Raw genomic sequence first — 68,946 nt, forward strand, 5'->3', positions numbered from 1 at the left:
TTTTTTTTTTTTTGCAGAACGGGTTCTTCTTTTTTTTTCTTTTTTTTTTGCAGAACGGGTTCTTTTTTTTCGATCTTTTTTTTCTTTTGTTTTTGAAAGTTAGAAGATGAAAAGATAGAAAATGAAAAGATAGAAGATGAAGAGATAGAAGATGAAAGAAAGAGATGAAAAGATGGATAGATGAGAAGTTGAAAGGTTTTGATTAGAAAAATGCAAAAAGTCCTTGAGCGGGCTCTGATACCACTTGATGTGGTTCTCCCAAGGAATCGACGATTTAAGGTAGGTAGACTGATAATCCTAGAAATTCCGATTGCTCGCGAAGCTGGATGATAAGGCGTGAGATAAACTCGAAAATCCTTATGCCCAAACTCTCTTAAAACAAACCAAACAAAGCAAGGCGGTGGAACTTTAGATAGAAGCTTCGCGGAGACAGATGACAAGGCGTGAGACGAAACCCAAAATTCCTTGTGCCCTAGACTCTCTTATAACGACTCTTCAATCCTCAGCTAGTGAATGGCAACGTCAAGTGCCATGGAATCACTTGATATACCGAAAACTCTTTGATGTAACCCACCAAGGAGAAAGAACAAGTTCCAAAGGAACAAAGGAGTTTTCCACTCTCAAATAAAAGATAAAAGATTACTTGATTGAATGATTTTCTCAAATGAGATTACATGTGTTTATATAGGGATAGAAAACTTGGTCACAAAGCCAAGTATTGATTATTCTTGAAACTAAAAACATTAAAGATACTAAGTTGAATGAAGACCAAACTCTTGGTGCATGTTTCCTTCCTCCAAAGTGACTTTTGGTGCATGTATCTCTTATTTTCGTCACTCTTCTTAGACCACAAAATAAAGTGATTATTTTGGACTTTCTTGGGCTTGTATTAGGCTCAAAGTAGACTTGACTTGATAGATATCATCCCCAATACAATTTCCCATGTTCTCTTTGCTCCAAATATCTTCAAATATCAACTGAACAGCTCCAGCAAGCTGTTTGGTCCTTGCCCTTGTCATTGGTCCAATTGGTACAAGCATAACTACCTCAGAAACAAGCTCAGCTTCCACTTGATCATCCTCATTGCTTTCCATTATCGTATCATTTTCTTTTGGTGGAGTGTCGACGTTGGTTGCTCAAAGAGTACGAGAGTGGTGAGAAGGAAAAAGAGATCAACAAAGCTTTGTGTTAGAGAGAAGGAAAATGAGCAGAATCGTTATGGTTTGGGAGGAAACGGTTTCGACATACCAAATCGTTGTCAAAGGTAACGAAAGTTTGAGGAATTATTTCCAAGTCTTTCATCGTCATTCTCCTTTTTACAGAACTGGATTTGCATTTAAACTATGTGAGTTATGGGCAATTTTGTCGGACATATTCTCTCAGTCGCAAATTGAGACCAGCGGGTGTTTCGGGCTCGGTTGCGGGTTCATCTGAGATCTGTTCGTGCCGAAATTTTGTGGGATGCTTCTGGACGTCTAGACATTTCTTTTTATTGGAGGGATTGGAAAGTTAACGGTTTGTTTTGATTTTGTGGTCTTACCTTTGAGTTTGTTATTTTCTGTTTTTCCAGACAGTTGGTTTCAACGCTTGTTTGTTGTTGTGATTGGTTGTAGGAGCGATTTTGGTTGTTCCTGGCATTTGGAGGGTCTCTTTTGGTTGTAGTTATTTTTGTGAATCACTTGTTAAGGTGAGTGCGTAACCATGAGCTTATCTAAGCGATTGGCTTGTATGATTTATTTTGTGTGATTATGTTTAGGTGTGGTGAAAGTATTATTGGTTGCTTTGTTTAATGGTTGGTTTGTTATATTTTATTTGTAGTTGTACTCTTGATTTGCTTGTGTGTATAGCTCGTAGATGGGAGGATCGCCTCACTGGGTAATTCTGGTAATACTCACGCATCTCATTGTGTTTGTGGTGCAGGTAGAGGCAAAGTTTGACCGTGGGATCATGGCAATGAAGAGGAGGATGTTCTAGGGACTTAGTTGTTATGCTTTGGTTTCTTCTAGGTTGCTAGAATTGGAATGTTGGTGTTAGAACCATGGTTTAAGTTGTTAGTTTTTGGTCTATAATTCTGGTTAATTATTGGTTTCTTATTATTGGTATTTTTCGCTGCTTATTTGGTAATTTGAGTTTCTGCATATTCAAATAAATATTTTGGTTTATTTATTTGTTATTTATCATTTATTATTATTTATTACTCCCTCTCTATCATAAAGGATGATTTTCTAGTATTTTTTTCTTGTATCACAAAGAATGATTTTCTGTATACTTTTATCAATTAATACTAAGAAATTGTAAATTTGAAGAACCATTAAATGAGAATTTAAAAGTTTGATGAAATACTATTGGTTAATAATTATAAAATATCTTATTATAAATAATACACGTACTGCTAAACATTATTTTTTTTTCTTTTTAATTCATGTAAAAATCCTAAAACATCATCTATTATGATACAAAAGGAGTATTTATTATTAAAAAAAAGAGGTAGGGTCGTTTCAGTTTGGTATCAGAGCCAAACCCAGACGAGTATGGAGTCGAGTGGGCTCACACCGTCGGGGGTGACGGTCTTGGTGCGCAACGAGGACGTTGCGATCTGTTAGTGGGGGTGAATTGTGACACCCGGTTTCAGAGACTTGCGGAGAGGTTTAAAAGAATTGATTTGACCATCTATGTAACCAAAGTGCACTTAACTTTTTGGTCAAGGGTCCTGAGAGAACTCCACAGTTCAGCGTGCTTATGCTAGATTTCAGGATGGGTGACCTTCCGGGAAGTGATTGTCGGAATTGTGCGAGTGAGGACAAAACACAGGGAAAGATCATATGGTGATTAGAAAGGATATTTCTAACAAATTCTCAATGTTAAATCAATTATTTTTGGCCAAATATTGGATCAAACTAGGTAAATTTCAGTAATTAATAATATTTTAAGTTTTACAGGAATAGAAATTGTTACGATTTTGCAGAAATCATATATGTAAAAGTAATGTCTCACTCCATATTGATTCATTTGACAATACAAATTTTTTATATAAAAATTATTCAAACTATAAATAAAACACATTTAATCATGAGCATTTTTAAAATTAAATATGTTTCAAAAAATGGTATTTTTGAAAAAGATATCTCAAAAGAGGTATTTCTAACAAATTCTCTTTATTCATATATATTTGACTCACACTTTAATAAAAAGATTTTTTCTTTGTAAATGACGTCGAAGATTAGGGTTCTTTTGATATGAGTTCTTAGTAAAATCGAACTTGTGAGCTCCCATGAACTACAAAACAAACTCTAAAAAAAAACCAAAATTGTTCAACAAAGTATACTGTATTAATATTTCATTGATGGTATGTTGATGGGAATGCTTTCATCCGGTAAATCCAAGCCGTTCCTAAGATTATATTGTAAGTTGCGGATATGTCCAATACGGTAAATTCTACCATCTTTGGAACATCGGCTCCAAGCACATATAATTTTATTGTACCGACTACCTAGCGACATCGAGGTGGCACCCATAAAGATTATCAAGGGGAAATAGGTCCTAGATATCCGATTTCTGTACTCGCATTCGCGGAATTGTACTCAAATATGAGTTTCACCAAATTTAGTGTCGATTAGGATTTTGAACACTTCACAATTGGCTACCTGGGAGTAACTACAAGTGTACCGTTATTGGAGCTTTCTGAAGTGCTAGGTCTCGATTTCCTTGAAAGTAATCTTCGTATCTAGATGAGAAAATGCTATAGAGAATTAATAATAAACAATACTATAGAAAATGCTTATTTAAATATATTACAATGAAAGCATATGAATAGATAAAAATTGAACAATTTTACAAATTACACAATTGAAGAATTAAGAAACCATATCAATTTAATTATAATGTTAAATAGATTATTATATAAATTTTTTGCATGTATAGTTAAAAAACTTAAAAATATATATATTAAGTTAATTAGCTTAAAATGTCAATCTTCAAATATATACCGGTCTTATCCGCATAGCTTAAGAATTAAAAACTCTAAACTAAAGAGTTGTGGATAACTATTAGTGATTTCATATTATTTTCACAATGTTTAGAAAGGGTTATTGGTTCTATGATTTTAATGGATTTGGAAATCCAAACAATAATCATGTGTTATTCAATCATAGATTTTAAAATACTTATCAAAATCATGTGTTATTACTTCTATGATTTACAAATACTTATTAAAATCGTATGTTATTCATTTAATGATTTGGTTTTGGATTTCAAAATCCACATTATGTTTTTAATGGATTTGAATGGATGTGTAAGTATGAAATAGAAGGATTCAAATCCAAAGATAAAACATATTATTTCAAAATTCACGTTCTTTGATTTTTAGAATTTTACAATTTCATATGGATTTAGAAATCAACTCTCCCTTCTCTTCTTCAACTTATCGAAAAAAAGTCAAAAGAAGTTAAATAAAGCGACACGCCCAATAAAAAGGCAAATAAATTTGACATTCTATTCGTCGAAAAAAAAGTAACGTATTTGTATAACGTCAGTAAAGTAAATCGCTGTTGACCCAAAAAAACAAAAAAAGGAAAAACAAAAATAAATCTCTCGGGAGAGATAGAAGTGAAAAAGGGGATTTTTGCATTTTGCCCTGAGCGGAAGACAGAGAGAGAGAGAGAATGTATTTGAGGAAGAACCGGAGCTAGAAATCGTAAGAAAATTCGAAATTCCTATCTCTTTTATTTTCACGAAATCTCAGACAAATGTGGTTCGATCTGTACAACGTTGTCCTATTTTTCGATCTGTGCTTTGGTCGATTGAAATAAATTAGGTTTCGCCTGTTTCTCTTTCAGACATATCTTTGTTCTTGTTCTTGTTTTGTTGATTCTGATGAATTCAATTTTATATCCGTAGTTGATGTCTTAAATGCAACATTTATTCATAGATTGTTTCGGTAGATTCTTCCTTTTGGATGTTTCATGATAGTTTTTTAAAATCTGCAATTAAAGACGAATTTTTTTGGTGGGTATATATATATATATAGAAGGAACTGAGCATTTATGTATGTATACAAATTTTGTTGTTGGTGTAGTGTGTAATGGGGAGAGAACCTGTAGACAAATACATGGATAAGACAAATAGTTTGACAGCTAGCTCAACCGGATCTTCTGATGATAATAAAGTCCCAAGCCCGTCGACGACAATGGAACCTGCGGAGGTGAAGGAATGCACAGAGCAGAACCTGGTTGCAGATGATGATGATGTTCATTCTAGGCAAGGAGGGATGACTAGGACACCTGATGATGACCATAAGAAGAAACTAAGCTCATCTTCAGCTAAAACTCGTGCTACCACGAAAACGACTGTTCCAAAGCCGTTTTCTCTGTCGGCTGAAAAGCCTAGAAGAGCAGGATTCGATAATCATTCCTTAGGCAATGGTGCTAGCCACAACTCTTCTTCAGCATCGAGAGTTTCGCAGGTAAAACAACCGCGAAAGGTGCTGTATAAGTTGTTTGTTTTCTTTTTTTTGTATTGTGAAGTGTCTAAGAACTGAATCTTATGTAATTTTCCTCCTTGTTCTTTATATATATGTTCAGCTAAATTCTCCTCTACCAGCTAGGAAGACAACAGATCACAAGAAGCACCATCATGATGATGAAGATAGTTTTTCTGTTGCTTCCTCGTATCCTTTATATGAAGTTTAACGAAAAAGGAAACTTTTGTTATTATTAACATCTAACCAGTACAAGAATTTTATGATCCTTAGCCATATATAGATCTGCTACATCCATAAGAAGTTTTAAACCCAAGATAACAGTTGGAGTTGCTCCAACATTTACTAGCACAGCGAGGCTGGAGAGACGGAGAGAGGTAAATTTCATTTGTAACAATAAGGAAAAGTTTTTTTTAGGAAGCTTAGAGATTTCACACGTATTGTTTCCTTTTTTATGTTTGTGTTACTCTGCTAAATTGTCAGCATATTATGGTTTCAGTTTTACCAGAAATTAGAGGAGAAACAGAAAGCACTTGAGACAGAGAAAAGAGAGAACGAGAAAAGGCTCAAGGTAATCGTTATTAATATCCTCAAGCATACACGTGCATTGGTCAGTAGATAACGTAGGAATCTTGTTTAGATAGTTTTCATGTTAGTTATATGACAAGAGACAATGTTCTGCATTTTCATTATGAATAACAATTCGTGAAACGAATAATCCTACACGGTAGATTCAATATAATGTATATCTTCCATTCTTGAGCAATCTCAAGAATAATTGAATATATGTATTTTATTTAGGAAGAGCAAGAAGCAGTCACTAAGCAACTCAGGAAGAACATGGCTTACAAAGCTAATCCTGTACCAAGTTTCTACCAAGAGGGTCCTCCACCGAAACAGCCATTGAAAAAGGTATGGAGCAAAACCGCACTGCCTTCACTTTCTTTTTCCTCGCCTCCGCTTTATATCATTTTATTGATTGTCCAAGCATGAACATTCAGTTTCCTTTTCTTGTGATCGGGTAAGATGGTGTTATCCTCCTCACCAACATTTAGTTTCACTTTACAGCCACATTAATTTCCTTATTATAATCATGAACACACATAATGCATAGTAACATTAGCTAAAAGAATATCCATATTCAGATGTTGGATTTTGGTTATTAAGCTCTATGGGTGTAAATAAATGAGCATGATTCCTGGCCATCACTTCGTGTCATCCTCTTCATTTTTGCAATACGCACAATATAAAAGAAAAACGGAGATTTCAACTTTCTATGATTGTTTTTGATTTGCAGTTTCCTTTGACTCGGCCCAAGTCACCAAACCTTAACCGCAGAAAGAGCTGCAGCGACACACTTAACTCATCATATCAGGAGGTGAAGGGGAAGCATTGTGCTCGACACCGTCACAGTGTAGGCGTTTACAAGGAAGAACCCAAAGCAAACAATATCCCGAGGACACCAAATAGCAGTAGCAAAGACCATATAAGAAAGTCCACAAAGGAAACACCAAAGTCTGAAGAAGTGCATGGAAAGTTTGTGGGAAAGAGCAAAAGTAGCTATGATGGAGAGACAGATGAGAATGGGGCTGGGGTTGTGGAGTGAAGCGCCGCGTAGTTGTAGTTTCGTTTTGACTAACTTGATGAATGAGAAAACAAGAAAAAGACTGAGAAGCGACTGCAAGGAGAACAGGTTTTAGAGTGAAGGAACAAGTTTAAAGTTTCTCGTTATTTGTGGCGTTGTCTAATATTATCTAAGATTCGATTGTTCTAAATTTGATTGCTAAATCAGCTGGTTCTATTTTCGTTTGATATTTTCTTATCTGTTTGACAGTTAATGTGAAATGTATATTAAGGTTGTTGTATGGATCCGATATATCCCAACTTAAATTATTATAACTAGATTAATGGTTGAGCTGAGAGACATCTATATATAATTTCATTGTGTTAGTATGTTTTGTTTCTTCCGACTTGATGTTATCTAAGCAAGTGTAGTTTTTGTTTTGTCCAAGGAGTATTTTCTTTTTTGGGAAACATAGTGTCGGCAGAGCCAGCGGTTCGTGTGGTTAAATTGTGATTTTCAACTGTGTACTAGTTTAACAATCAGAAATGAATAACAAAATGGTCAAGATACATGATTAAAGTCTCATTATTGATACGGATTTTATTTTTAATGTGAGATAAGACTTTATACGGAATATATTAGTTGTGCTTGTGCATATGTAACATAGGTTGTTATGGAAAGATGTCCATCAAACCTAAAATGCACCAAATTAATCCATATCGCAGTACAATTTTTTTACATCATAAATTTCATTTCTAATGTGAATACATGTGGCAAGTCTTTTAAGTGCTGAATCTTATTAAAAATAATCAACTACTATTCAATGCATAAGAGCAAAGCCCTTTGTTTCACAAAGAATGTCCTTCTAAAATTTTATTTTATTATTGTTTCATAAAAAATGTCATTGTACATTTTTGATGTGATTTTTGTGAGATATAAATTTTGAAATTTATTTTGGAAAAACGATCTGTCTACCCCTAGAAAGTTTCATATAGCACCACAACTCCACGGAATTCAAACATCCGTCCACACAAACCAGAAGTTTTAGTACAGTATCCCCTCGTATAAAAGTTTGAAACTTCAGAACACACAAACACAAACGTTGGATTTATTGGTTTATGACTTAAACCGATACTAGACCACCAACACTAAACCAAATTAAAAACCTGATCAATTAAAATCAACACTAAACCAAATTAAAATCTGAACCACCTCCTTCTCCTCCTTCTTCTTGTCCTGATCCCAACATATACAGAAACGAAAGCAACATCTACCGATCACGAAACCAACACCTCCTTCTTAAAAATCTGAACATACTTTAAAACACAGAGGGCGAAACAAGAAGGATTGGATTATTTTAAATACCAGAGATAAACAAATCTGAACCTAGATATTTCAGCTTTTAACCCAAAAATAGAAAGATGAATAAAAAGATGAACCCAGAAATTTCAGCTTTATAAACCCAGAAATAGTAAGATGAATAAAAAAAATGTTCTTAAGAAATTACTAACACACAAAACTCAATAAACCAGATTTTTTAAAAAAAGAGAGATTCAACGAGAGAGGGATAGAGAACTTATCTGTTGAATGAATCTAAGATATTCACATCTATAAATATATATAACCGAACACGGAGAGAGAGAGATAGAACAAAGATGTTCGTTGTTCTTGGACGAAGATGATTTTTATTATTTTCACCCGATCGAGCTTAATTTTGACTACTTAATTAGTTGAAGTGGGATCTGGAATCAGAAATACACAAAATACAAAGTCTGCTCTTTTTCAAAGTTTTGATATTTATCGTATTTTGTTTCGTGGTAGCATTGAGCTTTCAATTCTTCTGTATCTCATGGTTTCGTGATCGGGAGATGAAGAAGAAGGAGGAGGAGATTGTTCAGGTTTTTAATTTGGTTTAGTATTGGTGGTTTAGTATCGGTTTAAGTCATAAACCAATAAATCCAACGTTTGTGTTTTCTGAAGTTTGGAACTTTTATACGAGGGATACTGTACTAAAACTTCTTGTTTGTGTGGACCCAGATCCAGGTTTGAATTTTGTGGAGTTGTGGTTTGGAACTTTTATACGAGGGGATACTGTACTAAAACTTCTTGTTTGTATGGACCCAGATCCAGGTTTGAATTTTGTGGAATTGTGGTGCTATATGAAACTTTCAAGGGGATACATATCGTTTTTCCATTTATTTTTAACCCAAAGCTAGCGATCATTGAATTTAATGTATCATTTTTTTTAATTTGTATGAATTGTCTTAAAATGAGTCTTGTATTTGGTAAATCGGAAATTCTTTTATACCGCATAGTACTTCGATCTGCTTTGCTCTGGACACTTGTACATATCTCTTTAGTTCAAAATTTAAAATTTATTAATCAACAAACAAAACAAATACACAATCGTTGGGAATAATTAGGAAATAAAATCTGAAAAGAGGGGCAAAACGCAAAGGAGAGAGCCATTGGGCTTGTTCGTTTGGTTGACGCAGGCGGTTGCGGCTGCGGCAGCGGCAGCGACTGCGTTTACGTTTTTAACCGCTGAATCGAAACAACGTTTAAAAATGTTAAACGCAGTTGCCGCAGCGTCATAACGCAGGTACCTGCGGCAAACAAACGAACAACTATACCTGCGTCTGCCGCAGCCGCAGGTACCTGCGGCAGCCAAACGAACAAGCCTAATAGTCGAAATTATTTGGACTGGAAGCAGAACAATACATTCCCATTATATATATAATGAAACTCGAATGATTGATTGGGAACAAGACTAAGCCACTGGAAATTTTAAATTGCAAATGTTAGAAGTTTCTGATGTGTACTTCTTACTCAACGTGCCAAAACGTTAATTAGTAGTAGCTCACACTAATAATGTTAATTACTAAGTCATAAGTACAATACTACAATTTTTAGGAAAGTTATTTACAATTTTTCAACATTTTACTAGTTATAGTTTTGACTTTTTGACTGAAGAAAAAAAAAGGTTAATTAAATGAGTGTGTTACCCTCTTCTCTTCTCTCTCCATCAACCCTTAATTTTCTGCAAGTTTCAGAGCTAATCCTCCTCCAGCATCGCACGGATCTATTATACTTTTTCTTTCTTTTTTTTTTTTTTTTTTTTTTTTCATTCTCAATTGTATCATAATATTTCCTTATATTATTATACACATGTATAACAAATACTATCTCACTTTCTTCAATCAAAGCCATTTGCTTTGGATAAATAGTATTTGAGAAATTTTGATCACACACAATTTGAAGGAAGAAAGATCAAAACCATGGAGTCTACAACGCTTGATATAGAGCTGTTGCAGTTGCCTGAGACATCACCAGTGTCGATGAAATCTAATCAAGATTTTGTTAAGAAGCTCTTTGATCAATGGCTTGCCCTTCCTGAAACCAATCGCTTGGTAAATAAAATGTTTCTTTTTGACATTTTTTTTTTTCTTTTTCTTGGATAATATGATTTTTTTATTTGCTGGTTTTGAATCTGGATGGTGGTGACACGACGACCGCACTAGTACAAATCATTTGTAACTAAAATATATATTTTTGGAAAATGTAGTTTTGAATTTGAATAGTGACAGGCCCTTGATATGTGATTTTTTCTGTATGCGAGTTTTGAATCCGGATGGTGACATAACGACACGACACTAGTATAAACTACTAGGATAATAATTTTGTTATTGGATATGGAATTAAGGAACATTTGTATGATGATTACAGGTTACATCTTTGGTAAATGATGCAAAGGCAGGAGTGGCTTTGAATGTTATGTGTGGAGGAGGCTCTTTGGGCTCGAATTCAGGGTCTAATAGTCCATTGGCTTCAATTTTTCCGGCACGTAACGGGCCTCCTCTTTCTCCAAGGAACTCAACTGGTTCGCCTCGGATCACTAGACAAAGGACTGGTCTTTCTAATCTTAGCTCTCCTCTCAAAGTTGTTTCTGATCATGTCAAAGAGCTCATTCCTCAGGTCTACATTTGGACCACCTTTGAATTTATTATCATAAAGTCTCTTCTCTGTATTTCTTTTGTGCTCAAGTTTTTCTATTGTGTATGCAAAATGTATAGTTTTACTTTGAAGATGGTCGCCCACCACCAAATGAACTGAAAGAGCAGTGTATAGCTAAGATCAACAGTCTTTTTTATGGCCATGAGGATGGTTTGCAAATCCAAGGTTTGTTTCTCTTTTAGATATCTTCATATCTAATATCTACTGACTCTAACAGTGTCGTTCTTTCGTTTCTCAGAATTTACATTAGTCACTACTGAGATCTGCAAGGTTCCATCATTTTTTTCCACCTCCATTTTCAAGAAAGTTGATACCAATAACACTGGTTTTGTGAAAAGGTTTGCAAAATTATATGCCTAGCTACAATGTTTGATTATTAAAACCAAGTTGATAAGAAAGTATGTTAGTCCAGAGATTAAAACCAAGTTGATAGTCCAGAGATCATAATATAGCAAAACCATTGATTTTGGTTATGTTTTGGCTTGTGGACTGCTCATCACATGTGGTTTTTTACCAACTTCTTTACAGAGAAGCCTTCATTGATTATTGGGTTAAGGGAAATATGTTGACAAAGGAGATAACAAGTCAGATATTTACAATACTGAAGCAACCAGATCACAAGTACCTTGTCCAGGTGGGTTTTCTGAGCTGCAGTAAAATTGTCACTTTTTGTATTTTGGTCACATAATTAGATGATTTCGTTACCTCCTTCTTTTGTATGTAGAAACTTTTCTTAATTGAAATGTATTCACTTCTTGAGATTATTTTTATGACAGGATGATTTCAAGCCTGTGCTCCAAGAACTATTAGCAACACACCCTGGTCTTGAATTCTTACAAGGCACACCTGAGTTTCAAGATAGATATGGTTAGTCCAACACTATGACGTTATCCAATTTCTTTTAGTTCATTTTTATTCCTTTGTCAAGTATATTTGAAAAAGTAATGACTATCTGAATATATGATTGCTTGTAATGTTTGTGAAAACATTTTGGCAACAGCTGAAACTGTAATATACAGAATATATTACTACATAAACAGAAGTGGGAATGGGCATCTTACCTTGAGAGAGCTTAAGCGAGGAAATCTAGTTGATGCAATGCAGCATGCCGATGAAGAAGAGGACATCAATAAGGTTTTGAGGTAGGTGGCCCAAATATAATCAGTAGTAATATTGAAATTAAACGGCTTCTATTCTGACTCTCTCTACCGTTCATCAGGTACTTCTCGTATGAACATTTCTATGTCATATACTGCAAGTTCTGGGAGCTGGATACAGACCATGATTTCTTGATCGACAAAGAAAATCTCATCCGATATAGTAACCATGCACTCACCTACAGAATTGTCGACCGAATCTTCTCTCAGGTTAGCTACTCTGTATTTGCATTGTCTTCCATATTTTTTTTATATACTAGCCGTTGGAATGTCATTGTCACTGTGTACTTATATAGGTACCGAGGAAGTTTACTAGTAAAACCGAAGGAAAAATGGGATATGAGGACTTTGTTTACTTCATATTGGCCGAAGAAGACAAGTCATCAGAACCTAGTCTTGAGTATTGGTATGAATGTATCCATATCTATATAGACATGTCTTTGTGTAGGTGTTACTTGGTAAGAGCTCTGTTTGTGTTATATTAATGTTTGATGAATTAGGTTCAAGTGCATAGATTTGGATGCAAATGGAGTTTTGACGCGGAACGAGCTGCAATTCTTTTACGAGGAACAGCTGCATAGAATGGAGTGCATGGCGCAAGAGGCGGTGCTGTTTGAGGATATTTTGTGCCAATTATTCGACATGGTCAAACCAGAGGACGAAGGGTACATTTGTCTGAATGACTTGAAGGGCTCTAAGCTCTCTGGAAATGTGTTCAACATACTTTTCAACCTCAACAAGTTTATGGCGTTTGAAACTCGCGATCCCTTCCTCATCCGCCAGGTATTACACTATATATATTTTAAAAAATCTAGTTAGCCTATATATACTTATAGAGTTATTCATTGTGATATGGTTTATATCTGGATATACAAAGGAGCGGGCAAATCCAACATGGACGGAGTGGGATCGTTTTGCTCATAGAGAATATATTAGGCTATCAATGGAAGAAGATGTCGAAGATGCTTCTAATGGAAGTGCTGAAGCATGGGACGACTCACTTGAGGTCCCCTTTTGAGTTTCTTTAATGGTTAGCTCTCTCACTACAGAAAGCGGACCAACGAGTGATGCAATAACGTTGTTGACAACGACTCAGAATTACGTACAAAGTAGAGAGTTGGGGTTTGTAATTTCAAATTTTTTACATTTGGATAAAATTTGACACTAAAAACTTATACATGTCAAAAAAAGTATCACACAGATTGTCGGGGTCGAGAAAGACGCATTTTCTTTACAATATACCTAAAATCATATGCAACCTTTGGCTAAGCGCTTAATTAATCTCTTCTAATGACCACATAACCATTCACCAAATGACTCATAGAAGGCTTAGAAACTATTCTTGTACAATGTACATTTGGATTTAGAAACACACAATTCAGAAAAAAAAATCTAGATCAATTTCAAACCCTTCAATTTAATTCCAAAAGTACTAAAATTTCACAACTCTTGAAGGTTCGAGATATTAGGAGACACTTATAATAAACTCTAAAATTTTCATAATGTTAATCGGATTTTTTCATCCTTCAAAACTAAAGATACTTTTGGTCAAATCACTACAATAAAATATTATGATAATAACTAACCTGGGAATATTATTCCTCAAAATCTCAGTTAGACATCTCTTCGTTCTCCAATTTTTCAATGAAGCTAACACTATTTTTTTTTTTCATTAGCCAAATTTCTATATTCCTAGGAAGCAGTACTCGATCTCTGGTGTAGTAGTACCTTGTACAAATGGACTTAGATGTTGCCACTGTACTAAAGTCACTTCACCTAACACCATTTTTTTTCTTGCCAAATTATAATTAATCACAACATGTGTTCACATCTTTACATTATAAACCGGTTTGTACTTGTTCATATTGTGGTGATAAATAAAAACATCAGCAAATATTAAGTAAAAAATAACCAATTTAATCTTTTTTTTTGGGCAACAACCAATTTACTCTTTTAACATAAAATTACTGAAACAAACACAAATTTATTATGTGTATAACTCAGCTAGTTGCTTTATTTGTCGAATGAAAATTTCGAGAAAGTTCATACTCTTCTGAATTGTTATATTTGAGATTAAATAACTAAAGAAATTATATGCTGTATAGGAAAGGAAGATTTTTTTTTTTTTATGTTATGATTGAATGTAGATTGCATACCAAGAACCATACTTCAAAAAAATATATTTTTTCATATATAATTGAGACTATAAGTACATATATAGAATGAATTAGTAAGGAGGTTTAGCACTGAGTTCACACACCCCTCCTCTTGGGTATCCCATAGACATGCATTTTTTTATCGCATACCGGTGTGAGTTTACATCCGTCAAACTTGCATTTGTAATATTGCCCTATGTGTTTAACAAAATATATATATAATATATGTGTGTGTGGTTCATCTTAAACACATTAATAAATAATAGTTTGATTACAAAATAATCAATTTAATATTTTAACACGTCTACACATGAGTTTTGTCTTTATGTGTGTTTAGTCAAACCATTGTTTTCAAATGAGAAAATCAAATCATATTTCATAAAATTTCAGGTAATAAAAAAAAATTATATCCTTTGACAAAATACCTAAAATCATAGGCAAAAAGATAAGAGCAAACATTACCAACGACAGTAATAAAACAGATGAAAACTTATTTGTTGCCATTAGTTATTTTTTCTCGAGGATGAAGCAATTGTGTCACTACAAGAAAAACTAGTATTGATAGCACTTTAGTATAACGTTTTATGCGTTTATGTTATGGTTGGTTCACGTTTATTTTTTATAGCGATTCTAAAATGATAAACGCTATGAATAATAAAATTTGGTTGTCTGCCCAAATTTTAATGAAAATTTTCTGCAAACTTAAGTTGTTTGCCCAAAAAAAAGTAAAAAGAAGTTTAAAAAAGAAAAAAATTTGACCTAACCACTTAAACAACGCACACAAATACACAATCTTATCTCCTTCTTTCAACACACAGTCTCTTTAAGAGAAAAACCCCAACACATAGTCTCTTTATCTTCCCATTAATTCTTGTTCTCGTCCCTAGCACAACAGTCCTGCTTCAGATCTCGAATTCACACACTCCAGTCATATCATCATTTGAATCTCTTCCGAGTCCTTCTTCTCCAATTCCTCAGATCCGAATCCAGAAACATCACTTCTCGGATTCTTCCTCCATCCCCGTCGTCTTTGTCCTCCATGGCTCCATCATCTTTTCTTAGATCTGTTGTCGTTTCCACATCTTAGGCAGTGAGTTTGTCCCTAATTCTTCTTGGTGTTTGAGATTTTGATTTAGGGTTCACCAATAATCTGGAATTTGGGAGTAACGCGAAAGGAGAGTCTCCAAATTACGAGAGTGGGCGGATCATTCAAGACCACACAACCACAACACTCGCCACAGGTTCGTCGGATCTCCTCTCAACCACGCTAGCGATTCAAAGTTATCAAATCAAAATCATGGTTTCTAGATCTGTTTGGGGAGTGTTTCTATCTATAATTAATCTTGTTCATCTCAGTTTTGATTCTTAAGGGTTGGTTGATCAGTGATTGAATTGTGTTCTCTTATTTGTTGTAGGTTTCAATAGGTTTTAATTTCAAGTCATGTGTTTGTTTAATGGTTTTATAAATTGTATGAAAAACAATTGTAACCGATCCATGTTTATTGACTTCTTTTCATTCTATGTCTCTTTCTTTTTATTTCAGATTCATTCTTTTTATTTTTACTTTTAATCTCATAATAAAACAAGGTGAGTTTCATTGATTACATATTTTTTCTTTATTTCAGATTCATGGTTGGAGATTATTACTCTACATTTTATATGATTCAAGAACAAAACAAGAGAAAGCTCACTGTGTACAACTCATGTCACTTTCCATCTACACATCTACTAATTAATAATATTCTCCTGCTGAATGTATCTCTAAAATTTGTTTACTGTATATGAAGGTTTTTTCTTATGTTATTTATTATAAAACTCATTTCCATGTTATCTTTTATTTATTTTATTATTTTTATCAAACCATGTTATCCTTTAGTATGGTACTAATTTATAGAGACTGATTTATTATTGTCTCAAAGAATGTACTAGATTAATGTTTTCTTATCATTGTTAGAGGTCATGTTTTGGTTAAGTCTTAACATTTTGATTTTACAAACAAAAAAAAATATTTCAATAATATAAAAACCAGTGATACATGTCCCCGTCCATAGGACGGGTCATAATACTAGTAGTATATATTTTCATAGAATATCTTAACAAAATCAATTTTTATTTTCCATTTTAATTAAAAGTTTTAAATGTTTTAGTGAAAAAGTAAACTATAATATCTAATGTCGATTATCCCTCAATTATTTTCCACTTGATTACTATTTTTCTTCTAAAATTAAATAATTTTAATGTTCTAGCAAAGAAACACATATAGTATTACTCTCTGATCGTTAATAGAAACATGATTCATATCTCCATTTTTTTATTTCCTTTTATCCCTTCAAGCGTGAGATCCTCTACAAACAACCCAAAGCTGACTAAACTGAATTTATCTTTAATAAAAATAGTAATATTATGTTGAGATTGCACTTCATTTAAAATTGAAAAACATTAAATCGATGATTCTAATTTAACTATGCATATCTAATATAAATCGATTTTTACCTAACACCAAATATACTATCAAAACCTCTGACAATTGTGAAATCTTCACATATTAGTTCTCCTACTTTCTCACCAACCATATCTATTAGCATCGATCATCTATAAATACAGCTTAAAACACATCTCATAACACCACCAAAACCTAAAGCGAAAAACACATATCACTCATGGCATGTGACATACTCCTCCGCTCATGGCACCAATACACAATCAATCATCTAGGCTCTTGAATTGGTATTGGCCACGGGGGGTTTATGACACCATATCCAGTTTTTGTTTTAGTTTGGTTTATTTTTTCATGTTGATTAATTTTCTAATGTTTGTTCTAATTAGCGTTTGTTTCTTTTCAAATTTATATTTTAATTATATGGAAACTAAATAAATTCTTAGTCTAATTTAAATTTTTGATGTTAGGTATCATCATATCCAAAAGCATGTTAAAATTAGTTGGTGGCAACTAAAAGATGAAGAACATTTTCCATTATTTGTAATTTCTTGACGCAGTAGGTATTTTTATTAGTTCATTTGCTATTTTCAATATAATCTTTAATTTAATATGTTATTCGTAGGTACATGTTTTTGGTTTTGGTTTATAATCTAATAAATTGTCAATTATTATATAAAACAATAAAAAAAAGAAAAACAAATTCCAGCAGGTATCTCTTTCTTTTTTTTTGACGAATTCCAACGTATTTAATACCAAAATCTAAAAAATTTATAAATTAGTAATTAATTATTTTATTTCACCTCTCATCTAACAAATAAGATATGGATATTAAGTAAATAATTACTTTAAACTTTTATATTTTACCTTCATAAACATAATACATAAATATTCTAATTTTCAGATTTTATTATGATGTAATTAGAAATTTTTTATTTATAAAAGTGTACATTATATTTGTAAATATGAAAAAATAATTTATCTTAATAAAAAAAATAATACATAGCAGAGTGAGAAGGTTAGAATAAATATTAATCCGGTGTAAGATAAGTGAAATGTAATTGTTAATCTCTTTTCAAAACTCGAACTTTAAAATGTATAATTCTAATACTAAATAATCAAGTTTGTTAGACATGTTATACCTATAAGGTGCTTTTTCAAAAAATATATATAATTTTAATACAAAATTTGTAGACCATAATTTTTTTAATATTACTATATATAAAAATAAAATTGTCCTGGTCGGTAAAAGCGGTAAACCCTGTGCTTCCGGTTAAAGCGGTTCTTGCAGAAAATAATTTTTTTGGCCCACCATGTTCGCCGATTGTAAGGAGTATGCCCAGACTTGCGAAATATGTCAAAAGCATGCCCCATCAATCCATCAACCCACCGAACTGCTGTCTTCGGTGTCAGCACCCAACCCTTTCATGAGATGGTCGATGGATATTATCGGTCCCTTACATCAGAGACCAGGAGGAGTTCAGTACGTATTGGTCCTTACCGATTACTTTTTCAAATGGGTGGAAGCAGCAGCTTACGCGGCCATAACACACGAGCAAGTGAAGCAATTCGTGTTGAAAAGCACAATTTACCGGTATGGTGTTCCATACGAAATCGTCACGGATAATGGTCCGCAATTTATCTCCTCGCAGTTCGAGAGCTTCTGCGCAGAATGGAAAATACGGCTTATTAAATCAACACCGCGTTGCCCACAAGGGAACAGACAGGCAATGAACAAGGTCATATTATCCAACTTGAAAAAAGGCTGGATTCTCAAAAAGGAAGATGGCCAGACGAGCTGCAAGTCGTACTCTGGACAATCCGAACCACACCTCGGCGAGCTACTAGCGAAACACCGTTTTCCTTAGTTTATGGAGCTGATGTTGTATTCCCAACTGATATAGTGGTTCCCGAAGTCCGTACAACACTGAATCCAGGTCGGATAACGGAGAATGAAGAGTTCCTGCAAGATACCTTGGTTGTCATAAACGAACGCCGAGATCGAGCTTCAGTTCGGATGCATAACTACTAAAATGCTATAGCCCGTTATGACAACTCCAAAGCTCGAGGTAGGCCATTAGCTGTCAAGGATTTGTTTCTGCAGAATTTTCAAGAGAATACCGAGGAGGATAACGCGGGAAAACTTGGAATCAACTAGGAAGGACCGTACAAAATCACCCCCGAAGTGTGGAACGGTGTCTACTCTCTAGAAGATTCCATTGGAAAGCCGGTTCTAAGGTCGTGGAACTCCTTGCATCTTAAATGTTTCTATAATTAGTGATTAAACCTTGTATCGAACTATGATTGGCTTGATCCCGAAAAGGGTACGTACGCAACCCACATCGGGTCCAGCTATTTATGTTCAAGAGAATAAAATTTTTGTTAAACATTTTTTAAAAAAAACTCTTTGCACAACTCCGCGAGTCCAATTCCCTTATGCTAAAACCAAAGTATTACTTCGAACAATCATTATAACCGAAGTCTTACTTCGTAAAAACATTAAGTCGAGGTTTTGCTTCGCACCAATGCTAAAAACCAAAGTCTCACTTTGTAATATCATTTACGCTAAAGTCTTACTTCGTAAACCCATTTTTTTTAAAAACAAATTTTGTAAATTGGCCAAATTGAAGTCATACTTCATTGGTTTACCGAAGTATTAAAATTGAAGTCTTTCTTCGTGAATTCTTTTAAACCGAAGTCTTGCTTCGTGAATTCTTTCAAACCGAAGTATTACTTCGTACAATCATTATAACCAAAGTCTTACTTTGTAAAAACATTAAGCCGAGGTTTTGCTTCGCACCAATGCTAAAAACCAAAGTCTCACTTTGTAATATCATTTAAGCCGAAGTCTTACTTCGTAAACCCATTTTTTTTAAAAAAAAATTCGTAAATTGGCCAAATTAAAGTCATACTTCATTGGTTTACCGAACTATTAAAATTGAAGTCTTTCTTCGTGAATTATTTTAAACCGAAGTCTTGCTTCGTGAATTCTTTCAAACCGAAGTCTTACGTCGTAAAAATTAATTTCTTTATAAATCCGAGTTCCTACTTCGTAAACTCCTTTTATGAGTTAATTCAACTTCATAAGTTCAGTTCAGCGAAGTTTCCGAAGGTTGAGTTCTTTATCAACTTTAAAGGGTTTTAACTCTGGAAGTAGGAAATACGAAACGAAATCAAACTAACAAGCTTATATCAAAAATAAATATTATCTTTGTTCACGGCGGTCACCGCAACCAAAAACCCCGAACTAAGTCTAAAATAAAAGTGCAAAAAAAGGGGGCCCTCTTGGCCAAAACAACCCCTAATTAAACTCATTGAGGATCGAAAGTGGAGACGGGCTCGGCCGGTAAAACTTTGTCTACTTAAGGAAGGACGAGATCCACTTTAGTTACTCCCACCTCCGAATTAGTGTGTCCTCGGATGGTGTCCAATTCCTGGTTCGACATTTGTCCGAAGTTAGTTCCAGACTCATCAATGATGATACTCAGGGGTGGCTCATTGCATAGCAGATTGGGAGTGTCCGCCAAGAGATCAGATCATGCTGAAAGATCAAAGTCACAGATAGTTACCTTCCCGACCTCGCTCTCAACTTTCTCCTCGTCAGCCCGCAGAATCCCGAGCTCAGCCTCGATACCTTCAATCTCCCCCCCCCCCTCAAGATTTCCTCGACCAGCATTCGATTGGCCTTAATCTCAACAGCTCGGATCTGAGCCAGAGCCAATCTTTCCCATTCCTCGAAATGTACCCTTACATCCTCAATCAGGGGATGAAGAGTTTGTCTCAGTGACTGTCTTTCTTCTCTCCGCACCCTCTCCATCTCGCAACTGTTTCCCGCTTCGATTATTAGCGTTGTTGATTGCGGAGTTCGACCTCATGCAGCCTGTTTTTGGCGGCTTTCTCGCTCTCTACAGCCTCATAATACAGCTCACCTGCCTTCTTCAGCTTCCCCCTGAGATTCACATTAGCGCTCCCTAGATATAGCACTTCGATCTTAGCCTTTTTCATCCGAGCTCGAATCTGCTCAACTTTCTCCACGGTCTTGGCATTTTCAGATTCTAGCCAGATATATTCTGCCACCTGACCTTCGAGATCGACCACCTTGCGCTGAAGCTTGGTCACTTCGGAGACCGATGGGGAAGCGAACAGTTGTTCTTCGTAATATGCCACCAAGTTGGAAATTTGTAAAAAAAACAAAAAAATTTACCAACCACGCCGACTTTGTCCGCAAGACGGAAGAAATTCCCACGGCTAGTTTCGGACATATCAGCAAAAGCTGGGACGCAAACTCCATGACGAACATAACTTCTCATCAAGTCCGCTAGTGAAGCAGGGGGAGCTGCATCAAGTAAAATGGGTTATTCCACTTAAAACGAATACTCATATTTATCACATACAAGATTCAACTTACCGCGAGGAGAATAGCGTTGTTCCTTCGGGGGAAGCCTATTGGAAGAGCCTCCAGACTCCGTAGCATGGTGAGAATCCCCGGACATCTTCTCAAGGAGGGACGCTCCTTCCTTTGAGTCGGGTCTACTCCGCTCATCCCCAGAGGAGCTGGTTCGACCTTGAAACTTTTCATGGGAAGAAGAGGAGGACTCAGGTTGCTCAACCCGCTGTGAGCCCCCATCAGCTTGGCCACTATCAGCAGCCGGAGAAGGAACCTCTCTCTCTTTGGGTTCATCAACCGAATCCGAGATAATGTTCAATGGGGGTTCGGAAGGCTCTAAGATCGGAGCAATGGATTGGTCTGAGCAGCCGGCGGGCAGGTGATGTACTCTTACGGTGTGGTTCGTGGAATCTTGGTCATCGTCAATGGTGTCGATATGCCTACTGACCTGATCATTGTTCCACTCATGAAACATAATGTTATCTTGGGGATGGACTAGTTGGGAAAGTACAAGGCTCACATTGACTGTCACCGAGTGTGAGTAAATTTTGAAAGGAAAGATGGGACGTTGAAATTCCAGGGAATAAGATCAACTTCAGGAAGTTTGATTATCTCAGCAATCCAGGCGGAAAGGAAGCTGGAGAAAGGTTGTGAGGCATACTTAGCCACAATCACGACAAAGGAAGTTGGGGAAAAGGCGGAATTGGACGATATTCCAATAGCCAATGAATTTGTCGATGTGTTTGAAGCGGTACAGGGAGTGCAGCCGGATAGGTCAGATCCGTTCACCATCAAGCTAGAACCGGGGATGACCCATATATCTAAAGCGCCTTACCGGATGGCACCGGCAGAAATGGCGGAGTTAAAGAAACAATTGGGAGAATTGTTGGAGAAAGGATTTATCAGACCAAGTAGTTCACCATGGGGTGCACCGGTCTTGTTTCTAAAGAAAAAGGATGGAATTTTCAGACTATGCATCGATTACCGGGGGCATAATAGCGTTACGGTGAAGAATAAGTACCCATTGCCCGGATAGACAAGTTGTTGGATAATCTCTGAGGTGCGAAGTGGTTCACGAAGATAGACTTGGCCTTGGAGTACCATCAAATTCCGACAGATCCAGCGGACATTCGGAAAACGGCTTTCCGAACAAGGTACGACCACTTTGAGTTTGTGGTCATGCCGTTTCGACTGACCATTGCACCGGCAGCCTTCATGAAGATGATGAACGGTGTGTTCCGGGAATTCTTGTACAAGTTTGTTATCATCTTCATCGATGACATACTCGTTTACTCGAAGGATTGGGAAACCCATCAAAATCACTTGAGGGCAGTCTTGGAGCGGTTAAGAGAGCAAAAGCTTTTTGCAAAGTTAAACAAATGCTCATTTTGGCAAAAGAGTGTCGGATTCCTTGGACACATTGTTTCGGACCAAGGAGTGTTCGTGGATCCAGAGAAGATTAAGTCGATAAAGGACTGGCCACGTCTGAAGATGCCACCGAGATAAGGAGCTTTCTCGGGTTGGCTGGATATTACCGAAGGTTTGTCAAAGGCTTTACAAATATGTCTCAGCCAATGACACGGTTGACGGGAAAAGACACTAAGTTCCAATGGTCGGAAGAATGCGAGAAAAGTTTCTCGGAGTTAAAGGCGATGCTCACGAGTGCTCTAATACCAGTGCTGCCGGAGGCAGACGAGCCGTACGTGGTGTACACTGATGCCTCCATAACTGGGCTAGGTTGTGTACTAATGCAGAAGGGTGGTGTAATAGCATATGCTTCAAGGCAATTGCGTAAACACGAGAGGAATTACCCAATGCACGACCTAGAAATGGCCGTGGTGGTGTTCGCGTTGAAGATTTGGCGTTCATACCTCTATGGAGCCAAAGTACAAATCTTCACCGACCACAAGAGTTTAAAGTACATATTCACCCAGCCGGAGTTAAATCTAAGGCAAAGGAGATGGATGGAGTTTGTCGCAGATTACGACTTAGCCATCGCCTATCACCCAGGAAAGGCAAATCAAGTCGCGAATGCCTTAAGTAGGAGATGCTTCGACGTGGAAGCCGAGAAAAATCATGAAGCATTGGTTTACATGATGGGGACTTTGCATTTAAATGCATTTTCTAAGGAGTTTGAGCCACTAGGCCTGGGAGCGGCCGATCAAGCGGATCTACATAGTAGAATTCGATTAGCTCAAGAAAAAGACGAGGAACTTAGGAGTTGGGCGGAGAACAATAAGACGGAGTTCCAGACATGGAAAAATGGTACCATTTTGGTGAATGGAATGGTGTGTGTCCCGCAAAGTAAGGAGATAAGGGAGGAAATTCTAAAGGAAGCGCACCAGTCTAAGTTCTCGATCCACCCTGGTTCGACCAAGATGTATCGCTATCTAAAAAGATACTATCACTGGAAGGGAATGAAAAGAGATGTGGCTGCATGGGTTGCTAAGTGTAAAACCTGTGAACTCGTCAAGGCTGAGCATCAAATGCCGAGCGGACTAGTTCAAAGTTTACCCATGCCGGAATGGAAATGGGATCATGTGAAGATGGACTTTATGACCAGATTTGGGTAGTGGTGGACAGATTGACCAAATCTGCACACTTCATCGCAATCGCGGAAACAGATGGAGCCGAGGTAATTGCGGTCAGGTACATCGAGGAGATCGTCATGTTGCATGGAGTTCCTGTGAGTATTGTCTCGGACCGTGATACGCGGTTCACTTCACATTTCTGGAAAGCTTTTCAAAAGGCGTTGAGAACAAGGGTGAACCTAAGTACGGCCTACCATCCACAAACTGATGGGCAGTCCGAGAGAACAATTTAGACACTCGAGGACATGTTGCGAGCTTGTGTACTGGATTGGGGCGGAAGCTGGGAAAAGTACTTGAACTTGGTGGAATTCGCATACAACAATAGCTACCAAGCTAGTATTGGAATGTCGCCTTATGAAGCGCTTTATGGCTGGGCATGTCGAACGCCGTTGTGCTGGACGCCGGTTAAGGAACGGACGTTATTCAGACCGGAGATTGTGGACGAGACGGCCGAAATGTTGAAGTTCTTGAAAATCAAGTTGAAGGAAGACCAAAACCTACAGAAAAGTTATGGGGACAAGCGTCGGAAGGAGTTGGAGTTTGAAGTGGCCGACTTAGTGTACCTTAAGGCGATGAACTATAAGGGAAAAGGGCGATTTACCAAAAGGAAAAAGTTGAGCCTAAGGTACGTTGGCCCGTACAAGGTGATCGAACAGGTAGGCGCGGTGGCATACAAATTGGAGTTACCACCGAAGCTAGACGCCTTCCATAAGGTTTTTCATGTATCACAGTTACGGAAATGCCTAAGTGAGGAGGACAAAGTGGTCGAGGACGTACCACCCGAGGTGCAAGAAAACTTGATGGTGGAAGCCACGCCTATTCGAATCATTGATCGAATGAAAAGGGAATGCGCACGAAAAAGATTAACTTGGTGAAGATCTTATGGAGCTTCGGTGGACACGTAGAAGCTACTTGGGAGACTGAAAACAAGATGAAGGCGGATTATCCTAAGTGGTTTAAGGAGATGAGGGAAGATCAACTTAATCCGGATTCAGGGACGAATCCCTTTCAAGTGGGTGAGACTTGTAACGCTCGCGATCCTGAATAGGATCGTAGGCCATGGCTTGGTCCGAGATGGTCGGGAGATCTCGGACAAGTCAGGAAAAGAGCTATGCATTAGCTCGGACATGGAGGGAAAACAAGCTAAGTATGGGACAAAGATCGGTTAGCTCCAGAAAACTCTCGGCCAGCTGCGGACAGCTCTTGGCCAACTGCGTAGAGCTCTCGGCCAGCTGCGGACAGTTCGGCCAGTTGCGTCCAGCTCGAGCAGCTGCCAGCCAGCTCGACCTAACTCGGTCAGCTGTACGGTAGTGGACGGTGTGCAGGTCAGCTAGGGAGCTTGGAACCGAACGGACAAAACCGAACAGGTATGGCCGAATATGTGCGATCGGACGGACTCGTCCGAAAGGTGTCTTTTGGGGCCAAAACCGCGGCCAGTACCCTATAAAAAGAGGGTGAGGCTCTCATTTCCAACACACCATCGGAAACAGAAAAACACAGTAAAACTCGACAATTCGAGTATAAGATATGGAAGAAGGTTCCGAAAGAAAGAGAGTTCGACGATAAGGCTTAAGGGCTGGAGGTACGGTACAGTACCGACCTTATGGTTCGGGGGAATGGGGTAGTTGCATCTGCATAGGCATTTATAATGCTTCGGTTGGTCTAGTTGGTCGGAGGAAAGGAGGTGCGGTTCGGCCGTGATACGGCCGAACTGATGTGCATGTTACCTCCCTACCGACCAGAGTACCATCCGGAGTGTCCCATTACAGACAGTTCAGTCAGAGAAAAGTAAACGCGGCTCGGAGGCTAGACGGGGATCTGTACAGATTCCTCGGTACACTGTCCGAACTGATGCGCGGGATAACTCTCTACCGTCTGACCGCTGTACTGGATGAATGTTAGAACTTAGCGTGCATTACATGACATTGTATGGCTAAGGGGAATGTTATTGATGGCTACGTGGATTTCATGAAAGGAGAGTGATCGCGGGAAAAGAAGTGCTTAGGCGCGAGACTCATGGCCGGGATGATGAGTGGTGGTGATATGGGTAGCTAGGATCGATTATACAACTTGTACTAGCTTATTATGCAAACTCATAAGTTGTATCGAATCCTTTGATTATTTAATACAACGTGTGAATGTTTGTTTTACTCTAAGTTATATCATATATCATACAATGTTCGAATCCTTTGATTATTTAATACTTCAATACAAGGTTCCAACATTACAACAAGACATAACCATCAATACACAATTGAGACCCTAGATCATCCTCCTCCTCATTTCCATAATTCCACATCATATACCTGCACCAGAAACAACAATTGAGATGCGTAAGTATTATCACAAATACTTATTGAGGTGATCCTTCCATATCCTAGGCTATACACACAAGCAATAAGATCTCAAAGCAACAAACAAAAATCACAAGCAAGTCATAGTCAAGCTAGAAAACAAAAGAAACATGTCAGCTGCCTGCTAAGAAATGGTGTCGACCGACACTCGATTTGTGTCGACCGACACTCGCCTTGTGTCGACCAAGACTCGCATTGTGTCGACCGACACAGTCCTCCAGTGTCGACCGACACTCGAATTGATCACTCGCAAACTATTGCGATTGGTGTCGTTCGACACCGATGCCCTAGCATTCTCTCTGGGCGCATTCATCGATCACAACTCTCTTCCAAAGCCACCACTTGTTCAGGAACGTCACTGCAGCCAAACAAGGACATAGGAATAACACAAAAAACACAAGAAGCAAGGAATCAATCTACCAAATCACGTAGAAACACATAATACTCAGAGATCTCATGCTCAGATAAGTCTTGATTTAGAAAGAATAGAACGAAGAACAGTAAGATCCAAGCCTTCTAACCACCTCCAAATTTTACTCCACGTTCAGATCTCCCTTCCAAAACAGGCCTAGAAACCTTCAGGAGAACCTCCATGAACTCTCAAGAACTTTCATGGACCTTCTCATTTCCTCTTAACTCTCAGGAACGACAAGGAGGCTAACAACCCCCCCCCAAGTCGACCTTCCCCTTAAATACCACGATCTAGGGCTTTCCAAATTCTAAACCGCTTCAAATCAACAATTTAAACTAAACCGGCTGAACCAAAAATTGTTGGTGTCGACCAAAAACCCTAAGGTGTCGATCGACACCCACCCCAGAACCGTCCTTTTGGTTTGCGAGCATTACAAAATCAATCTGACGGCAATTAAATTGCACATCTATTTGAAGTTTTGAAGATTCAAATTCGGCTCAGAAATATTCCTTATTTACAATTAAGGCCCAAGTCGTGTTTTACACTATATATAGGATTTTTAAGTCATTGTTTAGACCGATGCTTTATTTTTCCCTACAACTTTTGAGAGAGAGAGTTTGGAGAGAAGAATCAATACTACTTCAGAGAAGATTCAGAACTGCTTTACTCCTTCTATTTATTTCTCAATGATCTATTTTATTCATGATGTTTGTTTCATTCACCATGTCTGAGTAGATCTCTTGTTAGGTTTGGGGTTTTTAAAAAAATTAATGAATTGTTAGGTTATCGGATTGTTAGGGTAATATCTATAAAATTTCTTCATCTAGATTGGTTATTATTTATTCTAGAGTAGCTAGAGCAACCTAGAATCTGATCTTAGGATAATTGATAGACATAAGAGAGTTATTGATTTCCTGAAATAATCTTAGATTAGCAAAATTCTTATTCACAAAGAGATTTGGTTTAGGGATTTTGTAAACTTCTCAAGCTTGAATTTAATGCTAGTTTAGTCATTTGGATTTGCAAAGAGATTTGAAATTCTTGTTTTTAGATTTAGATAATTTTCGCAGCGAAAGCTAGTTAATTTTACCACTGTGATTTGAGTTCTAGAATTGTTCTTAATAAATCCTAAAAATTATTTAATTTGATTTTCTGAATTTCATGAGAATTTCTCTAAACCTATCTTCTCTCATATTGAATTCACTCTATTTTTTATTGTTTTTCTTGCTCTTTTTATTTTAATACAAATTATTTTTGTGAGTCTAAAGTCCTTGAGGATTCAAATCCCTAAATACTACAGTTATCTCTTAATTTAAGAGAATAATTATAGGATAAATTTGAGCATATCAATTTTCTTTAAATAGTTCCCCTAAAAATGATCCTTGAATCTACAACTGGCATAACCTGCACGGTATCTTTTTGCGCTTATTAAACGTAGTGATAAGTGCTATGTTTCGTTTTTGGTTAATTCCAAATTCAATTAAACATGTAGAAAAATACATAAGGCTACTTGTTGTATAGACATACAAGTCAAGATAGATTTGTCTAATGGTTGAGTAATACACAAAACAGCGACCAAAAACATTGCACACTGTACCGCAAAAGCTAAAGGGGTAAATGTTTAGAAAGCCGCGTTTTAGACTCATGAATCTTTTATGCTTCCCACTTCTCCTAATCACATCTTCATCTTCTCTGCTTTCTGAGTCAATTCTCTGACTCATCATCATCGTCTAGTACTACTTGTCTAAGGTGTTTGAGTCATCGATGATGATCCCTTAGAAGACGTTTCCAAAGCTCTATTTGAAGCATCACCTGTTTCCCAGCTCTGTTCATCAGGCTCATCACCATCATCCAGCACTACAGTTACCTCAGTTGGCTTGGACTTGCACTTTGACAACTTCTTTTGCATGTAACTTGTTTATCGTCAGATTAGTAATATTACCCGGTCAATTGATACAATTTTCTACACAAATCTCTTACTTCTCACACTATATAATAACTCACCTTGTTGTCACTTTCAAACTCCCTCTTTGACGGCAAAACTCCAACAGCACTGCTTTGTTTCTTTGAATCATCCACACAAAAATTATTCAAACTCAAGAGAAGAAGTCGTAGCCTTGGTGCCCGAACTCAGAGAAGAAGTCGTAGCCTTGGTGCCTGTTTTCTCAATATTCTTCGCAGCAACTTAAGTTAAGAAAAGCCATAGAGTAAAGAGCACATAAAATAATAGCCAAGTGCATGCAATAAAGCAGTCATGACTCATGGCTATAAAGAAAAATCACCAAACTACTAGACATTTGATTAGCATCAGTCTTACAAATAACTCTTCTCTAGCTATATTTTTTGCAAGTTCACATGCTTTTGAAGGGTGCAACATTTCGTTCCTAATAAACCTGGTTATATATGTGACCTAATCAAGCACACATCATATATGATCACTGCTAATTACTTTTCACCAAGCAAATACCCCCAACTAAAAACCTTAAAGTTTTAAATACACATTGTTTTCTTAGTCCTTATGTAAACAGAAAGAGGCCCAAAAAGAGTTGTAATAACAATTCATAACATAATATCTTACTGTTCCAGGACGCCGATCTTTTAAAGATTGAACAATTGGCCCAAATGTCGCTGCATTTCGCATTGATTGTCTGATGACACTGATTACAGCGTCAAATGTACGCTCGATGTAAGGATGCTTTGACGTCAGCAACCGACGCAACTGGCCAACAGTAAATGGCATATCCTTGGCTATTATATAATAAAACTTGTTAGACCAAGTTAGGAACCACCGACAAATATCCAAGGACCTGGAGATGAAACAGTAAAATATATCTACCTATGTCAAAAAGAGTTATATTTGGCAATACATAACCGGTGCTCTCATCGTCTGCACGTGCAATATGATCCCGCCATTCACAAAGCCTCTGCAAGTCAACAACTACTAAGTAAGCTTCATATGGTAATATGAAAGGCATATGAATTTCTTGGATCATGAATTGCAAACATACCGCAACAATGGAAAGTTGAACTGCATTAAGATGACCTGTCTAAACCCTAACAAATGCCAAAATGGAAACGCAACGACAGATTAGTTTTAGTTAATAAGCCATGCATAAGGATTTAAAATCTAATAGGGTACTGCTCTTCCATATAAAAGCAAGAAAGCAATTGACCAAACAAAGAAAAGGTACTCCAGGCAACAAATAAAACTAAAGCAAATATTTTCTTTCATGTTGGGGACAATAAGAAACAAACCCATTAATTTGAAGATACGAATCCCCAGTCAAAAGCTCTTTCTCATATAGTTGCATGCACACATCATAACTGTGTTTGTAAACCTGTTAGCATAGGTACCTTCGTCAATATGATTCTCCAAAATTTGAAGACGACCATGAACATAACAGAATACCTAAAATGAATTGATGCATGATCTTCATGCGCCAACAACCATGTAATAACTTATTACACAGACCGATCGAGAATGAAGAATAAATTTATGTTTAATAAGCCATGCGTAAGATTTCTGATAATAAGCTCTTCGAAGAGCATAATTAACGGTATGTTAAGTTTCTGTTTAGTTAAAACTATTAGGTGAAAAGCAAAGGGAACAAGAGTCACGCCCCTTATTTTGGGAGGAATATTGTATGTTTTAAATAAAGTTAGGTGTTTGTTAATAGTATCCTCTATACTCAATCAGTCACTCTTGAATCAAAATCTAAGAAAGGAAAAACATTTAAGATTGTTACCTCTATCAGAGGAGAGTCAGATTGCTCATTCTCCTTTGCCATTATGTGCAAATTTATTTGCATTACATCATAAATGTACAAAAGATAATGGGTATCTTCTCTAGCATATTTGCCATCACATGCAAATGTGTGAGCTGAGATCAATTAATGCAAAAAATAAAGCATACACAAACTAAATCTATCGTTTCAACCATCTAAAGCATACACAAAAACAAAGAAAGAGTTTCGTTATATTTAATAAGTTGTCTTCATTCTTCTTTCTTCATTACCAGAATGTGTTGTGTTAAGGTGATCTCCTGTGCCTACAAGAAACACGGCTTTGTGAAAACATAATAACCAAAAATCAAACCTGTCCTGTGTCAAAAAGATTGCAGACATAAATGCCGAAGTCCCGTTGAAGCCAAATAACATCTGAATCTGCTCCATGCATTACCTAGTCAAATTAAATGTTATCATATTGCTTTAATTATTTTCTAGAAATTGTGTAGAAAAGAGTTAAGCGAGTTTTAGAGAAAACCTTTTTCTTTTTAGGGTCTTTGAAGAGTTCCCTTAGATAAGGACCAATGTGATCCCAAAGCTTGAATGTATCAACAATATAATCCTCGGTCCTGGTAGAGATTTGCATCAAGCATGTTAATCCTTGAAAAGATCTATACTGATTATGCTCCAGATCAACCTACAAAAAGAATAAAAGACAGTAAACTTACCGAGAAAAATAAACAAGATATAACAATAAATATGGAAAAAGACACCACCATCACTAACTCATAAACGAAGTTCTCTTTGTCTACTCAATATACTGGGGAGAGCATATATAGTATAATCACAAAATTCTCATTCTCATTACAGCCTCCATGCCACCAAAAATATTGTCACATTCCAAGAACGCATTGCATATTAGACTAAAAAGGAAATGAGAGGAAGGATAATTACAGCAAACTCTTCAACACTTTGCAATGTCGCAGCTAATTCCTTTAGATCTTTCACTTCTTCAACAATCTTAAATGGAGTCTCTTCCAATGGGAGAGGCTTAACAGGTTTCATCTCTATATCATTTTTATCCATAAAGTCCATCACCGAAATTTTCTCCTGCAAAGTAAATCACAATCAGGAGCATGCAGGAAGATGCAAACACAATCAAAAAAAAAAAACTAACCTAAACAATTAATCAAAGAGTATAGTTCTAGGCTCCACATATTAGCCCGAAACAACAAAAATTGAAGTCGAAAATGAAACAAAGCAAAGTATTTCCAAAAGACTAACCAATGGATGAATGAACGGAAGACCATCCTCATTCCTCTCCAAGAAATCATGCTCGAAAGGTTTATTTTCATTGTTCACCAAAATCTTATACTCCTCTTGAGGCTTGTTTATCGTTGGCATATGAAAAGAAACCTTGGCCGTGCCATGTTTGGAACTAGCAACTGTTTTCTCTGAATCTTCTCCCATCTTTAGATTCCTCTTGAACTCATCTATGGTGTCCTCATATTTCTCGAGAATCGCATTGTTCACGTTGACAAGCCAGTCATCACCTTCAACAAATCTAATCGATTTCTTATCACCGATCGTCTCAAGAACGCACTGCAAGGTCTGAGCTATCTCATCAACTGGACTTTTGAACTCGTCGGAACTGTAGAGAATTTGGAAATATCTGTTTGTTGGAATCGTACGAGAAATCGAAGATAGTTTTGATGATCCTTGCTCATTTCTAGTTGATTTGGCTTAGGGTTTTAGAAACGCCATCGGAGCAACAAGAGAAGTAAGTGTCTTTACTTAAGAGATTGCCACTCATTTTAAGCTTAATCATGATAAGGACTTCTAGTCTTGTGGATAAGCACCTAGTCTATGTTGTGTGACATCAGTCAAAATTGGATTTGTTTTGGATAATAGACCAATCACAATAAGGGGAAAATCAACTTAGATGCCAACTATTTTTAAATATCCTTAATATATGTTTTGGAGTATTATGAGTCCGATTGGTAACGTATTCAAAGCTGTACAGAATAGTTGTAAGCTGGAGCTGTAAGCTGTTACGGAATAGTGCAAAGCTGTAAAAAAGAGATGTACATGAACGTTGTACCAAAAAGCTGAGAGTAAAGTTTTTAATAAAAATTTTAGTAACGCTTTTGTGATTGGTAAAAAAATCAAAACTGTACAAATGGTACAGTTTTTATTGTGTTCACCAATGAAGGCCTATATGTTTAAACATTTTATACAGAAAAATAAAAAAGACGGTTAAGTTGGAGACTTATATAGTAGAAGGTTATAAATGAGTTAAGCTTCCCAGAAACCATAGTCAACACCTATCAATTGTACGTTCACATTGATGCAAAGACCGGTTTGAGTTGTCTTTTGAGCATATTGATTTCATTATTTCAACGTACGCCATTCAAAGATAAGATCCAAGATCCATGCCTACTGATTTATCTTTGAACAGATTAATTCCCTCTAGGTATTTTAAATGCAGAGTAGATGCTTCTTAGTCGAAAGATAAAGAGATAAGTGGTGTAAGATGAAACCTTAGAGATGAGCTGGTTTGGGGCAAAAGCTTATACTCAGGTAGGATCTGCTTTATATACAAAGGCATTTGTTTTGATTTAGTCGATTGCTAATCTAGGTTTCATTGAGAATTTACTATTTGAGAGTGACCTCAAAACCCTCATTTAGGCAATTAAGAAAACTAAAATATGGTGGAGGCTATATATGGAGTTACGTTCACAAGTGAGATCTTGAGCCAAATGAGACGAAGTCTTAAGCCTGTACTTTTTTTTAACGGGAGACAAAGAAACATGTGTTGATCTTAATGCGAAGAAGGCGTCATCTTGTACTCTATATATTTTGCATATTTAGATCGTAGTACTCCCCCGGTCATCTTGTACTCTATATATTTTTGCATATTTAGAAAAGAAGGAGTTAAGAGTTCATATTGAAGACTTGGAAAATCAACTATAAAATAAGGGAGAAGAGTTAATTTCTATATATCATGATCTTGAACAAATTCGGCCGAAAAAGAGTAAAGATGTAGGAACACGGAAAAACAAAGCTTGATCACATTTTGCCTATTGGAAGAGTGGTACATCAGCCCCAAGGTTTTGGTTACAAAGGTAATGAACCAAGCTCTAATATTGTATTTGTTTCAGGTGGTATTATGCAAGATACTATCAAGAACATACCAAGAAAATCCCAAAATAAGTTGACAAGGGATAAGATAGCAAATGCAAATCAACATAGTCACCAGAACCGTTCTTCGACTGAGAAATCATAGAGACGCAGATTTGATACCAAACTGACGTAACGGAAGCTAAGATAATACAAAGATCTTATTTAGTGAGAATATCTAAGATCAATGCCTTCTTGGATTCGTTGAAATCTCCTGAATCTATCTGAAACAAGGATTCGAGAATACTCTTCTCTCAAAAGCAGAAATTAACTTTATAATACAATAGGTCTCAATAGTCTATTTATAAAAAAACTATAAAAACCCTAAGTAACCTCTGAAATATTCTAAACATTTTAAAAGATAAATCATATAATTAATAATAATATCAAAATATAAATAAATGAAAATAATTTCAATTATGGGCTGCATCAGCCATCAGTTAACCATGTGTAATTTTGTCCTATTTTTATCTTGTAGATCTAGGCAGTGAATGGGAACAACAAATTTGCGGTTTTCAAAAAAAAAAAAACCAAAACCGCACATGTACAGCCAATCAAGAGAAAAAAATTTAATTTGCATTTTTTGAAAAAAAAACAAAAAGCGGATCGATTCAGCAGATAAAGGCATGGACCGCCTTTCAAAAATACAACGGGTAATAACCAGCGGTTTCTGGGACCGCAACCAATTAATGCTTTATTTAATAATTTTTTAATATATAAATATACTATATAAACATATGTGTCTATGTTATCAAAAACCAAAAAAACAACTATCCCTTATTCTCTCCCTTCCTCTCTCTCTCTCGAGATTTTACTTTGGTAAACATCTAGTATACTTTATCCTCTCTCTTTCTCTACCTCTCGATTTGTAGTGTAACATCATTTTGGTAATATTTTTTTTTTTTTAATTACTTCTCATATTTAATTTCTTTTTATTTTTTTTCTGAAAAACCTACTCTCATATTTTCCTAAACACAATCTTATATAGGTTTTGTTTAATATATTTTCAAAATGAATTAATGAAAAGTACACTTTTAAATGCTTTGTTAGATTTTAAATTTATAAAAACTGATTTAAAGTGGAATTTTTATGTTAATAAATAGGGTTGTAATATATGTTTTAAGTTGAAAATTAATAAAAGTAATAATTTTCGTATTCAGTAAATAATAATATTGTCCATACTACTTAAATATCATAGTGGTTATTAAAAATACTCATATATCATAGTCTTTATGTATTCATTATATTGTTATTTTTAAAAAATTTGTAATCCAGTTTACTTAATTTATTATAATTATACATGTTAGTTTAATTATATAACAATTGAACATTTTCAGTATGTTTCATATCATTTTTATTTTATTTTCCTAACTAATATATTTATATATGTATATGTATATGTATAGATAACAATATAAATTAGTTTAGAAATAAAACAATATGTTTAAAAGAATTCTTATTAACAATAAAATAATTTTATCGATATAAAATGTATAGTAACCAATAACTTTCATTAAATGTAGATATGTCGTCAAATCGTCGAAGAAACACAAATTCTTCTAGACAGACAAGTTCAAATCAGCCAATCGAAAATTCAACTCCTCCAACGGAAACAACAGTATAAATGGTCATTCAGGAAAAAAACATTAATTCAATTGTTCGATGAAGCAATTGCGATGAATAATTATACTCTTAAGAATCCGACCGCTATCGGTAGAGAGTATATGGTAGAAAAATTTAACCAAGCATTCAACATGAATATAACTTATGGATTCTTCAAAAACAAACTTGATGAATTCAAAAAAAATTACAAGAGGTGGAAGGTTCTTACTCATAAAACCGGAATCACGGTTAATCATGATACATCCATGATATATGCATCTGACTCATGGTGGAAGGATCAAGAGTTTGTAAGTATAAATAATCCTTCTACTCATCAAGATATGTTTTAAATTTTGGTATCACGAATCTAAATAATTTAAATTTATAAGGATGCAAAGTAACAAAAAGTTTGAACCGAAAGCCACCTCAATTTTGAGATGTGATGCAACGATGTTTCATATTACATGATGTTCAATCACAATCTCAACACTCTGCTCGACAAAGTTATTTTTATAAATACAGTTATTTTTATTATTAATTCATAACATACAATAATATACAAACATACTAATTATTAATAAATTTATTTATAATATATGTAATCCGCACCGCTTTTCTTTTTTTTACCATTCACACAATTAATACTGAACCGCAAATAGTTTTTTCACCAATCAAATATCATTTTGTACCGCTTATTTTATATAAACCGCATTTGTCCCGCAAACCGCACGTACCGCAGTTGAACCGTACTGCACTCCAAAACCGCTTTCCCCGTACAACCAAAACCGCGATCATCATTCGGACCCTTAATTTTCTTAGACACTTTAAATCCGCGAATAGTGTGGCTCCTAATCTAATAGATAATATTCATATATTTAAAAAAATCTAATTAATGTATTAAATTATTTATAACATAAATTTTCTAAAGAAGAGGATTTTAAAAAAAAAATCGATAAACAGATTTCAATTTTGTGAATTCTATATATATTTTAATATGTGTTACGAATGTTAGTAATTTAATACACTCGTTAAAATGGTACTAGTACATACTTTTCAAAGTCACTGATATTATTGCCGACAGCCGGCAACAATATTTAACAAAGGATCCTTAGCGAGTATGACAACGAAGTGGCCGACCATGTCTTTCATTTATTCATTGTCTACTACACGACAAACTATACACACGTATTTAACCCATCAGTCAGGACATAGTTGGATTTATCGTTTTTGATTTCTCGTCAAAATTATATACAGTATATACGCTTTTTTCAATGCTCTTTGGCAAATGTTGTTATTGTCATTCTCCTCCAATTCGTGAAAACTAAAGGGATGAAAAGTCATTTTCCAATTGTTTTCAAATAATTGAGATGGTATATTGGAAAGTAGATAAAATACGTGGTGCAAACAAAAAGAAATTTATTCTCCGATAGTTTTCAAATATTAGTTAGGATAGTATGTTAAGAGGATAGACAAATTATGCAGCAAAAATACGATCGAATTATCGAAGTCATTTCAGCCACGTTGTGGTGTTCCAATTTTTTGTTTTTTTGACATTCCTTATATTGTTTAATCTTTTTCAACGTATTGTGTATCAAGAATTGTTTGATTATTTTATATATAAACTAAAATTTGAGTTCAAATATAATCATTCAAATTTTTGAGTATAAATCTAAATAAACACTAAACTTACTTTACTAAATGATATACAACATATATATTGTTGAAAATAATATTTATTTGTTATATTTATTTGCGCAGGATTTTAGTTTAATTTTTTTTCAATAAAAATTATTGAATATAAATATAATCATTTAAAGTTCAAAAATATAAATCTGTATAAAGTTATACTTATTTACTAATCTATATATAACATATATTGTATAGTGTTACTATAATGTTTTCTTGACAAATCAACAATATATAACATGGTAACAAAAAAATTGACTTAAGAACCTCACTGAAAGAGTCGACAATCTTCTGATCTTTTATTCTTAGAAGAGTTTCATTTTATATTCATATTTCATAAAAACATATTTTTAAAAGTTTTAACATCGTATGTTGATCGTTGACCTAATTATAGATATCATTTACATATTGATATCACACATTAAATGTAAATATAGAATTTTCGACCAAGTCAAGAATGATTAGATGGTGAAACGGTTAAACCTGATAATGAATATCCGTTCACTAATCCAAGTTACATGTTTTTCTAAAATCTCATATGTTAATTTTGTGATGCAACCCCAGTTTCATCATCTCAAACATAGTGTACTTTAAATATATTGTTTCTCCCAATATTTTAGGTTAAAAGTATTTGATAAAATTGATGAAATCTCAAACTTGTTTTATAGTTTAGTTTTTTATATAATGTTATAGAATTGTAATTCCAGTTGATAATATGCCTTCTGAGATATGTTACACAAATCAAATGTCATTTTTTGTAATGGCTTACATATCATTTTTTCTATATTTTGTGACTATTGAGTTTGTTTTTTAGATAAACTAGATGAGTACCCGCACTACGTGCGGGTTTGTTTATATCTATATATATACATTTATTGCAATACCTTATTTGCTTCTTTTATTTTCACATTTGAAAGATTAAAAATTATATATTAACAAACAAAACTAAAAATTTTTTGTGAGGAGGCAAATAATACTAAATTTTGTTTAAAGCTAAATCTTATTCTAAAGTGATTTTTGTAGAGGATATCTATTAGCATTTTTTTAGAAAGTAAAATAATCATATCATTTGCACATTTGATCGGTAGATAATAACATTTAAACATCATACATTCTACAATCCTTGTCTAAAACTTAGGTATTTAGATATATTTGTATTTAATACCATGGGACTCTCCAATTTTCTTTTATTAAAAAGATTTTCATGCAGGTTGCTTAACTCTTTAATGGTTATAATTAAGATAAACAATTTCCTTTCCTGCTAGCTATTAAATTTTTTGAATATAACTCTAGATTTAATTTAATTTCCTTCTTCTTTTCTCTTTGATTTTTCTCACCCAACATTATATCATTGATTTAACTATCTTTCATTCGATACTGAAAAAACTCTGATCTTTTTGATACATAAATAATTGTTTCTCTAAGAACACACTTTCATAGTTTTCTACAAATATTAACCAAATTCCCGGTCACTGCTGCAATCCTTTAAATTGTTGAGAAAATTTTAACGTCTAAACAATATGTTCATATCTTCATGGTTTACCCTAAGAGGACGAAACAAATCTTTGATTTTACTTTCGATACATTTTAATCTTTTGGTGATGCATCTACTTACTTAAAGAACACATCAACATGTTCTAAGCTTCTCTAGATTTTTTATACAAATATTGAAATTGTTTGTGATACGAAAAAGAATAAAAGACATGAAGATGTTTCAAATTCCTCTTTAATTTTGAATATATTTGCTTTTAATTTGGGTTGACAGGTGTCACTCTTTCCACTGCTGGCGTGTCACTCATATGTAGAGAGTTGAACAACTTTCATAGTATAAATTATTTTTTCAAGAGTCTTTTTTATAGTTTCCCAAAAAAAATGTGATCCTTACAAGTTACAATGTCTTCATTTTTATCAAAACTTTTAATTTGAGTTGAGTAATTAATCTCTTATTTGTCTCTAAGTGAAATTTAATAATAAATTTTTGTAGCATGTGTTTCTTAGAAACTAATGTTTTACTTCAATTTGATTTTTATGTTTATAATTTTATAAACACAACTACATAAATTGTTTTTTTACTCCACCATGCATTACAATCTTACTTCCATTCTAAAACTCATTAACTCATTCTAAATTTTGCAATAAGATCATGTTTTGGTTAAAATTTGAATAATAAAATTATTACTAAAACAAATTCATAGTATTATTTTTACTATTTGAAAATTTTCATTTATGTTACTTAATTCATTTTTATATAGCTATTATTTTATTATTTAATAAAAAAAATTATATCCTTGTTTTACTATTTTAAAATTTTAATTATTTTTATTTAATTAGTTTTTAATTTTTTTTACTATTGTTAATTATAAGTTATAAATATGAAATAAATAAATATTCAAATAGTAATTTTTAATAAAAAAAATTATAGTATTGTTTAGGTGGATGCTGATGTGAAGGAAGAGAAAAGAGTAAAATTATTTATATATATATATATATAGATATTGATTTACTAATTCGGACAGCATTATCTATTTGTGCTTGTTTTTTTTTTACATGTTATTAATTGTTAGTTTGTATTAGTTATTTTTTTTTGTTTTTACATGTTATTAATTGTTAGTTTGTATTAGTTATTTTTTTTGGTCAATCATTGGGCCATAACAAGCCGGCCCATTAGCCAAATCCTTACATTTATAGAGAGCGAGATTTAATCTCTGGTATGATGGTGAATTGTGTATTAAAAACTTACCATTTGCTACTGTACTAAGATCACTTTATATAAAATTAATATGATAATGTGTCCAAGTGTCTAAAGTTCAACCGGTGTACCAAAAAGACTTTTATGTTGAAAGAGACGCATATTACCCCCTGATGCTAAGAGGTACGTCAACTAGAAGAGCTGAATTTTCCCAAACAATTTTAATCCAGATTTTATCTCCTTTTATATTTCATGTACTATTAATGTTGAATTGTATATATGGTCATAATAATGTATATCCATAGTCAGAATCATTTAAAAGATATAAAAGAGAATTACAACCACATAGTTGAAAATATCCAAGAGAATGTAATCTCTTCTATCTTTTTAAAGGAATATAATCTAGCCCAACTAATTGTAATATTATTTCTTCCGTTCCAATAAAAGAGTACAGCTCATTGGGAGTTATTCTTATCTTTTGCCGCTTTGCCACGCCATATATATATTTTTTCTTAATTTTAAGCACTAACTAATAAAGAAACCAATAAAAATATCTCCTTGATAGTGATAGAGTAGTATTAATTATCCATTGTGGGGCTATAAATAGAGACCTTTGAGATCCAAGTTTATCGTCAAAGCAACCAAACACATAAAGAGAGATTCAATACAAAAGAAAAAGGTTTCAAAAAAAAAAGATATGGCAGGACTCATCAACAAGATCGGAGATGCACTCCACATTGGAGGAGGCAACAAGGAAGGTGAGCACAAGAAGCACGAAGAAGAACACAAGAAACACGTCGATGAGCACAAGAGTGGCGAGCACAAAGAAGGTATCGCTGACAAGATCAAAGACAAGATCCACGGTGGAGAAGGCAAAAGCCATGACGGTGAAAAGAAAAAGAAGAAGGACAAGAAGGAGAAGAAACACCATGGAGATGGTCACCACAGCAGCAGCAGTGACAGCGACAGCGATTAAGGTTTATTTTACTTTAATTTCACTACCTATTTTTAATCATACACATAAATCTTGAACAAATATTTACTAATGATAGTTCTTGGATCTTGAAAAAAAGCTACATATCATTTATTTGTCGATCTAATAAGTTGTAATTTTTACTGAGTTTGTTAATCCTGAACAAATATACTCATAAGCTTTGGATCTTAGATTGAAAGAAATAAGGTTTGGATCTTGAAAAAGAAAAAATTTGGATCTTGAAAACTCTATTTATTAAAGTATTATATAGTCAATAATATATATTTATATATATTTATTTTGTAAAAATATATTCAATAATTGTTGTATTTATTAAATGTATTTTTGATTTGTAGGTGAGAAAGTGAGAAGGATCGCTTAAATAAAACAGATCTGCTTCTGAGTATTATTGATTAAGTCTGTTCCTATCCTCTTAGAGACGGGATTAAAGAAAGGAGAACCGTGTATCTGTCTTCGTTTGTTGTGTTTTTGTTTTCTTGCCATGAAAATAACGCTCATGTATCTTATCTAAATCTAAATTAATAAATCCATGTATCCTAACTTGTTAAGAAGTTTTATTTTAAGAAATCTAAACTTCTTGATAAACAAACCACTGATCAAATCAAAGAAATCGTTGTTCAGAACAAAAAAAAAAACAAGTCAAATAAAAAAAGAAATCAATACTTTCTTTTAAGAGTAATGTCCCTACTCGTAAGACCATCTCAATCTCTCATCTTTAGAAAGAGATATTTTCACACTAAAAATAATGTAATAGATAAAGAAAAATATCAATTAAATTGTTTTGGTGTCTTTAAACTTAAGACATTATGGAATAAATTGTTTTATTAATAATTTGTAGGGGAACTTTATCTCCTACTGCCTACCAAAAAAAACAATTTAATTAATATTTATTTTTTGTTTATTATTTTTCTCATTTGTATACATCTCCCTCTAAAAATGAGGGATAGAGATGTTCTAACGTATCTAGATCTAATCATGTGGTCGACATAAAAAATTGAAAAAAAAAAATAATCTTGGTTAAATGATAAAAAATAAGGGAATATAAACCCAATTCAAAAATTATACAGTAAACTTATTCTTTGTTGACCCAAAGGATGTAAATAGGCCTGCTTCTTTTTCTTATATATATATATATATATATATATATTATTTTTTTTATCGGCAGTATGACTTTGTATTAACAAAGATTATATTACATTGTTCCATGATATTACAAACTTTGAGTTTGCTACTCTAGCACTTTAGCTAGATTATTAATAACAACATTCAGATAACGAAGAATCTGAACAAAAGTTATTCCTTTGTAGGATTGGAAAATGTTCTTAATATCCTGTAAATGGGTAATGATAGGAGAGTGCTCACTTTGATGGTATTGTTGCTGCCCAGTAGAGAAGTGACCTATCTTCTTGTATAATACTTTAAAGGTATATGAACATGTTTCCATCATCATATTTAATTATTTACAATCAATGATTGTTTATTTGTATTCTCTTTCTCCTGAATCTTTTGTATGATGTCCAAAAATTTTGGAGTAAAAAAGATTTGTGCTATGATCCAACGATATCTACAATTCTTCTTTACGTGAATGTTAATATCCTTTATAAAATGAAATATAGATTTTCTTTTTTTTATCATTTGATTTTATTGATACAATCTTAAGCCGGCAAAAAATGAGATATCTCTGGAGTCTAAAGTCCAAACAAGAAAAACTAAGTCGATAGACGAAGGAAAAGTCTCGGAAACTAAAGTGAAAGCAAGAACCATTAACAAATATAAAGCATAAATTGTAAACCCAAAACATAAGGAATTTGCAACCGAAGTCAGAATATTAGCAACAAGACTTCAAGCTTCAGAGTGACGCTAGCTCAAATCAACTTATTCTTCTGAAAATCCTAAGAACGAGATTTATCAATGATTCCCTTGGCAAACCCAAAGATAACAACCACTTCTTCCTATCTAGATGAGAGCTGACTTCTCAAATCAAGAAACCAAAACTTTCATAACCCAACAAGCAAGACACTAGAAGATTCTCAACCACTTCCCGATAACGACACCAGCGCCACCAATTTACACGTAGATAGAAGTCTACAAAAAAATTTCAGATCTCTACCCGATCTGCAAAGCAAAGACAAGGAGTTACACCCCTACCACATCTCATCACCCATCCTCTCCTGACATGTTCTTCCCGTCATCGGATGATAACCCTCGTCATCAACAACAGTCTGGATCTCTCTATCATGGCGGTTGTGACGGACGCAAAAACCGTGGTAGACGTGGTCTTCAACCCAACACTTATTGGTCCCCTTCATCGAACAATTGGAATTATGGCTCTCCCCAAGTTCCATATCCATACTCTTACGGGCCGACACCACCTCTGTACTACGTTGCTGCTCCTTTCCAGCACTCGGTTTGACCTTCACAACATTTACCGTCGCATCCTTCACACGATGCATTTGGCATCCTTGGTTCACACCCTCAACATCCACACGCTGCTGCTCATCTCGTTCAAGGAACCTCCCTCACACCAATTCAAGTTGCTGATCACTCCGAATATGCGCCTTCTGCTCTTGCACATGCTTTCAACACGATGACGTTGCAAGATACACACAATGGCGAATGTGTCATGGATATCGGGGAAACTCATGTCACCAACAATCAAGGTAATCTAAGTTATACTCATAATTTGAGCATACTTCCAATGATTACAGTCGGTAATGGATCTCTTGCGCCTATAACTACTATTGGTCATGGTACTCTAAATTCTTCCTCTCATCCCTTTCAGCTCAAAAATATTATTGTTTTTCCTTCCATGGTTAAGAATGTAATCTTTGTTTGTCGCTTTGTTATAGAAAACAATTGCTCTCTTGAATTTGAAGCTTTTGGTTTTTCTATTAAAGACATTCAAACTCGGACCAAGCTTCTCCGATGTAACAGAAAAGGTCTGCTCTACTCGGTGTCTCCTCCAAAGTCGCTTGCTTCGCCACATGTTCTCACGGTGACTACACCGACCAGTGATGTGTGGCATAAACGTCTTGGTCACCTTAGTAGCGCGAATCATCGTCACTTAGCTTCTTCTTCTCCTTCTATTTTATTTAATAAGCAAAATAATGTGTGACATGCATGTCAACTTGGTGTCGGAGGGTACAACAATCAGGTTCTCCTGTCCCCATACGTCTCAACAAAACGGGAAAGCCGAACGGATGCTACGAAAAATCAATAACATTGTTTGCACACTTTTAACTCAAACAAGTTTACCCTACTCCAATTGGGTCGAGGCTCTTCACACGACGGTTTATCTGCTGAACATCGCTCCATCATCAACAATTGGTCATGAGATTCCATATACAAAACTGTTTTCAAAAACCGGTATCTTATTCTCATCTTCGAATCTTTGGTTGTTTATGCTATCCTAATATTTTACCCACTTCTCCTTACAAACTCGCTCCTAGGTCCACAAATTGCATAGTCTTGGCTATCCCTCTAATCATTGTGGCTGTAGGAGTCTTGATCTCTCAACACATATGATCATTTAATCTCGCCATCATGTTTTTGATGAAACGGCCTTCCCATTTTAAACAAAGCCAAACATTCCGACTCCTCCCACAAACACGGTTTCGTCTCCTTTATCTCTCGTCATACAGCCTATTCCTCATTCTTCCTCAACCACACCTCTTGGTCCTCCGCCTGGTCTTCCTGTTTTGCCTCCTCTGCAAGCTACTCATCCCATGACCACTCGCAGCAAAAATGGCATCTTTAAGTCTCAAACTCGGCTTTGTCGTAATGCTTATGTTGTTTCTCTCATTCTCTTCTCTCATGTTTCGGGTGCAAAAGATCCATTTTGGAATAATGCTATGGATAAGGAATACAATGCTCAAATTAAGTGTAGCACTTGGAACCTTGTTCCGCGCCCCCCTAACGTTAACGTGATCCGTTCTTTATGGTTGTTTAAATATAAGTATCATGCAGATGGGAGCTTGGCGAGTTATAAAGCTCGACTTGTGGCTAATGGCAAATCTCAAGATCTTGGCGTTGACTGTAATGAAACCTTTAGCTCAGTGGTCAAGCTTGCAACCATTCGATCAATTCTTCATCTTATTGTTACTAGATATTGGCCGCTTCGACAACTCGACGTAAAGAACGTTTCTCAATGGCGACCTTGACGAGGTTGTCTACATGCACCAACCAGCTGGCTATGCGGATCCCAAGAAACCCAATCATGTTTGTTTACTACGCAGGTCACAATATGGTCTCAAGTAGGCGCCCAGAGCTTGGAACACCAGGTTTACCAACTATGCAAAGAGCATTGAATTCACACAGAGTATCTCTTACGCTTCCTTGTTTGTGTGTGACCATGGGGCTGATCTCGCTTATCTACTCCTATATGTGGATGACGTTGCTCTCACCACTTCCTCTACTTTTCTACTTGATATGATTATCCAATCACTCAGCAAGGAGTTTGAAATGACGGACCTTGGTTAACTGCACCACTTTCTCAGCATTACCTTCACATGTGATAGCACTGGCCTCTTTCTTCATCAATGCAACTATGCCACGAATATCATTGCTCGCGCCGGCATGAGCAACTGCAAACCATGTCTTACTCCAGTCGATACGCACAATAAGTTGGCTGAAGACGATGGGCCTCCTGTTGTAGATCTGACATTATATTGTGGTCTCGCTGGAGCATTGCAGTACCTGACTTTCACAAGACCTGATATTTCGTTTGTCGTTCAACAAGTATGTATCTTCATGCACGATCCCCGGGAGTCGCATTTCAATGAGTTAAAACGCATTCTTCGTTATCTTCAGGGCACCCTCGATCACCGGCTCCATTTCTATAAGAACTCTCCACCTTCTCTCACTGCCTATTCCGATGCTGCTTATGTTTCTCTAAACTCTGACGACTCACTCACCGCCTATTCTGATGCCGATTGGGCGGGCTGCCCCTCTACATGATGCTCTACATCGGGGTTTTGTATATTTCTTGATGATAATCTGATTTCTTGGTCGTCTAAATGGAAACCCTGTTGTAGGTTTCATAGTAAATGCCTCGAAGATGATAGAAGGTTATATATATTGATGGTGAGTTTGTGGTAAATGTTATTCATCTATTTCCATTTGTGGAATATCGTTGTTTGTGTTATCACTTCCTGAGAATAGATGGAGCCTCCGCCGAGTAGATTCATGTCCAAGAGAGCAGAAAATTGTGGGAATACTTCATTCTTGGACAAACTCTACTTTGATACTCCATCTCAACGCATGACACAACATTGTGAATGGTATTTAATTGGGATTTTAATTGAAAGTACCACATTTACTTACAATCTTTTCTAATCTACCATCTCAACGCATGACACAACATTGTGAATGGTAGTTAATTGGGATTTTAATTAAAAGTACGACATTTACTTAGAATCTTTTCTAATCTACCACAAGTGAAAACTACTTTTCAATTCTACCACAAGAGACACTTAAAAGTCGTAAATACCCTCTTGTTTATGAGAAATTTTGAAATTAATTGTGTTTTTAATCCACATGAGGGGACTGTGTACTATTGACAATTGACATTTAATATGCACAAAAGTAAAACTCAGTGGGCTAAAGAAATGAGCTGTAATTTGTATATAATTTGAAGAACAAGAAAAATAGGTAATAGAAAAAACACGTGTGATGACAAGATAAGAGCATTAATTGAGTCTGTAGACAAGTTATTCCGTAGACAAAATGATTTTTTTGTAGACAAGTTTTATTTGTTGATCATGGTAGACATAGGGTCCTAATGGTAACAGCGTATTTAACTGTGCGGGGAAAGCAGTTCAACTGCGGTACGTGCGGGATAAAATAATTTGCAGAACAAGTTCGGTTTATATAGAATAACTAGTATGAAATAATGTTTGATTGGTGAAAAAAATACTAGCGGTATAGTTAATAAAAAAAATTCAGTTGTTAAGAATTTTCTTTTTAAACATATATTTTCTTTTAAAAACAGTTTATTCAATTATATACATATATATATATATATATATATATATATATATATAGAAAATTTAACAATGATATGAAACTGTAAAAACTAAAATTTATTTTGAATTGATTAGGTTAATGTTATTTAGTAAAATAGTGAAGAAATACCTCTCATTTTAAAAAAAAATTGTTGTAATGAAAACTATAATTTCCTTAAAAAAATTGAAATTTAGCTAAAATATATATTATACATTGTATATGATATAACCAAACCATAAATAAGATTTTTTATTTTACTTATTTTTCATAAATCTGGTTTTTTTTGCTAAAAGTAATTATTTTTTAACTTAGAAAAATAATGAAAATTAAATCATACATGAGATTTAATAATTTAAATTAAAGAAAGTCTTTAGCATATAATTACTTATTAAAATATGTGTTGATTGTTTAGCTTTCTTTTATTTAACATACATTAAATATTTTAAAAAGATTTTGCTTTTGGATGTGCGTTATTTGAAAATACACTTGGTAATAGATAGTTAAACAAATATTGCGGTCCATGAGTTAATGTCCCACCTAAGAAACTGCAACCAGATTTACTTTTCTTCTTTCTTAAAAATGCAAATGAACCAAAACTTTGTTGATTGGTGTATAAAATGAATTTTAGAAAAACGCACTTTGAAAACCGCATAATTAGTGTCTCTATTCAAGACCATATTCATTTTTGGGGCTGTGGACAAGTTATTTTCAGTGAATTTATAAAAAAAATATTTTTTGTAGACAAGTTGAGCCGATAGACAAATTATCAAGTACATAGTGACAGACAAGTTTGTGGACAAGTTGTTTTGTTGTTTGTGGACAAATTGGTTTTTTTTTGTTTTCGGATCTATAATAGACAAGTTGGTTTTGGTGTTTGTGGACAAGTTTCAATTTGTTAAGGTTGTAGACATATTTTTTAGTAGACAAGTTAGTTTTGTTGTTTATTGATAACTTTCAATTTTTAGGTCTATAAAAATGAATCTGGACAACATTCTAAGATCTTAGTAGACAATTATGAAATCGATGGACAAGTTGTAAATATATCCATAAAAAATTAGACATCACAAAAAAATATAATTTTGAAATGATGAGGTCCATCTCCTCGATGCCGCCACTGTTGGTTTTGTGATTCATCATGAAAGGATAAACCAAGGATAAATAAAAAAAGGTTATCGATTAGGGGTCAAAGATGGGATAATGTAAGATGAAAATTATTATACTTACACTATATTATGGAACACATATGCAAAAAAACGAAAAATTGTGGTGGTTCTCACGTCGGAGGGAATTTTCAGAGATTAAAACAATGAAAAGAAATAAAAGGTCTTGTTGTGTTTGTCGATTTGTTGTTTTTAGAGAAATTGAGAGATAAACAATGGAAGAAAGAAAGAAAGAGAAATGGAGTGTCCCTTCTGAGTGATAAACAATGAAGAGAGAGAGAAAAAAAAAGTGTTGGTTTCATTTATTATTAAAGTTTTTTTAAAAAAAATATGGAAAATTAGTCAAGGTTAATTTAATCATTTAATGATGTAAATGTGGTATTTGTGAAAAACAGTTATGAAATATGGTAGATGAAATGAGAAAAGTTTTTGAATGTGGTATATTTGTTAAAAAAAACTCTATTTAATTTGTAGCTACCAAGATATAGAGACATCGGCCACGTGGCTGTGTTGAAGACGGAAGGAAACACTCTTTTCTGAATCCCGAACTCTTTCACCAGAAATTGCGTTCTTAATATATCAGTATCTTTGGAAAATTGAAGATCAAACCATGTTTGTAGTATTAGTTTCAAAAAAAAAACCATGTTTGTAGTAAAGTGTGAAACATTGTGCTAGTTAAGAGTTTACATAATTAATTAAAAAAATTATCTGTGTCACTTATTTTGATTAATCATATAAGAAGAATAATATTGTACATACTTAATTTAATTTTAATGTAGAGTAACATTTTTAAAAAATGAAACTTAGGATATGTTGGTATTACAATATACGAACAGGAAATAATATACCATGATCTTATTGAATCTTGATCACACAGGTGATGCCATAAAATATTGGTACGCTTTGACCACTCCTACAACTGCACCAGCCACAACCACCATGGCTGCCACACCCTCAACTACTCTCTTCCTCCATAATCTTTGCCTCAATGAGGCAAACTTACTATGAAATTCACCTACACAGTTTGGTGAATTTCTCATATCATCATCTACTTTAGAGTGTGATGTGACTCTCTTCAAAGCATCCAAGAGACCAGCTGCTATTGGGTTTGTCTTTGGCATTGTCACATACAAAACTCCCTTTGAGAACTTTGCACGAATTTCATTTCTTCTGCAATTTTTTGCAACTTTTGTTTCTTTCCTGAACCTAATTGATTTGTTTTGGTCTACCGGACAGCCTCCTGTTATTGTAAGTATACCACTGTTGTTGATCTGTATTTTAAGATGCTCCTTCTTCAAACCTATACAAACCCCAAGTCCATTTTTCAATAATAAAAAGTATAGTATTTGGTTTTTTTCTTTAGCCCTACATTGAATTAAATAATTAATCTTGTGTCCTAAACTGAAAATACTATACATATATTTAAAACTATATATTTTTATTTTATTATTAGTTTGATAAAATAACTATAAAACTAGTATCCGATTAATCTTTCCTAAATTTTCGTTAGACACTAGGTACTCCATCCCGAACGTCCAACTAACACCTTTCAAAATTTTGAACAAAGTTTATATACGATTCGTCTACATTTCTAGCTAGATTCAGCAATACTAACCAAATAAATTACATGGAATCAAAGAAAACGAGAAGCAGTGTACCAACGTGGAAGCAAAGTATAATTAGAATATCTTTGGAGAAAGTGGGAAACAAATAGCAATGTGGAATCAAAATAGAGAAAAGATTTTGGAACAATATTATGTTATGAAATTTCAGTTGAAAAGAGATTTATGTAGCAAATTGCAATGCAGCTTTTCAATATAGTAACTATAATATAAGTTTTTTTCTTTGGTAGAGTTGAATATATAACAGTTACTTTTTTTTTCTTCCATCAGAAAAATTATGTTAAAAGTTTTTATATCAAATCATGTGAGATAAAAATCAGAATGTATAATCGAAATGCTAAATTTACAGTAATTATGAACGAAAGATTAATGTACCTGATGGAAGATGTAGCTCAAGAATGTCGATGTCCTCTGTTCTCTTCCATCGACAAAATGGTTCGATTTCATCGTAAAAGTGCATGGATCCAACTTCCATATTTAGTGCCATATCTTTCCAAAATGTCAATGAGACAAACAAAATATTGCTAAGAATCTCTCTCTAGTTTCTAATTTTGTTGGGAATATGATTGATGATTGCGAAGATGACCCATATAATTACTTCTTTTTATATTCTTTTTACGTGCTAGGAGTTTCTCTTCCAGGATTTCCTATGTATTAAATGATTCGTTTACTACCCATAAAGATTTGCTTTAATTTTTTTTATTTAATTATCTCTCTGAAGTTTATGTATACTTAGTTGTAGTTGTATCTGGTGTCCTTCACGTGCACAAATCTTCATATATGTGGTTCTAGAGATTCTTTATTCTTTTCATGTTCTCTTTTTAAAATATTGCGCTTTATTATCGTTTTAGGAGCTAGACCACACTTTTTGTGTTTTCACATGTTCTTTAAATCAAGTTTAGTTAGGGTTTTCTTCCGAATTCTATATGGTTTTGATGTTGTTTTCTTTTTTTCTAGTTAACTAGATTTTAATCCACGCTACATCGCGTGCATATAATTTATATTATTATTTATATTTATATTTTATTTGTTTGTTAAATGTTGAATGTTTTCCAAATAGAGTAATAACTAAATTTTCCGACCGTTTCTATAACTAAATATTTATATTAATTTTTTAACCCGCAATATACTTCGTAACCATTTGTTCGTTATATTTAGTTTGTTTTGTTTAGTGTTTGAGATTTTGTTTTGATTTTTAATTCTTATAACCAAAAATAAGGGATCTAAATACATAGTAAGTCATTTATATGCTATGATTAAGTCACATTTTTCATAATAATTTAATTATTTTACACAATCTTAGTTAAATCAACTTAATTTTTATATGTCAAATATTCTAATATTAATAGTGTTGACAAATAATAAAATGAGGATTTAACTCTGTTTGCACAAATTTAATAATATTTTATTAATTCCAACATGTCCTCTTTATAATCCATCTACTATATATAATTTTATATAGTATTTAAAAAAATTTTGATTTTACATATTCATAATATTTTAAAATTTTATTAAGTTCATATATATTAATTAGAATATTAAAATAAATGTGAATTGAAGTTATTTTAACGTTAAAATCAAAGCGTACAAGTTTTGGAAAACAAAGCAGAAATAAAATTGTTGTTTTCTTTGTTTGCAAAAGATTCAGAGATGTGGTTAAATATATCATAGTTTTTGTTTCCATATTGATTATGCTGTATTTTTTTTAAGTTGGAATGGTATGTAAAATATATAAACAAAATTTGAAGTAATGTTTTTTTTTGAAAATATTTAGGGATTAACTTTATGAATAAGTTTTTAAATAAGTACAAATAAAATGATAGAATCCAAAACGTACTTCAAAAATGTATATATAGATTTTTGGATGTTAAAAAATTCCACTTTAGTTTTAGTAATAGAGACAATAATTTGTCTTGTTTTGTTTTTTGGGACAAAAAAAATTGTCTTGTTTGTATTGGATTCGATCCCCCAAGTAAATAGTTTTTTTTTTGTTTATCAAAAACAGATTTTGCATGATCTCTACCGTAATCATGCCTAAAATGAATAAAAATAATGTTTTTTTGATCGATCATCGAAGCAAAATATTTCCCATTATTTTGCCAGTATTAATTTGACTCTTGAAAGTTTATAACATCTGATTTGAATGAATATTCACATTTTCTTCGAATTACATACAAAACCTTTATCTCGGTCTTCTTCGGACCAAAATCTAGTAGTATATTTGTATATTGAAATTTTGTTTATTAAATTTTTTGAATTTAGTGAAATTCTATTAAGCATTCCGGCTTCATATAATTCGAGTAAAGTCAAAGTTCGGTTTAGATAAATTGAGACATAAAATTTCTATAGTTTGGATTGGTCTGATAGTTTAGTGAATTTCGGATCGGTTTGGTAATCGTTCGATTGGGTTATTTTTCCCAGCCAAAAAAGCATAATAAATCAAATGACATCGATGAAACGGTACCGTTTAAACGCGCTTTATCAGCCTAAGCTTCGTTCGTAATCCCCAATTCGAAACCCTAGCTAGCACCATAATTTCACCAGAGATCAAAAGATGGCTATAGCACGAACTGGAGTTTACGTTGATGATTACCTTGAGTGTAAGATCCAAATTTTCGTAAAATTTGCATAAATCTCTCAGCTCGATTTAGGTTTTTTTTTTTTTAATTCAATTCTGGAATCGTAAATTCGAATTCTTGTAGATGCCAGCACTTTCCCTGCAGAGCTTCAAAGACTTCTTAATACAGTTCGTGAACTAGACGAGAGATCTCAGTGTGAGATCCTTATTACTAGATTTGTTCTCTCTTGCGTTTTGTTTCTTTGCGGAATTGATTTATGATGTTGTGTTTTTTTGTTGTTGGAAGCGCTTATAAATCAGACAAGGCAGCAAACCAAGTATTGCTTAGGGCTTGCCTCACAGAGTTCTAAGAAGGGTAATAATGGCAGTCATTACAATAATGGGCTTGATGACGAGGAAACAATTGAGAAAATGCGTAAAGAGATTGAGTCTAGTCAGGAAAATGCGTTAAGTTTGTGTACCGAGAAGGTCTTATTGGCCCGACAGGCTTATGATCTTGTAAGTGCTTTCTTTTGCTATTTAAGTTTGTTGGCTCCTTCAGAATTTAGCTTAATGGCTTTGATTATGATTTTTTTTTGCTAGCATGTGTATGCAATGTGTAAGAATAGAGCGTTAGTTCACTCAAAATCTTGAAATGTAACTTTGTTGCTTAAAAAGTTGAATATAGCAGCTCCTTTAGTTGTTTTAGCCTAATGTATTGTGATGGTAATTACTATGTTTACTCCGGTTGTAGATAGACAGTCATGTAAAACGACTTGATGAAGATCTAAATAACTTCGCAGAAGATTTAAAGCAAGGTATGTGATATCAACCCAGGAGCTTTCTAATTACTACTGTCATCTTAAGGGGATTGATTAGAATTATGTCTTTATTATCTGATCGCTTTTCTCACTAACTATTCCAAGAATCATGTAAAATCATGGGTCAGTTGATTGATTGAGATTAATCGGTTGGTAATTGATTGAGCACGCCATGTTAGGACAGAACGTGGAGCTAATTTATATTCTCCTTTTCTTTACTAAAAGGTTTGATGAGAAGCATATGAGGTAGGGAGTTATGTTTGTGAGAGGACAGGGGTTCTACACCTTGTTGGACGCAAGAGTAAATCTCTTGTGGGTGTTCGTCTTGTTTTGTCAATAAAAAGGTCACATTTGCTTGTATCTCTTGTAAAACTTCCTCTAGGACAACCTCCCTAAGGGTTAGCAAAAACATGCTTTCCACCTGTATAAACATCAGTCAGTGCACAACGATTAGTGTTAAGCTTCAGAGAAACAGAAATTATCATCTTTCCTCTTGTCAAATCATAAGTGGCCTTATTTTCATTTTTCTCTAGTGGTCATATGTGAAACTTTTAACTGATGCTTTGCGTAAAGTAGTTAAAGTTGTTTATTAATGGTGTCCACTATGTTTATTGTATATTTATTCTTTCGTTACACTTCTCTGTCAGAGGGAAAAATTCCACAAGACGAGCCCTCTGTTCTTCCGCCGCTACCTATAGTTCCTAAACAGGAAAAGCGTAAGTCCTTCTATAGCACACCTCAGTCCAAGAAGATTGATTACAGAGATAGAGACTGGGATCGTGACAGGGATTTTGAGCTCATGCCTCCTCCAGGAAGCAATAGGAAAGACCTCACCCCTATTGACGAGCAGCCAATTGATCCTAACGAACCAACATACTGTGTCTGCCATCAGGTCTTGAATACATAAAAGTATGTGGGTTTTCTGATCCTGTTTTGATCTTTGGTTAACACTTTTGTTAATGTTTTTTCAGGTGTCTTTTGGAGACATGATTGCCTGTGACAATGAGAATGTGAGTCTTGTTCTGCTAGTATCTAATTTTCTATCTTAAAGTGTTTAACCATTTTTTATAACCATAACCATGTGATCGTTTCTTGTTTGGACAGTGCCAAGGAGGTGAATGGTTTCACTATACATGTGTTGGCCTCACACCTGAGACCAGATTCAAAGGGAAATGGTATTGCCCCACCTGCAGGCTCCTACCACAGTCGCATTAATATCATTTGTGCCTGTTAAAAAGGTATTGCTTTAATATTAGCATCAATCATCAGAACAAAGGTCTTCTCCTGCAATTTCCATGCATGTGTAGCTAATATAAGACATGCATATGTATGGAAATTTGCAATAAGTTACGATATTAATTCACATAGGTGCCAATGGTATCATCTTTGGCACCTTCGCTTCATGACCAATCTCATCTTTGTTGCTACTAAAACATGTAGTAAATGCTTCTAGAATGAGAAAACATCATGTTTTTTTGTACACCTCGGGTTAATTCTTGGAGCTTATATTTTTTGTTGTACATGATTGTAGTTTGGGCTGTTGATGCGCCTTTGAAAATTGATCAAATTGACATGTTTGTTTACCCCAAAAGGTAGTTTAAAATCACAGTGATTCCTACGAGATGTCTAACTTCTACAAGGTCAAAATCAAATCCTAAACATATTGTCAACAATGGATTAGTCCGCTTTATCCTTAAAATCATTACCAAACCTTAAAATCATTTATCTGCATCTTTGCAACAGCCAAATACATTTACCTTCTTTCAATTATATGGTCAATCAATGTAACCATCCTATATAGTAAAGATAAAGTAGTATAATAGCCTCAAAATTCAAATCTAATAAGACCAAAATGACATTTATTTGTTCACGGATTTTTTCACAGTCTCAACTCTCAACTATACTGTATAAAATGATTTGAAAATGCATATCACTAGATCTAGAGAGAGAGAATGGGGCCCAATTGCAACCAATAAAGAGCGGTGAGTTTTTCGAGTCAAGAAATTTGAATTTTCAATCTACGATCTATTTTTTTCGTTTCTCAAGCACGAGAAAATATAATTGCTAAATAAATAAATAAAGAGATTCATATTACACATGGCGACAAATAACATTGAAAAAGACAAGACACAGAGCTTCAACAAAATAAAGAAGCGGACAGGACACACAAAGAAAAACCTAAAAACCCCAAAACATATTTTGAAAAATGTGTTATCTGTTGAACCGCGGGATTTTTCTTTTGTAGATTTCGCAGTGTCCGCCAAACTCTCACACTTTTGATTTGTTTTCAATCCGAGGTTTCATTTTGCTTCTACGTCTACTTCTTTTGCTTTTGGATTCTCAGAAAATCTTCGAAGGTTTCATCTTTGTACGGTCGAAGCAAAGAAGTAGTTCAAGTAGAAGAAACAGGGTACGGATCTGTTTCAGAGATTCATCTTCTTTAATGTTTGCTATTTTCTCTGGAAGTTGTCTGATTTCCCAATTAGCTGTCTGTGTCCGAGATTCACGGTTCTATGGTCCTTTTTTTATTTTTATTTTCCTTTGGGCGGAAAGTGATGAGATTTGAAAATCTTGGTTAAAAGTTTGTTTATTTATGACTTAAAATGGCAAATCTTATGTTGTTGGTTTGATTTTCTTCTTGTGTGGTGCAGTTGGAGTAATGGGTTTGTCTTGAATTTTTGTTCTTTTCTCTTGAAGTTGTCTGATTTCGAATTTAGTTGTCTGGTTCTCTCATATTCCTTGTATATGGTCTTTAATCCTGGTCTGACTCGAGTATGGAAGGATGATATTTGGAAAATGTTAGCTAAAGTTTATGAACTTTAAAGAATAAGTCTGATGTTGTTGCCTTGGTGTGATTTTGTCTTTTCTGGTGCAGTTGGAGTTATGGGTTTGAATCTGAATCCAGTTTTGCGACAAGAATTGGCTAATCTTGACAAAGACACAGAGAGTCGTAAATCAGCAATGAAAGCTCTTAAGTCTTATGTGAAGGACTTGGATTCAAAGGCCATTCCTGGTTTTCTAGCACAAGTCTTTGAGACTAAAGAAACTAACTCTTTGTCTGGTGAATACACCATTTCGCTTTATGAGATACTTGCTCGTGTTCATGGACCCAACATTGTTCCCCAGATTGATACAATCATGTCCACCATTGTCAAGACTTTGGCTTCTAGTGCTGGTTCTTTCCCTCTTCAACAAGCTTGTTCTAAAGTTATTCCGGCAATTGCTCGATACGGGATTGATCCGACAACCAAAGAAGATAAGAAACAACTCATAATCCACTCCTTGTGTAAGCCTCTTATGGATTCTCTATTGGGTTCTCAGGAGAGCCTCACTTCAGGGTCTGCTCTATGTCTTAAGGCTCTTGTGGATTGTGACAACTGGCGATTTGCTTCGGACGAGATGGTGAACAGGGTTTGCCAAAACGTTGTAGTTGCATTGGACTCAAACTCCAACCAAACACATGTTCAGATGGGTCTGGTTATGTCACTTGCCAAACATAATCCTTTGATCGTTGAAGCCTATGCAAGGTTGTTGATACACACAGGACTGCGAATTCTGAGTTTCGGGGTTTCTGAAGGAAACTCACAGAAGCGGTTATCAGCAGTCCAAATGTTGAACTTCCTAATGAAGTGCTTGGACCCGAGAAGCATATACTCCGAAGTTGAGTTGATAATCAAAGAAATGGAGAGGTGCCAATCTGACCAAATGGCTTACGTCAGAGGAGCTGCTTATGAAGCAATGATGACTTCAAAAAGAATAGCTGGAGAGCTCGAGTCCAAGATGGACAAGGGGTGTCGTTCTGTTACGGGTTCGAACTTCGGTCGAAGACACTGTCCATCCAATGCCAACGGTCATTTTCCTGATGACTCCTTATCACCTGAATCACAAACTGTAGGTTCGTTCAGCGGATATGATTCTCCGGTTGACTCCTCGCCTATTTCACATACTTCTTGTAACTCTGAATATGATCGGCGGAGTGTGAATCGCAAGCTTTGGAGGCCTGATCAGAATGGAGGAGGGGTTGATATCTCTTTGAAGGATGGTCTTTTCTCCGGTATAACTAAAGGAAGCACCAATGTCTCGGATTCACCTCTTGTCCCGTATGATACTTGTGAAAATGGAGATGAATTTGAAGGGTTTCTAATGCAAAGTTTGAGAAACAACCAGCTGCAAAACACCATTCCTAGTCCTCAGGTCAGCATCAATCCATATTTGTTATATGATTGCTAGTTTCGGTTGTGTTAAACATTTCTGACTTTTTTGATGCACAGAGACAGCTTCCACGACGCATCAATGCTGAAGACATCAACATCTTCACCACTCCAAGGAAGCTCATCAGTTCTCTTCAATATTTTGATGATGCTGACTTAGATCATTCAGACATCCAAAGTCCAACATTGAGAAGCAGGACCAGAGAGAAAACCATAGAATCTCAAAAGACTCCTAAACTAAGAAGGCGATTTCCAACCATGGCGGAAACAATGTCATCAACGGGCACATTTAGTGAAGACACACCTCAAACTCATATGATAACAGGTAGTAAAAAGAATATGAGCTATGCCAAATTCGTTATTGCCATATCTTTTGTTGTTGTGGCTCTCTTTACAATTGTGGTCTTTATGGTGAATCAAGATGATGATGTTGGTTACTACAATGTTCCTACATGATTTACGTTTACTTTAATCCTAGTGTAGTTTACTTATCAACGTGTTGGTTGTTTGTTAAGAACTCTGTACAAGATTTTGAATATTCTTCTACTTGTTCTCAATTTGTTTTGTATGAAAATCTGTTGAGTTAAACAATGTTTGTATAAATGTGGCAAGATATTAGTAAAGGAGAAGACCAAGAGAGTAAGAAAACTATGATTGAATATGATATAGGGTATAATGCAGTAAGAAAACGTTCATCTACGTTACCATTCTACTATTCATATATTTTTTTTTTATACTATTTTACTATTCATATCTTATAGTGTCCTTATCGCCAAATTAACAATACTAAAAGCTTGCATATGATATTTCATAAATAAATAAAAAAAACACAAAGAACAGTGAACAGTCATGATGAGATTATTAGAGACTAACTAGTTTAAATGCTGCGGTTGCGGATACAAGTTTGCGATTTATTTAACCGGTTAAACGGTTGGAAATGGGTGTGTGTTTTGAGACTCTTATAACTGGTTGAAGTTTAACAAAAAAAAGTTACGCAAAAATATAATAGACAAAATGTTTAAAAACACTTATGAAGATTCTAATTTATGAAGATTTTATTAACTCGATTTGTGGACGTTTAATGTCGATTTGGATTTACAAATAAGATGGTTAGAGTTTAGATTTTATAATTAGAATAAAATTATATGTCGGTTTGGGTTTATAAATGAGGTGGTTAGAGTTTAGATTTTAAATTAGAAGGAAGTTATATGTCCAATTGGGTTTACAAAAGAACGGTTTAAATTAATAATTTAATAATTAATTATACAGATTTTATTTAGTTATTTTAGAAGGGGTGAATGCAGTGGTTGGGGTGAACCAAGTATTGTTTTTTTTTTGTGCCTCAACATCAACTATTTATTATCCAAAAACATTACATCCAAATGGAAAGAAACATAAATTCCCCTCCATAGAATTACACCAAATGCAATGAGTCGATCTAGTATCACCCTGAATCACTAGGCGGATCCAACGCTAGCCAAGAACCATTGCATTTTTTTACCACAACGAGATAAATAACACACCACAACTCGGTATGAAATCATCTCTTAAACCACCTAAGAAAACCCTATGACACGAAAACAACTACTAACATAGAGAAGACCAAATCCTACACTGAAGAACAAAGCAATTCCAAGCTATTAGAACCTCATGATCTGCAAGTAGAACTTGTCCCAATAGCATCAACACCCATAGGCGCAGTATCAGAAAACTTGGTTTCTCCGACTTTCATTGTTCCGGTCCTAAGCCAAAAACGGACCATACATCCGACTGACCCGACCAAGAGACGTGAAACAAAACTAGCATGAACAGAGGCTTCTCCGAACTAACCACACAATAACCAGAATGCTAATACCTAAACATTAGAGATTGGAGCACATATTAGCATAGCTTCACCTCACGGTGCATTTTTGGATTGGCCACATCGCATCAGTCTTGTTGTCTCGCTTCTTGACTGGACTGACACCAGAAAGTTGATGAAGCTCTCGAGGAACGCCGACTTTGAGGAAGTTCTCAAATCTCGTCCACCGACGCACACAGAAATCTCCCCAACAACCGGAAAACTCTAAGGCCCGACTCAACCATTAAACTCTGGTCAGCTAGGACCTCCGACAGAAGGTTAGACACCTTGAAGCTGCAAAGAAGGCCGCCCGGAGCTGCTTTGAACCACCACCATTCTCCCGGAGAGGAGAGAGAGCCGAGATCTCTCTCTGTAGCGTTAGCTGCCGCATCATCACAAAGTCGCGGTTGAAACCTCCTTGGCACGACTAGAGAGGAAGAGATCGAGTCTCCCAACTACTAATACAACTGGAAAAAGAAGAAAAGCAGAAAAGCAGAGCCCTCTCACACCGTCAGCGAAGTCTCGGGCGGCGGAGAGGCAAACGAACCTCAGGCGGCGGCGGTTTGTAGAACTAGGGTTTTTTTGAAGAAGAAGGGTTTTAGAGGTGCAAAGAAAGGTTATACGGTGAATCAAGTATTGTTAAAAAAGAAAAAAAAAAGCCATCATCTTGAGATAAAATCAGTATCAAAAAAGAAAATCTTTAGTGATAAAAAAAAAAAGAAGGCCTGCGACGCGTATTTGGGACCGTATCTAATCACATCTCACAATGGGGGAGAAAGAAAGAAACCCTCGTCATACATATCTCTGCCCCCTTACCCCCACAGAAACAAAACCCTTTGCTTTCGTTTCGTTTCGTTTCGTTTAGCCAACAACATTTTTTTATTCCCCAAAACTTAGCTAAAACCCCCGCAGCCATTGGTTTCTCCTTCAACGCACAAGCACACAACCATCAACCATGGCGGTCGATCAACAAACTCAGATTCAACTGTCCTTCATCCTAGGCCCCGATTCTTCCCACTTCGAAACCCTAATTTCTCACCTCATGTCTTCTTCAAACGAACAGCGCTCCCACGCCGAGTCTGTCTTCAATCTCTGCAAACAAACACAACCCGACTCGCTCGCTTTGAAGCTCGTTCAATCTCTCAACTCATCTCCCAATCTCGAGCTTCGTGCTATGTCTGCTGTTTTGCTTCGGAAACAGCTCACCCGTTCTGGAGACGCCGACGACGATTCCGCTTTTATCTACCCTCGTATCGCTGAATCCACTCGTCCGACTCTCAAGTCTCTTCTCCTCGCGTCTCTCCAGCAGGAGAGTTCTAAATCTATAGCTAAGAAGGTTTGCGATACTATCTCTGAACTTGCGTCTGCGATTTTACCGGAGAATGGATGGCCCGAGTTACTTCCCTTCATGTTCCAGTGCGTTGTTGCTTCTTCGGATAACCCGAATCTCCAGGAGTACGCTTTGTTGATTTTCTCTAGATTGGCTCAGTACATTGGTGAAACGTTGGTTCCTCACCTGACTACTCTACATTCTGTGTTTTCTCAGTCTTTAAGAAACTCCACATCTGCTGATGTTAGAATCGCGGCTTTGGGTGCTGCCATTAATTTTATCCAGTGTTTGTCAGAGCCTTCCGATAGGGATATTTTTCAAGATTTGTTGCCGTTGATGATGCAGACTTTGACTGAGGCATTGAATTCTGGGCAAGAAGCTACAGCACAGGAAGCCCTGGAGCTTCTCATTGAATTGGCTGGTACCGAACCGAGGTTTCTGAGGAGACAGCTTCTCGAAGTTGTTGGTTCAATGCTTCAGATTGCCGAAGCCGAGAGTTTAGAAGAAGGAACTAGGCACTTGGCTATAGAATTTGTCATTACATTGGCTGAGGCACGAGAAAGAGCTCCCGGCATGATTAGGAAATTGCCACACTTCATTAGCAAACTCTTTAGCGTGTTGATGCACATGCTTTTGGACATTGAGGATGACCCGGCATGGCACACTGCCGAGAATGAGGATGAAGATGCTGGCGAGACCACTAATTATGGTTTTGGACAAGAATGTCTGGACAGGCTTGCTATATCTTTGGGTGGGAATACTATTCTTCCTGTTGCCTCTCAAGTTTTCTCAGCTTTCTTCGCTGCTTCTGAGTGGCAGAAGCACCATGCTGCTCTCATTGCTCTTGCCCAAATTGCTGAAGGTTGCTCTAAGGTGAGGGTTGTTTCTCTTCTGGTTTAAATGTCTACGTTACTCAAAATGACTTTGGTGGTATACTATCCTCTAAAGTAGTCATTGTTGATTTTGGTTAAATTTCTTCAGGAGAGAATATAGAACTAGTAGATTTAGTAACAAAATTGTTTTATCCTCTACTACCTTCCACTTGACATGTGTCAAATGAGAATATATCTCTTATATCTAGCCTTTCCCTTTTATTTTATGGTAATTGGCAAAATGTTCCTGTCTATTCTCTTCTATATTTTTCTTATATGTAAATGTCACCGTCGTACTTTTAACGAGTTCATTGTTGATGTACAAACTATGTTTATACCTGACTGGTGGTTATCATTTCTCTCATATGTAGAAAACGACTTTCTTCTCTGACATTATCTTGGTATCGGTGTAGGTTATGATAAAAAACCTGGAACAGGTGGTTTCTATGGTTCTGAACTCTTTTCAGCATCCCCATCCTCGTGTCCGGTGGGCAGCAATTAATGCAATTGGACAGTTGTCTACAGATGTAGGACCTGAGTTACAAACTAAATATAATCAGTCTGTTCTGCCTGCGCTTGTTGGAGCCATGGATGACTTTCAGAACCCTCGAGTCCAGGTTGGTTTTGTAAATTGCTGCTTTGGCCATTCTGTGAGCGAAAATTTGACTCATCACAATGTATTGTCTCTGGTTAACAAAAGCTAACACCTAGATTTTCAACATATGCAGCAGCGATGTATTGTGCTCATGTAAACCTAGTTGTCTTTTAGGCATTTAATAGGGCTTTTAGTTGTTGAAAAGTCTCACTTAATCTCATACCAGTGTCCCTAACTTAGAAGTAAAAGCAAATAAGAGAATCATTACAAAATGTATCCTGCACTGAAAGTTTAAGATTCTTATTGACCGCTTTCTTTCTATCTTGCTCAGTTTTCTTTTATCTTGCTCATCATTTAAACTTATTACCAAGACTGAGAAGTAGAAGCTGATAAATTTTGTTTTAAACATTGAAAGTAGGATATACTCATTGATTTTCATTTTTCATCTTGCTTATGAAGAGATGTTCTTCTCCTTTAGCTTGATTTTCTGTAATGAGGTATCCCTTTCGTGGTACAGGCCCATGCTGCTTCCGCTGTTCTTAACTTCAGTGAGAATTGCACCCCAGAAATTTTAACCCCTTATCTGGATGGAGTTATTAGCAAGCTTCTTGTACTGCTTCAGGTACGCGTCATAAATGCTCATATGATTCATGTGTTTCTTTGTCGTTGATGAAATTCCTTGAACAGAATTGCTAATTTTTATTTGTCTAGAATAAATACTACTCTTTGGAAGTTAGTAAATATGTGAAACCTAACAAGGGGTCACGCTGGTAGACTACTACAAAAGGGTTAGTGCTTGTTGGAGTTTGTTTTAGCCTTGCCAAGATTCCTTCTTACATTTCTGAAGACTGTCAACTCTCTCACATTTTTCACGTCAAGTCTATTTTTACATACTTGAGTATTACATTTGTCATTGAAGTGTTTTGGATACCTAATAATCATCAAACTAGTATATTTGTTAACCAATTTCAGCACTGGGAAATCATCTCACAGTTTTTAAGTGCAGATCTTTACTAGATGAGGGTTTGTAGGTAGTTTTCTTACCTTATATCTGGGTATAATGCAGAATCAAAAACAAATGGTGCAAGAGGGTGCTTTGACTGCTTTGGCGTCAGTTGCTGATTCTTCACAGGTGTTTATATGCTCCTCCCTAAAGGGTTTTTTTTTATAGTACAATTTGATGGTCACTGATCTAACTTGTTTTTTAACAGGAACTATTCCAAAAGTACTATGATGCTGTTATGCCTTACTTGAAAGCTATTTTGGTCAATGCAAATGATAAAGCTAATCGTATGCTTCGCGCTAAGTCAATGGAGTGCATTAGTTTGGTTGGAATGGCTGTTGGAAAGGAAAAATTTAAGGACGATGCAAAGCAGGTAAAAATATGGATGTTTCATATTCTTTTAAATCCTTGTGCCAAATGGTGATTTAGATCTCTACTTCCACTACTTGGATAAATACAATTAATTTTCATTTAAGGAAATTCCTTTTCGTGTCTTCCTAAATCAAATCCTATCTTATTAGTACCGGAAGTAATTACCGAATCAAACAGTAGCCTTAAAGTTGATTTTTTTGTGGAAAGGTCATGGACGTGCTGATGTCCTTACAAGGTTCGCAATTGGAAGCGGACGATCCAACAACAAGCTACATGTTACAGGCAAGTTTCAGAACTTCAAACCTGAATTAAAGATTTAATGTCTTTTCTGTTGTTCATCCATTGGAAGCTTAGCGGGAACGTGAATTGAAATTTCTTCTGATTGATCTAATTAATACATATGCAGGCTTGGGCTAGACTCTGCAAATGCCTTGGACAAGATTTTATTCCTTACATGAGTGTTGTTATGCCCCCTTTGCTTCAATCAGCCCAGCTCAAGCCAGATGTTATCATTTCATCTGCAGATTCAGATGCAGATATTGATGACGACGATGATAGGTATGACATGAAATATTTTCCTATTGTATACCTCAAGAATATTTATATATTGTGGAAGACGTTGCAGAAGTATAATTTTTAATTTCAAAGTTATAAGCACCCACTCTATCCATTTAACTGACAGACCTGCTAATCAATTATCAGTTCATTAGCTTTCCGTTTTATTTTCCCTCTTTATCCCTTGCTGGGACTTTCCTAGTTTCCTTTTGGTTGCATTCTACCTTTTTCCCCTGTTTCGTTTCCCATTTTAGATTAAATGTCAACGTTTGGTAAATGGAACTTGATTTGGTATGCAAGCAACCTTTTGATTGGATTCACATTTTCAGTTAAAGCATTTTACTCGAGTTGGATAGCTGTTTGTGGTATTCACTTTGATGTGGTTTTATTTCCTATTTCAGCATTGAGACCATCACTCTGGGTGACAAGAGGATAGGGATCAAAACTAGTGTGTTAGAGGAGAAAGCTACTGCCTGTAACATGCTGTGTTGCTATGCTGATGAGCTAAAAGAAGGGTTTTTCCCTTGGATTGATCAGGTATGGCCCTTGTACTCTGCTAACTTTCAGAGTACGGAGTTTCATTGGCTTTCATGGTTCTTATACTGTTTTGGAAAAACAGGTTGCTCCTATTTTAGTTCCTCTTCTCAAGTTTTATTTCCATGAAGAAGTTAGGAAGGCTGCAGTATCAGGTGTGATTCTCGAGCATCTTTGTTGTCTATGTTTTCTTGGGTTTCAGTTATCCTTCTCTGTGTTTCTACAATGAGGGCTTCAGTCACATTATCGAATTTTGTGGCGGCTAGGTATGCCGGAGCTGTTACGCTCAGCAAAACTTGCTGTGGAGAAAGGGGAATCTCAGGGTCGTAATGAATCCTATATAAAGCACTTGAGCGATTATATAATACCAGCATTGTTGGAGGCTTTGCACAAGGTTAAATTGGCTTTTTACATAATGTGCTTTGGCCTAAAGAATGATGTCTTCACTTTTATTTTTATATGAAGAATAACCTATTTATTATACTTGTTCATTTTTCTTCAACTTAACCAAAGGAGCCTGAAGTGGAGATTTGCGCAAGCATGCTGGAGTCATTAAACGAGTGTGTACAGGCTTGTAGTTTCTGACCCTGTCTTTTTGCATTAGCAGTTAGCTCAATTAGGACTTCTAACATATGCCAGGGGATTATTGTATAGAGGGTGGAAATAAATAACAGCTTTGCTTTCTTTTTCTAAGGGACCAAATGTATTCCAAATACAGAATATTCATTGCCCTCTTCTCTTTTTTCTCTTCACCCAATTGATAGAATCTTGGAAAGTAATTTTTTTTCCATTGTATGGTAGCTTGTTTTAGAAAATAATATAACCTACGTAATTGTTTCAGATTTCTGGACCCATTCTAGATGAAAGCCAGGTGAGGGGAATTGTAGATGAGACTAAGCAGGCAATAATAGCTAGTTCAACCAGACGGACAGAGAGAGAAGAGAGAACTAGGGCAGAGGACTTTGATGCAGAAGAAAGCGAGATCCTTAAAGAAGAAAATGAACAAGAAGAAGAAGTTTTTGATCAGGTATGATCCTTATTGTTTGTGTTAGGCATCAGTTCTAACAGATGATTCCAGGATATACTGATTTAACTCTCTGTCTCCCTTTTCGTGAAGATTGGTGATTTACTGGGAACGTTAATCAAAACATTCAAGACCTCTTTCCTGCCCATGTTTGATGAGCTTTCATCTTACATAACTCCCATGTTGGTAAGTTTTTTTCTTTATGCTCTCTTGACTTTTTATCTCTAAATGTTGTTGGACATTTTTTTTTTATCAAAAGATATTAATCGAAGAACGAGTGCTATAATTTGTTCACCAAATGTGATAGTGAATTTCTATGGTTTGTTCTATGCAGGGTAGTGATAGGACGACAGAGGAGAGAAGAATAGCTATTTGTATATTTGATGATGTTGCTGAGCATTGTCGTGAAGCAGCTCTTAAGTATGTTATTCTATTATCTTTTTCCCTGATCTTCTCTGACTATTAGATGTTTCAGCAACTATCTGATATATGTACTGCTATGCAGATACTATGATACATTCGTTCCTTTTCTTTTGGAAGCATGCAATGACGAGAATGCTGATGTTCGGCAGGTATGTCCTACAGTAATCTTCTTCAGTTTAACAGAGTTCGGGATCATTGAGCTTCTTTTTTTTCTCAATTCAGGCTGCTGTGTACGGAATTGGAATTTGTGCTGAGTTCGGCGGTTCTGTTTTCAGACCTCTTGTTGGAGGTAGCTTCATACATACTCTTTCGTTTCTCCATGTCTATGAGGTTCTTGTTACATTGGTGTAAATGCAAATCATGTTTTCTTTGTAGAGGCACTCTCCAGATTAGATGTTGTCATTAGACATCCTAATGCTCAGCAGTCTGAGAATGCCATGGCCTATGATAATGCTGTTTCCGCTCTCGGAAAAATATGTCAGTTCTACCGAAGCAGTATTGATGCTGGAAAGGTAAAAATATCTAAGCTTCCTCTTCTACATTCTTTATGATGGATGTTTGCACTTTTTTTTTGCCTGGTGATTAATTAACATGAGTGTAACAGCTTATCAATGAACATCGCTTTTGACGAGAGATTTGTCACTCTTACCAGATTGTTCCTGCCTGGTTAAACTGCTTGCCGATAAAAGGAGATACAATTGAGGCTAAAATTGTTCATGACCAGCTTTGCTCAATGGTGGAGAGGTAAAATTATATATATATTTTTTTGTGTTACTACTTTAGGGTTGTTATTGAAACCTGGACTCCCTGTGCAGGTCTGACCCAGATCTATTAGGACCCAATCACCAGCACCTTCCAAAAATAGTTGCAGTTTTTGCTGAGGTATAACTACACTCCGTACCAAGTTGCAACACCATGAATTGATATCAGTTTTTGTATGTCTGTTTGTAAATATTCTGGTGTGTGTAGGTCTTATGTGCAGGCGGTGCTCTGGCAACGGAGCAAACAGTGAGCAGGATGATAAATATCTTAAGACAGCTTCAACAGACATTGTCTCCATCAGCTCTCGCATCGACTTGGTCATCTCTGCAACCACAGCAACAGCTTGCACTACAGTCCATCCTCTCCTCTTAGTTCTCTTATATTCTTTTGGGAATTTGGCATGACAATGAAGATGATCCACAAAGGATCTCTCTCGAAGGTGTGTATAATGTTTAATTCTTGGCTTGCTGCTCATGAAACGGCAAATGTTAAGTAGTGCCCAGAGAAGGAGAAAGTTTTGAGGTGATCTTTTTGTGTTAAGACATTGTTGCTTAATCAAATTTTGATGGTTTTGTTATTTACGTCCAATCCATTGGTTTGCTTAGGTATCCATTGACCTCTGCCTGCAACTTCTTGATATGATCTTCAGATGCTTCGATTAGTTTGGTTCCGTAGACTAGTAGACACAAAGAGGTTAGGGTGCGAGATCATATTTTTCCTGATTCTCATTAAAGAAAACAAAATATAAGTATTTAGGTGGACGAATATAATTCGATAAAAATGTAAGCAAAATAGTATACGCATTTTGAGATTGTTAGGATATATTGGTGCCGTTTTAAGCAATTTCGAAAGTTAGTGATGTCGGGATTGTATCAACTATATTCGAGTAAAGCTTATCTAGCACAATAGCAACACGAATACAGTTAAGTTATTCAGAGAGGTTAACCAGATCCTGCAGAAGTCATGAATTCTGAGTTCAAATCATGATTGTTAGTTTATTATGATTGACATTATTTACGTACTATATGTCTATATATACATACATTATAACAATTCCACGACAAACTGTGAACAGTTTGAAGTTAAGCTAGATGAATCTACATATGCGATCGAGCCACGATTCTATATTTACGAGATGGAACGACCTTTGGTGAGCCTTTTTTGTGCCTCGATTCCTGAGAGAGAAACTGCTATGGCTCGGACAAAGGTTTCGCCAGATACTGACGCCATTCTTCTGGCATTCCCTTATTCGATCTCAGCATCCTTATAGCTGCATTTGTTAATGGTATTGCAACAATGTCATAGTCTTTTGGTTCCTGCCATTACCAACAAAATGTCTTGATTTACACGAAAACAAAGGTTTTGTTGCATATGGACTGGTAATTTGAAACTAGAGAAATACCTTTGGGACCTTGAGTAACTTCATCTGTGCTTCTTCTACTGTCTTCTGACCTTTCCTTGAGTTGCATCTTGAACATGCAGTTACCTATCTTACGTTAACAAATTAAATTGTTTATTTTTACCCATCGATCGGCAATCGATTCTACTAAGTTGGTGGTATCAACCACATACCAGATTTTGCCAAGTCCATTCTCCACCTCGAGAGATTGGTATAACATGATCAATGGTCAAGTTTTCACGGGAAGAACAATATCTATATCCCAACAAAATTTCTGTCAGCAAAAATAGTTTGATTCAGCAGAAAAGAGAAAACGGCTTGTGACTGGACACAGACAAACTACTCACTGACAAGTGTAATCGTCTCGCAGTAAAATGCTTTTACGACTAAGTGAGTTTTTCACTCTTCTTCTTTTGACAACCTGAAGCAAATGCGGAACCTGCAACAAGCGATGAATGAAGCAAGCTTCAAGCTGGTAAAAGGTTCAAAAAAAAAAACTTAAACTCATGTACTCTGCATACCCTTAATACAGCAGGTATATAGAATGAACCAGTAGGAGAACTAACAGTCTGATCATAATACTCCAGAACATCGGCCTAGACAAGGCAGGATCGAATATACAAATACCTGAATTAAGGATTCTTATGTATCAAAATATATAGGTTTACCTTGGGCTTGACGTTTTTGGTCTCACCTTATCCATGTACTCGAGACAGATTGCGCGCTTCCAGCAAACCACATTTACCGGTCTGTATATATAAAAGTTGATAGACAAAAATAACAGATTAACCACACACATTTACCGGCCTAAAGTGTCACAATCCCTAGCTACCAAATTTTAGAAGCAGCCAATAATTCAAAATTTGTAAGAGTTAATGCTTTCTTTAATTTCAATCATCAATATTAATAACAAAAAAAAAAACGAAGAATCGAGTGAAGTAACAAATCATAATAAGATAGTTTAATCGGTGACAAAACACAAAAGATTTAGACCTGTATGAAATATCAAGAACCAAGCCTCTGAAGCAAGACAGATCATCAGTCTCTAAACCATCATCAAAATCCCACTCATCGTTGTCTTCGTCAATACCAAGATTTTTCTCGGTGCTATCGAAATCTCTGGTTTTCTTTCTCTTCAAAGGAAAAGAGTAAGACGAGAAAATTCTCGCACCAAACTTGAATCGGCCTCTATTATGAACCGGAACCAAGGGAGAGCCACCACCGGCCATGTAAAAAAGGCTCTGCCGGAATTGGTCTCTCGAGGATAATCCATCGTTGCTAGAGAGAAGCTTCAGTCTCACAGAGAAATGTGCCATTTTGATTGAAGAGAAACCAAAGGGTGATCCAAAGTCTTGGATGATAATTATTATAAGCAAGAGAAATTATTTACACTATTTGGACATGAGAAGTGCCGTTAACCACAAACTGATTTCTGTAGG

At 35.3% G+C, this 68,946-nt stretch overlaps 8 protein-coding genes, 1 long non-coding RNA gene and 1 pseudogene across 28 annotated transcripts; 7 read left to right on the top strand and 3 right to left on the bottom strand.

Moving 5' to 3' along the window:
* Positions 1-4,497: 4,497 nt before the first annotated feature.
* Positions 4,498-7,413, top strand: LOC104750268 (protein WVD2-like 2). Of its 4 annotated transcripts, none has more exons than XM_010472040.3 (7): positions 4,498-4,693; positions 5,075-5,461; positions 5,580-5,665; positions 5,760-5,853; positions 5,976-6,047; positions 6,278-6,388; positions 6,774-7,413. In XM_010472040.3, the coding sequence occupies exons 2-7, from the start codon at positions 5,081-5,083 to the stop codon at positions 7,080-7,082; spliced, it is 1,053 nt and encodes a 350-aa protein (XP_010470342.2). In that variant the 5' UTR covers positions 4,498-4,693; positions 5,075-5,080; the 3' UTR covers positions 7,083-7,413. The 4 variants fall into 4 exon arrangements, with proteins under 4 accessions (XP_010470342.2, XP_087348301.1, XP_087348303.1 ...); XM_087492175.1 differs by having other exon boundaries at positions 4,541-4,693; positions 5,075-5,479; XM_087492177.1 differs by having other exon boundaries at positions 4,608-4,813.
* A 2,549-nt stretch (positions 7,414-9,962) lies between these two features.
* LOC104750267 (putative serine/threonine protein phosphatase 2A regulatory subunit B''delta) lies at positions 9,963-13,469 on the top strand. The gene is made up of 11 exons (XM_010472038.3): positions 9,963-10,450; positions 10,767-11,015; positions 11,114-11,219; positions 11,293-11,392; positions 11,583-11,688; positions 11,831-11,921; positions 12,055-12,196; positions 12,274-12,421; positions 12,508-12,617; positions 12,712-12,994; positions 13,089-13,469. The coding sequence occupies exons 1-11, from the start codon at positions 10,319-10,321 to the stop codon at positions 13,227-13,229; spliced, it is 1,608 nt and encodes a 535-aa protein (XP_010470340.1). The 5' UTR covers positions 9,963-10,318; the 3' UTR covers positions 13,230-13,469.
* Positions 13,470-15,049: 1,580 nt separating this feature from the next.
* Positions 15,050-16,197, top strand: LOC104750266 (uncharacterized). Its single transcript, XR_761570.3, has 2 exons — positions 15,050-15,608; positions 15,993-16,197. It is a non-coding gene; the product is annotated as an uncharacterized LOC104750266 (long non-coding RNA).
* Positions 16,198-27,904: 11,707 nt separating this feature from the next.
* Positions 27,905-32,086, bottom strand: LOC109129587 (protein RRP6-like 1; annotated as a pseudogene).
* Positions 32,087-40,061: 7,975 nt separating this feature from the next.
* On the top strand, positions 40,062-41,013 carry LOC104750265 (dehydrin HIRD11). The gene is made up of 2 exons (XM_010472037.3): positions 40,062-40,407; positions 40,760-41,013. The coding sequence occupies exon 1, from the start codon at positions 40,128-40,130 to the stop codon at positions 40,404-40,406; it is 279 nt and encodes a 92-aa protein (XP_010470339.1). The 5' UTR covers positions 40,062-40,127; the 3' UTR covers position 40,407; positions 40,760-41,013.
* Positions 41,014-48,282: 7,269 nt separating this feature from the next.
* Positions 48,283-49,830, bottom strand: LOC104750264 (uncharacterized). The gene is made up of 2 exons (XM_010472036.3): positions 49,585-49,830; positions 48,283-48,887 (listed from the first exon to the last, which is right to left on the bottom strand). Exons 1-2 carry the CDS (start codon positions 49,694-49,696, stop codon positions 48,457-48,459), a joined length of 543 nt encoding a protein of 180 aa, XP_010470338.2. The 5' UTR covers positions 49,697-49,830; the 3' UTR covers positions 48,283-48,456.
* Positions 49,831-51,649: 1,819 nt separating this feature from the next.
* On the top strand, positions 51,650-54,067 carry LOC104750263 (PHD finger protein ING2). 2 transcript variants are annotated; one of them, XM_010472035.3, is made up of 8 exons: positions 51,650-51,809; positions 51,912-51,983; positions 52,074-52,285; positions 52,521-52,584; positions 53,235-53,303; positions 53,400-53,479; positions 53,559-53,597; positions 53,692-54,067. In XM_010472035.3, exons 1-8 carry the CDS (start codon positions 51,764-51,766, stop codon positions 53,800-53,802), a joined length of 693 nt encoding a protein of 230 aa, XP_010470337.1. In that variant the 5' UTR covers positions 51,650-51,763; the 3' UTR covers positions 53,803-54,067. The 2 variants fall into 2 exon arrangements, with proteins under 2 accessions (XP_010470337.1, XP_010470336.1); XM_010472034.3 differs by having other exon boundaries at positions 53,235-53,479.
* On the top strand, positions 53,699-57,386 carry LOC104750262 (protein SINE1-like). 2 transcript variants are annotated; one of them, XM_010472032.3, is made up of 3 exons: positions 53,699-54,997; positions 55,463-56,781; positions 56,859-57,386. In XM_010472032.3, exons 2-3 carry the CDS (start codon positions 55,471-55,473, stop codon positions 57,252-57,254), a joined length of 1,707 nt encoding a protein of 568 aa, XP_010470334.1. In that variant the 5' UTR covers positions 53,699-54,997; positions 55,463-55,470; the 3' UTR covers positions 57,255-57,386. The 2 variants fall into 2 exon arrangements, with proteins under 2 accessions (XP_010470334.1, XP_010470335.1); XM_010472033.3 differs by having other exon boundaries at positions 54,697-54,997; positions 56,865-57,386.
* A 745-nt stretch (positions 57,387-58,131) lies between these two features.
* LOC104787309 (uncharacterized) lies at positions 58,132-67,056 on the top strand. Of its 8 annotated transcripts, none has more exons than XR_015584883.1 (21): positions 58,132-60,841; positions 61,254-61,457; positions 61,953-62,057; positions 62,502-62,567; positions 62,647-62,811; positions 63,018-63,092; positions 63,217-63,368; positions 63,767-63,902; positions 63,985-64,054; positions 64,166-64,293; positions 64,413-64,469; positions 64,741-64,926; positions 65,017-65,109; positions 65,258-65,343; positions 65,429-65,495; positions 65,569-65,635; positions 65,722-65,858; positions 65,999-66,090; positions 66,162-66,228; positions 66,316-66,630; positions 66,714-67,056. XR_015584883.1 is itself a non-coding variant. In XM_087492179.1 (20 exons), exons 1-20 carry the CDS (start codon positions 59,594-59,596, stop codon positions 66,478-66,480), a joined length of 3,366 nt encoding a protein of 1,121 aa, XP_087348305.1. In that variant the 5' UTR covers positions 58,132-59,593; the 3' UTR covers positions 66,481-66,685. The 8 variants fall into 8 exon arrangements, 2 of the variants coding, with proteins under 2 accessions (XP_087348305.1, XP_087348306.1); XR_015584888.1 differs by having other exon boundaries at positions 64,413-64,459; positions 65,951-66,090; XR_015584886.1 differs by having other exon boundaries at positions 64,413-64,459.
* Positions 67,057-67,076: 20 nt separating this feature from the next.
* Positions 67,077-68,918, bottom strand: LOC104750260 (uncharacterized). 8 transcript variants are annotated; one of them, XR_015584889.1, is made up of 7 exons: positions 68,501-68,905; positions 68,202-68,256; positions 68,029-68,103; positions 67,859-67,946; positions 67,681-67,762; positions 67,511-67,594; positions 67,077-67,424 (listed from the first exon to the last, which is right to left on the bottom strand). XR_015584889.1 is itself a non-coding variant. In XM_010472031.3 (7 exons), exons 1-7 carry the CDS (start codon positions 68,821-68,823, stop codon positions 67,299-67,301), a joined length of 837 nt encoding a protein of 278 aa, XP_010470333.1. In that variant the 5' UTR covers positions 68,824-68,918; the 3' UTR covers positions 67,077-67,298. The 8 variants fall into 8 exon arrangements, 2 of the variants coding, with proteins under 2 accessions (XP_010470333.1, XP_019093863.1); XR_015584890.1 differs by having other exon boundaries at positions 67,681-67,781; XM_010472031.3 differs by having other exon boundaries at positions 67,855-67,946; positions 68,501-68,918.
* Between the last annotated feature and the right edge of the window lie 28 nt (positions 68,919-68,946).

The sequence above is a fragment of the Camelina sativa genome, chromosome 16 (assembly GCF_030686135.1).
Source record: "Camelina sativa cultivar CO46 ecotype springtype chromosome 16, ASM3068613v1".
In the NCBI taxonomy this organism is placed as follows: domain Eukaryota; kingdom Viridiplantae; phylum Streptophyta; class Magnoliopsida; order Brassicales; family Brassicaceae; genus Camelina; species Camelina sativa.

What these genes read in the sequence shown, in the direction of transcription:
- LOC104750263 (XM_010472034.3), top strand. Translation starts at nt 51,764, where the DNA reads ATGGCTATAGCACGAACTGGAGTTTACGTTGATGATTACCTTGAGT. An exon ending in ACTAGACGAGAGATCTCAGT is followed by an intron (nt 51,984 to 52,073) that starts GTGAGATCCTTA and finishes TGTTGTTGGAAG; the next exon opens with CGCTTATAAATCAGACAAGG. An exon ending in CGCAGAAGATTTAAAGCAAG is followed by an intron (nt 52,585 to 53,234) that starts GTATGTGATATC and finishes CTTCTCTGTCAG; the next exon opens with AGGGAAAAATTCCACAAGAC.
- LOC104750264 (XM_010472036.3), bottom strand. Translation starts at nt 49,696, where the DNA reads ATGGCACTAAATATGGAAGTTGGATCCATGCACTTTTACGATGAAATC. An exon ending in TGAGCTACATCTTCCATCAG is followed by an intron (nt 48,888 to 49,584) that starts GTACATTAATCT and finishes GGGTTTGTATAG; the next exon opens with GTTTGAAGAAGGAGCATCTT.
- LOC104787309 (XM_087492179.1), top strand. Translation starts at nt 59,594, where the DNA reads ATGGCGGTCGATCAACAAACTCAGATTCAACTGTCCTTCATCCTAGGC. An exon ending in AAGAAGAAGTTTTTGATCAG is followed by an intron (nt 64,927 to 65,016) that starts GTATGATCCTTA and finishes CTTTTCGTGAAG; the next exon opens with ATTGGTGATTTACTGGGAAC. An exon ending in TTTCAGACCTCTTGTTGGAG is followed by an intron (nt 65,636 to 65,721) that starts GTAGCTTCATAC and finishes TTTTCTTTGTAG; the next exon opens with AGGCACTCTCCAGATTAGAT.
- LOC104750260 (XM_010472031.3), bottom strand. Translation starts at nt 68,823, where the DNA reads ATGGCACATTTCTCTGTGAGACTGAAGCTTCTCTCTAGCAACGATGGA. An exon ending in GTCTCGAGTACATGGATAAG is followed by an intron (nt 68,104 to 68,201) that starts GTGAGACCAAAA and finishes TGCCTTGTCTAG; the next exon opens with GCCGATGTTCTGGAGTATTA. An exon ending in CGAGACGATTACACTTGTCA is followed by an intron (nt 67,763 to 67,854) that starts GTGAGTAGTTTG and finishes GTTGGGATATAG; the next exon opens with ATATTGTTCTTCCCGTGAAA.
- LOC104750268 (XM_087492175.1), top strand. Translation starts at nt 5,081, where the DNA reads ATGGGGAGAGAACCTGTAGACAAATACATGGATAAGACAAATAGTTTG. An exon ending in AGGTAAAACAACCGCGAAAG is followed by an intron (nt 5,480 to 5,579) that starts GTGCTGTATAAG and finishes ATATATGTTCAG; the next exon opens with CTAAATTCTCCTCTACCAGC. An exon ending in AGTTTTTCTGTTGCTTCCTC is followed by an intron (nt 5,666 to 5,759) that starts GTATCCTTTATA and finishes AGCCATATATAG; the next exon opens with ATCTGCTACATCCATAAGAA.
- LOC104750265 (XM_010472037.3), top strand. Translation starts at nt 40,128, where the DNA reads ATGGCAGGACTCATCAACAAGATCGGAGATGCACTCCACATTGGAGGA.
- LOC104750262 (XM_010472032.3), top strand. Translation starts at nt 55,471, where the DNA reads ATGGGTTTGAATCTGAATCCAGTTTTGCGACAAGAATTGGCTAATCTT. An exon ending in ACACCATTCCTAGTCCTCAG is followed by an intron (nt 56,782 to 56,858) that starts GTCAGCATCAAT and finishes TTTGATGCACAG; the next exon opens with AGACAGCTTCCACGACGCAT.
- LOC104750267 (XM_010472038.3), top strand. Translation starts at nt 10,319, where the DNA reads ATGGAGTCTACAACGCTTGATATAGAGCTGTTGCAGTTGCCTGAGACA. An exon ending in TTCCTGAAACCAATCGCTTG is followed by an intron (nt 10,451 to 10,766) that starts GTAAATAAAATG and finishes TGATGATTACAG; the next exon opens with GTTACATCTTTGGTAAATGA. An exon ending in GAACCTAGTCTTGAGTATTG is followed by an intron (nt 12,618 to 12,711) that starts GTATGAATGTAT and finishes TTGATGAATTAG; the next exon opens with GTTCAAGTGCATAGATTTGG.